This window comes from Carassius carassius, chromosome 6 (genome assembly GCF_963082965.1).
Source record: "Carassius carassius chromosome 6, fCarCar2.1, whole genome shotgun sequence".
Classification (NCBI taxonomy): Eukaryota; Metazoa; Chordata; class Actinopteri; order Cypriniformes; family Cyprinidae; genus Carassius; species Carassius carassius.
In genome coordinates this window covers 38,373,274-38,445,362 of record NC_081760.1, presented here as the reverse complement: position 1 = coordinate 38,445,362, position 72,089 = coordinate 38,373,274, and the positions used below count along the sequence as shown (strand labels likewise).

General features: G+C 38.6%; 3 protein-coding genes across 3 annotated transcripts in view; all 3 read left to right on the top strand.

Moving 5' to 3' along the window:
* Nucleotides 1-8,216: 8,216 nt before the first annotated feature.
* LOC132142058 (C-type lectin domain family 4 member A-like) lies at nt 8,217-10,134 on the top strand. The gene is made up of 3 exons (XM_059551692.1): nt 8,217-8,318; nt 8,387-8,490; nt 9,951-10,134. The coding sequence occupies exons 1-3, from the start codon at nt 8,229-8,231 to the stop codon at nt 10,117-10,119; spliced, it is 363 nt and encodes a 120-aa protein (XP_059407675.1). The 5' UTR covers nt 8,217-8,228; the 3' UTR covers nt 10,120-10,134.
* Nucleotides 10,135-31,954: 21,820 nt separating this feature from the next.
* Nucleotides 31,955-45,082, top strand: LOC132141731 (CD209 antigen-like). The gene is made up of 4 exons (XM_059551394.1): nt 31,955-32,882; nt 43,076-43,176; nt 43,245-43,348; nt 44,899-45,082. The coding sequence occupies exons 1-4, from the start codon at nt 31,955-31,957 to the stop codon at nt 45,065-45,067; spliced, it is 1,302 nt and encodes a 433-aa protein (XP_059407377.1). The 3' UTR covers nt 45,068-45,082.
* Nucleotides 45,083-71,524: 26,442 nt separating this feature from the next.
* LOC132141730 (uncharacterized) overlaps nt 71,525-72,089 on the top strand; it is a 7,498-nt gene continuing 6,933 nt past the window's right edge. Inside the window, exon 1 of the mRNA XM_059551393.1 lies at nt 71,525-72,089. This exon is cut by the window's right edge and continues 699 nt beyond it. Within this exon, the coding sequence (XP_059407376.1) occupies nt 71,525-72,089 (565 nt within the window).

Genomic DNA, 72,089 nt, shown 5'->3' with positions numbered 1-72,089 from the left:
TACTAAGAAAGGCCTGTTGGAGACCAGAATCAATGATCTCACAGCTGAGAAAAGCCAGTTACAGACCAACTTCAACTCTTCGAATCAGAAGAACCTAGAGTTAGAGACCAGAGTCAATGATCTTACTACTAAGAAAGGCCAGTTGGAGACCAGAGTCAATGATCTCACTGCTGAGGAAAGCCAGTTACAGACCAACTTCGACTCTCTAAGCCAGAAGAAACTGCAGTTAGAGACCAGAGTCAATGATCTCACTGCTGAGAAAGGCCAGTTACAGACCAGCTTCAACTCTTCGAGTCAGAAGAAACTGGAGTTAGAGACCAGAGTCAATGATCTTACTACTAAGAAAGGCCAGTTGGAGACCAGAGTCAAAGATCTCACTGCTGAGAAAAGCCAGTTGCAGAGCAACCTCAACTCTCTAAGTCAGAAGAAACTGGAGCTGGAGACTAGAGTCAGAGATCTCACTGCTGATACAAGCCAGTTACAAACCAACTTCAACTCTTCGAATCAGAAGAAACTGGAGCTGGAGACCAGAGTCAATGATCTTACTACTAAGAAAGGCCAGTTGGAGACCAGAGTCAAAGATCTCACTGCTGAGAAAAGCCAATTACAGAGCAAACTCAACTCTTTAAGTCAGAAGAAACTGGAGCTGGAGACCAGAGTCAATAATCTCACTGCTGAGAAAAGCCATTTAGAGAGCAACTTCAGCTCTCTGAGTGAGAAGAACCTGGAGTTAAAGAGCCGAGTCCGGTCTATGAGTGAAGACGAGTCAAAGAAATGTCAGTACAAATCTGTTTTTGTTGTAGGTTATATATATATATATATATATATATATATATATATACAGTACAGACCAAAAGTTTGGACACACCTTCTCATTCAAAGAGTTTTCTTTATTTTCATGACTATGAAAATTGTAGAGTCACACTGAAGGCATCAAAACTATGAATTGACACATGTGGAATTATATACATAACAAAAAAGTGTGAAACAACTGAAAATATGTCATATTCTAGGTTCTTCAAAGTAGCCACCTTTTGCTTTGATTACTGCTTTGCACACTCTTGGCATTCTCTTGATGAGCTTCAAGAGGTAGTCTGGAATTATGTATATAATTCCACATGTGTTAATTCATAGTTTTGATGCCTGTGAATCTATTTTATTTTACATAATATTTTATATATTTATTTACAAGCCGAATTCCGGAAAAGTTGGGACGTTTTTTAAATTTTAATAAAATGAAAACTAAAAGATTTTCAAATCACATGAGCCAATATTTTATTCACAATAGAACATAGATAACATAGCAAATGTTTAAACTGAGAAAGTTTACAATTTTATGCACAAAATGAGCTCATTTCAATTTTGATTTCTACTACAGGTCTCAAAATAGTTGGGACGGGGCATGTTTACCATGGTGTAGCATCTCCTATTCTTTTCAAAACAGTTTGAAGACGTCTGGGCATTGAGGCTATGAGTTGCTGGAGTTTTGCTGTTGGAATTTGGTCCCATTCTTGCCTTATATAGATTTCCAGCTGCTGAAGAGTTCGTGGTCGTCTTTGACGTATTTTTCGTTTAATGATGCGCCAAATGTTCTCTATAGGTGAAAGATCTGGACTGCAGGCAGGCCAGGTTAGCACCCGGACTCTTCTACGACGAAGCCATGCTGTTATTATAGCTACAGTATGTGGTTTTGCATTGTCCTGCTGAAATAAACAAGGCCTTCCCTGAAATAGACGTTGTTTGGAGGGAAGCATATGTTGCTCTAAAACCTTTATATACCTTTCAGCATTCACAGAGCCTTCCAAAACATGCAAGCTGCCCATACCGTATGCACTTATGCACCCCCATACCATCAGAGATGCTGGCTTTTGAACTGAACGCTGATAACATGCTGGAAGGTCTCCCTCCTCTTTAGCCCGGAGGACACGGCGTCCGTGATTTCCAACAAGAATGTCAAATTTGGACTCGTCTGACCATAAAACACTATTCCACTTTGAAATAGACCATTTTAAATGAGCCTTGGCCCACAGGACACGACGGTGCTTCTGGACCATGTTCACATATGGCTTCCTTTTTGCATGATAGAGCTTTAGTTGGCATCTGCTGATGGCACGGCAGATTGTGTTTACCGACAGTGGTTTCTGAAAGTATTCCTGGGCCCATTTAGTAATGTCATTGACACAATCATGCCGATGAGTGATGCAGTCTGAGAGCCCGAAGACCACGGGCATCCAATAAAGGTCTCCGGCCTTGTCCCTTACGCACAGAGATTTCTCCAGTTTCTCTGGATCTTTTGATGATGTTATGCACTGTAGATGATGAGATTTGCAAAGCCTTTGCAATTTGACGTTGAGGAACATTGTTTTTAAAGTTTTCCACAATTTTTTTACGCAGTCTTTCACAGATTGGAGAGCCTCTGCCCATCTTTACTTCTGAGAGACTCTGCTTCTCTAAGACAAAGCTTTTATAGCTAATCATGTTACAGACCTGATATCAATTAACTTAATTAATCACTAGATGTTCTCCCAGCTGAATCTTTTCAAAACTGCTTGCTTTTTTAGCCATTTGTTGCCCCCGTGCCAACTTTTTTGAGACCTGTAGCAGGCATTAAATTTTAAATGAGCTAATTAAGTGGATTAAAGTGTAAAATTTCTCAGTTTAAACATTTGCTACTTTATCTATGTTCTATTGTGAATAAAATTTTGGCTCATGTGATTTGAAATTCCTTTAGTTTTCATTTTATTAAAATTTAAAAAACGTCCCAACTTTTCCGGAATTCGGGTTGTATTTATTTATTTATTTTTCACCCGATTCCCAAAAAATTGGGACACTGTACAAATTGTGAATAAAAACAAATGTATCATTTTAAGGCGACAAATAAGTTGATTTTAAAATGTCATGCAATCAACACATCTCAACACATCTCAAAAAAGTTGGGACAAGGCCATGACAAGGCCATGTTTACCACTGTGTGGCATCCCCTCTTCTTTTTTTAACAGTCTGCAAACGTCTGCAAACGTCTGGGGACTGAGGAGACAAGTTGCTTAATTTTAGGAATAGGAATGTTGTCCTATTCTTGTCTAATACAGGGTTCTAGTTGCTCAACTGTCTTAGGTCTTCTTTGTCACATCTTCCTCTTTATGATGCGTCAAATGTTTTCTATGGGTGAAAGATCTGTACTGCAGGCTGGCCATTTCACTACCCGAATCCTTCTTCTACGCAGTCATGATGTTGTAATTGATGCAGTATGTGGTCTGGCATTGTCATGTTGGAAAATGCAAGGTCTTCCCTGAAAGAAACTACGTCTGGATGGGAGCATAAGTTGTTCTAGAACTTGGATATAACTTTCAGCATTGATGGTGGCTTTCCAGATGTGTAAGCTGCCCATGCCACACGCACTCATGCAACCCCATACCATCAGAGATGCAGGCTTCTGAACTGAGCGCTGATAACAACTTGGGTTGTCCTTGTCCTCTAGTCCAGATGACATGGTGTCCCAGTTTTCCAAAAAGAACTTCAAATTTTGATTCGTCCACAGAACAGTTTTCCACTTTGCCACAGTCCATTTTAAATTAACCTTGTCCCAGAGAAAACGCCTGTGCTACTGGATCATTTTTAGATATGGCTTCTTTTTTGACCTATAGAGTTTCAACCTGCAACGGCGAATGGCACAGTGGATTGTGTTAACCGACAATGTTTTCTGGAAGTATTCCTGAGTGCATATAGTGATTTCCATTACAGTAGCATTCCTATAAGTGATACAGTGCCGTCTAAGGGCCCGAAGTTCACGGGCATCCAGTATGGTTTTCCGGCCTTGACCCTTACACACAGAGATTGTTCCAGATTCTCTGAATCTTTGGATGGTGTTATGCACTGTAGATGATGATAATTTCAAACTCTTGCAATTTTTCTAAGAAACTCCTTTCTGATATTGCTCCACAATTTTTTCCCGCAGCATTGGAGGAATTGGTGATCCTCTGCCCATCTTGACTTCTGAGAGACACTGCCACTCTGAGAGGTTCTTTTTATACCCAATCATGTTACCAATTGACCTAATAAGTTGCAAATTGGTCCTTCAGCGGTTCCTTATATGTACATTTCACTTTTCAGGCCCATTGCTACTTGTCCCAACTTTTTTGGAATGTGTAGCTCTCATGAAATCCAAAATGAGCCAATATTTGGCATGACATTTCATAATGTCTCACTTTCAACATTTGATGTTATCTATATTCTATTGTGAATAAAATATAAGTTTATGAGATTTGTAAATTATTCCAGTTCTTTTTTTACTCACAATTTGGAATCGGGTTTGTACATACTGTACATATATGAAGAGTTTGGTTCCAAAGTGCAATAAATCAATTTCGATCCATTTGAGTAAATATGTGATGCGATCTAGGAAAACCCAACACATGGTGAAATTTGACCTTTTTTAGTTTTGATACCATATGAATGCTGAGTTGTTTTAATTGCTTGAACGTAAAGTTATGGCTATCTGAAGTTGGCTGATTGCTATGATTTTCCGGAATGGAATTTTAAGAAAAATAGCTTTAAAGTGAAATGGGTTTCACTTTTACTTCTACTTAACAATCGCTGTCTGTCAGGAGCACTATACTGCATCATTACACAAACAGACTAACATTAACCTAATAGGAATAGTGTGCCTTGTAGTTAAAAAAGCAAGTGCAGCGCACCTGTGCATATAACAGACTGACAATTCAGACACTGATCAAAAGCTGCTGTTAACGAGCAGAATCACTGAAGAAAAGAGAAACAAGACTGTTTCGTTTGACGTCACCATTGTGGTTTAGTTTGCTTTAGTTGGGCTCCTGACCCTTGAATTTTGTTTTTTAAATTTTGTTTCATTGCTATATTTGTATCTTTATGATACATCTGTTACAGCGATATTAATTTTGAATATAGTAAATTAATTGGGTTGATTATCCACAGTAAGACAATCAGGTCTTCAGATAGAAGAATGAATTATGAATTGAATAATTTTAGAAAATTTTATTATTTAATATCATCAGAGTATGAGAAAGGAAAATGAAAGGGGTGTATCATTACTGTTTTATTTATAAACAGTAAATTTTCTGCAATATTCTAATGTGTCTGCCAATTCAATTTTTATGCAACTTTTAATTTTCTTTAGTACATTGAAAAACATAGACTTTTTCTCCCTTTTATCTCAGGAAAACATGCAGCTCCTCATTATTTGAAAGTGAAGAAATAGATAAACTTTTATTTCTATCAGCCAGTGATGATTCAGGAAGGACATACCTGTAAACCGTTGCTATAGTTACAAAAACAATTTCATAATAATTGTGCTCTTATTTTAGTGCAGTCTCACAGCCACTGTCAAATATTGAGATAAACTTTATAAAGTATCATCTATTTATATTAAATTGGTATCTTCTCCGATATATATTTTGTGACCATTGAGCCGATTCTTTTCAATCAGCTGGAATGATTCGGGACATTCTACGTTTAATGTGGCTTAATGCATTAAAACAGTGTTTTTAAAAGACCAAGCTCAGTAAACAAATTAATAATAAAGCATTCTGTATATTCTATTCACTGACAGGCAGATGAGTCCAGAATAAGAATACACTATGTTTAATTACGTGTTAAGCATTTTCCTCCCATAGAAAGCCATTAGACTAAAAGGAAAATGCGTAACGTGGCGTAATGCATTAAATCTAAGACCAATCTAAGTAAACCTTTTTTATAACACATTTTATTTACAGACAAGCAGGTTATGGGTGGAAATTAAACGCTTTGTGTTCGTATTCTGTGCTCATATCTGCTTGTCTGTGAATAGAATGCTTTATTAATAATTTGTTTACTGAGTTTGGTCTTTTTAAAACACTGTTTTAATGCATAAAGCCACCTACTTTCACGTTAAGCGTGCTTTAAGAATGTCCCAATTATTCATTTGTGAATTAATCTGGTCAAGAAGAATAAACTTGCCGCAGCTAACATCTCTTGATTCAATAAATCAGACATAGTGAGTCAAGTTAACAATAAAGACTGCATTATAGTAAAGGCTTTGTAAAACTGTACAGCATTTTTAGCTTTTTAAACAGCATTCTCCGTCCTACACCAACTACGCACACATTTCCTATCATGTATGTCTTTAAAAGACGATCAAACCAATCAGAGTAGGTGTGGGGCGGGGCTGCACGTGCAACCCCGCCCCAGGTGCAGCCCCACCTCGATCTGCAGGCTGAAGCCAGGTGTACTTGGCAGAGTCCGCAACAGTGTTGCCAGATCTCGCGAGACAAATAAGCAACCAGGCCTGTGAAAACAGCCAAAAAGAGCCAATTAGAAGCAGGATGTGGGTGGGAAAAAAACTCTGCTGAGTATATGGGGAAAGGGGAGGGACAGAGAGAACAGGCTAACTCCTACGTTTAAATAACATAGAAAATATCTGCTTGATAACTTAATATGGAGCTGGGAACAAGCCCAAATAAGCAACTACGCTTTAGAAACAAGCCCAAAAAAACACGACCCGCGACTACCAATATTTGTAAGCGACTTTACAGAAAAACAAGCCCAAAGTCGCGTATAATAAGCGGACTATGAAATAAATTTATAGTACTAGCATTGTAGGAATGCTAGCTTTTAAAGTCGAACTGTTTGAAGCAGTGGGAGTGGAGTTAATATTCATGGTAGAATTTACGGTAAAATACTGCAAAAAAAATAAGAGTAGTAAATTAATGGTTGAAAGCTGTAAATTAACAGTACTTTACTGGCACCCCTGCTTCCAGTAAATTACTGTTATTTAACGGCACAATTTTTTACAGTGTAAGAGAAAGCACCTCCACAGCTGTTTTGCTTGCACAATAAATCACTATTTTCTGCACTAAACAAGTGCCAAGATATTTTTAGAGATGATAGACAAGATGTTATAGAATAATCATTGAATGGAACCCAATTTTTTTTTACAATAAATAAATAAAATTACATACAACCAATTTTTTGAATTTACTGAAAACGTCCAATCGCAACATCCGACGGGTTTTCCCAGATCGCAAAGCAAAGTTGTTGTTTTTTTTTTTTACCATGAAAGTTGCAAGTTGAAAATCACTGTTTTCTGTTTCAAACTTTCACATCACATCTTTAGCTTATAATAACATTCAAAATTCAAATCCAGATTTTGATTTTCAAAGATTTATCATTTTTTTATTCAATAAATCCATGACACATTTTTGTTATTGTTGTTTGTTTAATTGTTTTTTACATTGAATCAATATAAAACATATTTTTCATATCAAAACTGTTGAAAATATACAACATAGTAAGTTGATTCCAATATAACAGGCTCTCAACTTAGTCAATAATCTTATATAGCGGGACTGGACTAAATATACATTCAATCAGTAATCGCTCCCAAAATGAATTCAACGAATCATCTTGTTAATGCTATGAAATAATTACAACAATAAAAGACAATACATATACAATACAATACAAACTTACATTCAACTACCTACCAAAAGTGCATTCATTTTTGCCATGTTTCAGTTATTTGACTAGTGCTATACACTCTATTAACAAAACATTAACTGCATTAATAAAAACACTTACACTGACAAGCTAAGCAATATTGCATTCATAATCAAATGCGACTCATCTGCGATTATGAACTTGATATTGCATGACTTGTCAGTGAGATACAGTAAGGATCTGTGTATTAAATGCCACTCCATCTGAAAGCATGTGATGGAGATTTATCACAGAACCAGCTTTACTGACAAGATGCATGCAGCCCTTTTTTGTTGATCACAAAGTACAAAGTAGATGAGGAAGACTAGGATACCGGATGTATTCAGAGCACCACCATTACTGTCTAGAGTGTGTGGAATGGTGTGCTGTGATTGGTTGAGTGGATATATTGGAGACTGGCATTTGTCCCGGTTTGGAAAAAAAGGCAGAAAACAAGACAGAATAACTCTGCGAATATCACATTTAGTGTAAAATTAAAAATTGACTTTTCAATTTTTTAAATGATGTTTAGGAACCATACTCTCTCTCTCTCCCCCTCTCTCTCTCTTTCTCTCTCTCTCTCTCTCTCTCTCTCTCTCTCTCTCTCTCTATATATATATATATATATATATATATATATATATATATATATATATATATATATATATATATATATATATATATATATATATTTACTGCAGTTTTGAAACATGTTTCTGTGTGGTTCAGTTTGTTTTTTCATGTCCACTGAGTCGAGCTGGTCTGACAGCAGACAGTACTGCAGGGATCGTGACGCTGATCTGGTCATTATCAACACTGAAGAGAAGCAGGTGAGTTTGTGTAAGTGTCTGTTAATGAATGAGAACAATCCCACTTATTCCTGTTTTGCTTCACACAGAGGTTCATATCTTCATTAGTCAGTGAGAGAGTGTGGATTGGTTTGTCTGACACAGAGAACGAGGGCATCATGAAATGGGTGGATAATTCAACACTGAAACAAGGGTAAGAGCTAAACATCACTGTGTTTGATTGTCTTTTTGATTCTCATAATAATAAAAAAATAGGCCATCACAACCTGCAGAAAACACACAGCAAAATCCCCAGTGTTAATTTAACACTCTGAGTGTGGAGTCTGTGGACTCATATAAACTCTGAAGCAGTGTTAAAATTAACAGTGAAGCAGAGTTGAAGTTAATGAGATAATTAAGAAGTTAATTGAGTTATGATTGAGCATTTTTGAAGACACTTGATGTTAACAAGCAGACTCACCAAATGAGAAAATCACAATTTGTGTGTCACCATTATAGTGGTCAGTGTTTGCTTTAGTTGGGATCTTGAACCTTCAGTTATTTACTTTAGACTTTGTGGGCTGTGGTAACAGAGTTATAACATACAGACCAGAGCAAAGGAAATCATGTGTGCTATTGATTGTGGTTTGAGCTAATTGTCATGGAATGACCTGAATGTGTGAGTTCAGGTTTCTTTAATGTATACATAAATTAAGTCGAAAAAAAAGATAACAATCCAGCATTTTTTGTACAATATGACACATTTTTAAAAGTTAGTTCGACATAAAAAAAAAAATTCTTTAGTTTAGACACACAGACATCAAGAATCAGCGTAAGCATCACAACAACGGTGACCATCAAAAAAGCATGTTGTAGCCAATAAAAACTCATCCATGGCTCCCATAATGCATTGCGGCATGAATAAATTATGTGCTGAACTGTCTTTTTAACTGGATATGCTGTTTGTCACCGTTGTTGAGATTCATACGCTGATTCTTATTATCTGTGTGTGCCTAAAATAAAGACTCTTTAATTAAAAAAATAAAATAAAAAATCAGAATCACTTGTAAGAGATGGCTAAAAAAATTATAGAAAATGCAGACGCTTTCATTGTGAAATCAAAGCTGTTACAATCAATAATGGAAGTTTTATTTAGAGAAAACACTGTAAATTAGTTCAGTATCACAGGTCAAACAACGATAACATTATAACATAATCCTCACCACCCGATGACTTGCAAAACAAATCTTTAAAGTAAAAAGCCACAAGCCAAGATCACAACAAAAGCAAACACTGACCACTGTAATGGTGACACACAAATTGTAATTTTCTCGTTTGGTGATTCTGCTTGTTAACATCAGGTGTCTTCAATTATGCTCAATCATAACTCAATTAACTTCTTAATTATCTCATTAACTTAAACTCTGCTTCAGTGTTACTTTTAACACTGCTCAGAGTTTATATGAGTCCACAGACTCCACACATTTAGAGTGTTAAATTAACACTGGAGATTTTGCTGTGTAGGTGAAGACAAAACTCTTTCATAAGAAATCTTTTCTTTCACTTATGCTTAAGCTTATCTATTACTTTAGTTTACTCTCCAATTATACTGTGAGTATTGTTGATTCATAAATTTGTGCTCCTGAAAATCTGAACATTTGATAAAATTTTCAGGTTTTGGGTCAAAAATCAGCCAAATAACCAAAATGGAAATCAGAACTGTGTTGAAATGAATTATAATAGAGGGAAGACAGGATGGACACCGCTGAACAGCTGGAATGATTTTTCATGCTTAGAGGTGAAGAAAGGGTTTTGTGAGAAACAGGGTTCATCCCACATATAATTATATATAATACATGATTTCATTTTCTCATTGCTATAATAATCTTCTGTTTCTCATGGTGTGAATTCGGGTGATCAGGGACACAGAAACTCTGATGTGTTCATATTTTGCTCCATCAAAAGCAACTCTATATTAATATGATCTTAGTCTAGCTGTTATCTTGAGTCTCATTTGTTGATCTGACATGTTGAGGAGACACCAAGCTAACAGAATTTTGTTATAAGTATGTTCTTTAAATATTCAGTGTTGGTTCTGGGAACATAAAAAAATTTCCAGTTTTCTTGAAGCTAGATGAACATTTTAAAAAGGTATGATGTTCATGATGGTGTCCTCAAACAAAACATTTTCATTAAGACAACATCTAAACCTCTGTTAATCCTAAATTCTGTAGACGTGTGACAGAAATAAAGTAAATCTGCTTATTAATACTGTGAGTGGTGCTGGTGATGCTGTTTGTGGAGTTGTTTAATCAAATCTTGAGAGATGTCATGTCTTTTGTCTTCAGTTCATATAAGACTGTGGCTGAAGAAAGTTGTAATTTTTGTTCTTATTTCTCTTTCTTTCACTGTCAAAAATAGGGGTACATTAGGAGTCCATTTCTGTCCCCCAAGGTACAATCTACACTAACATACCCCATAGGGCTTATTATTGGACCACAAGGTACATGTATGTACGTTTTTGAGGGTCAAAAAGGTACATATATGTTCCCAAACATTAAAAGGTACATATATGTACCATTTCTTTTAAAGGTTAAGGTACGATATGTAGAGCCAGCCCTGATTGGCTGCTTGAATCTCAATTTAAAAGAACATCCGGTTTCTTCTGTTTCTTTCTTTTGGCGGAGACGAAGTCATAGCACGGTTACGCATGTTTCTTACCAGATTTGGGTAGTCCAGGGGCCAAATAGTAAAAGTCCTGCCATATTTTTGCTCCACCCATGAACTCAGCAACTGATTTCATCAGAGGAGGAAACAAGTCATTCCTTCCAAGTCACAAACAAGCCTTGAGTCAAATCCCAAGTCCGCAAAGAGTAAAAGTTAATGAGATAATTAAGTGACTAATTAAATGAAGATACATTAGTGATGAACACCTGCTGTTAACAATCAACATCACTGAAGAAAAGAGAAACACAAGAACTACAACTGACTTTAAGCACAGCCTTGGATGAAATCAATTGAAAGGAAAAAAAAAAAACTGTGCCACCATAATTGTGGTGAGTATTTGTTCTTGATCTGGGGTGGTGTTGGCGCAGTGGATAAGACACACGTCTTTGGTGTGAGAGACCCGGGTTCGAATCCACTGTGAGACACCAATGTGTCCCTGAGCAAGACACTTAACCCCTAGTTGCTCCAGAGGCGTGCGACCTCTGACATATATAGCAATTGTAAGTCGCTTTGGATAAAAGCGTCAGCTAAATGGATAAATGTAAATGATCTAGCAGGTAACTTATGCTTTTGATGACTGAATGATCTTGATTAAATTTCTTGATTTTACGTTTAAAGAGAGGAGTTTGTGGCTTAGTGGTTAGAGACGACTGTGGTCTCTTCACTGCTGTGTGTGTACTTTGGATGGGTTAAATGCGAAGTACAAATTCTGAGTATGGGTCACCATACTCAACTGTATGTCAATTTCACAAAAAGAGAGAAATCTCATTATGCAAATGCCACCATATAAAGCTTCAATATTAAGGGGGAAAAAAACACGTTTTGGAATTAGGCATTTAGCCATGAACATTTATCATATGATCCTCAACAGTGGTGAAAATTATTATTCATACTGCAGTGCATTATGGGAGTAATTCATGTATTGCAACATGAAGCATTTTGTTGATTGTCACCATTGTAGAGATTCATATGCTGGTTCTTGATATATATGTGTGTGTGTGTGTGTGTGTGTGTGTGTGTGTGTCTAAAAAGCACTGGAGTTCAAACTTCTATATATGTTACACAAATGTAAAATGCATACCTTGCAAATAATAGAGCAATGCTTTTTTTTCTTTTTGCTTGCAGCAGCTTCACTTATCCAAAACCTAAACATGTGATAAGAGCAAAAAAAAAAAATATATATTTGAGATGCAGTTAAATCAGTTCACTGTGTGTCTTTTCCGTAACATCACATACAGAGAGAGATCTAACACAACAAGTCAAGGGTCAAGAGCATAAGTAATTCAAACACTGATCTCCATGATGGTGGCATCATTTTAACCAATAAAACATCAACATCTGATCCTCTGTAATTCTCAATAACGGCAGGTGTTAATCACTAACGCACAATCATCATTTAATTAGTCTCTTAATAATCTCATTAACTTTAACTCTTTGTGGACTTGGGATTTAGAGTCGTTTGTGACTGGGAAGGAATGACTTGGTTCCTCTGGTGAAATCGGCTGCTGGACTCTTACTTTTTGGCCCCTGGACTTCCCACTTCTGTACAAAACTACTCTCTTAATGTACAAATCACAAGGGTACAAATTTGTACCCTATGCCAAGGGTACAAAAGTTGTACCCTTGAGGGTACAGCCCCAGTGACAAGCTATTGTACCCCTAAAGGTAAAATTATGTACTTTATTTTCTGAGAGTGTTCAGTGCTTGTTCACAGCAGGTGTTTGAATGATTGAATATATCAGGAACGTCACACTAACCTTTAAATAACATTCTAATAACATTAAGGAAATTGGACATTTTTATGTTCTTGGAAAGTTACAAATCAATGTTCCTATAATGTTGAATATTAAATCAAAATTAAGTTGGAAGAAAGTTTGAGGAACATCATACCTTTTAAAAACTTCCCTCTAACATCAAGAAAACTGGACATTTTGTATGTTCCAAGAACCAACACTGAATATTTGGAGAACGTTCTTGTAACAAAATTCTGTTAGCTGGGCAATCGCAGTAAACTACAGAAGTCTGAAGTGTCCAGATTATTCTGATTTATTCTCTTACTCTGATGTTAAGTGCCTGTGAAACTGCTTTTGAGTTGCATGGATTTCTGTTTCTTTTTAAAAAAATGTTGAGTAAACTTGATATTTTTGTTTTCATTTCACACTTAATTATTGTGTATTTGCTTTATTGTTCTGTTTCCTTCAGTCCAGCAGGACTGAACTGAACAGACAGGAAGAGGAAAATCGGAGCCAAAAAGTGTTTTTCTACCAATTTATTTTATTTTTTAATCTTTAAATGTGGACATATTTTCAACATCATTTAAGGTTGATTTAGACATAATTTATACTGTTTCTGGACCAAATCAACACTCTCAGGATGCATTAGATTTAGACTCATGTTATGTTAATGTAATTCCCAGACACTGTGTTTGTCCTAAAATCAACAAAATAAAATAATCTTTATGAAATAATGAAATAACTGATGATTGAGCATGTGGTAAAATCAACTGCAGATCAAAGACATTAAATCTCTGAAGATCTCAGCAGAGGAGGATCAAACATCTCCACAAACAGCTTCACCAGCTTCACTCATTAGATTGACTTTATTTCTGTCAGACATCAAGAGAAGCTCTTGTTGAGAATTAAGAGAGGTTTAGATGTTGATATTTGATTCATTTGAAGTAATCATTGTGGTAGATAGTGTTTGGTTTAGTTGGAATCTTGGTCCAAGTACCTTTTGTATCAGCTTGTCGCTGGTAGCAATAACTGTGTGTTTGTGGAACACAGTTTTTGCAGCAAATGGAGAAAAATTAAGAGAGCTCAGGTGTTGTCAGCTCGTTGTTGTACAAAATAGTATCTTAAATCATGGAATTAGTCTTTATTTTTTTATTTATAGTCTCCAAACCTTTTGGCACTACAGTAAAAACACAGAGAGCAAGATCCTTGCTTATTTTGATGAACAAAATGGATGCATTTGAAATATTATGATTACTAAAAATAAGTACATTATTTTTTTACAAGGTTTCGATCCATGAGAATAAATACACAGTTACAACAACATTTTTAAATTTTATTTTGCTGTAATTTTGTCACCCTTAACAGCAAGATGTGAACGCTTGGTGCTCAATGTACTCTGCCACATCAAGTGTTTTATAACACACAATTACAGCAGCTAACACATGAAGTACCTGGACCAAGATCAGAATCAGAATCAGAATCAGAATGTGCTTTATTGCCAAGTATGCTTGCGCATACAAGGAATTTGTTTTAGTGACATAAGCTTCCAGTACACAGTGACATAAATCATCTTTATCATATATGAGGACAGAGCCGGCGCCAGTGCAGCACTGATGAGCCGGTTCTGTAAAGGAAAAAAATGGCCCGAGCCTGGCCCGAATGGATTTGGGACCCGATGGGCTTTCAGACCTCTATCTTGAGTGGCGTGTTTTAGAATGATGTAGGCTATTATGCACGAGAATGATGTGCGTGAAGCTACTAAAGATCTGAGATGAAAGCGCAGCGTTCAAGACGTCAGGTAGCGTATTTACATTGAAATACAATGCAGAAGTACAGCAGGGAATGAAAAATGCGTTCTGTGTGAATTAACCTATTAAAAGCTACTTAGCAAATACAGATGGCAAAGTATTGATTAAAACAAAATTGCATAGGCACTAAATTCAAAAATCTGACATCAAGGAAATAATAATGTGAGCAGTTTTAGGCAGCAGTTTTACCACCGGAACCACCAGAAATAATTATGTCTGCTTTACAATTAAACACAAGCTCATAATACATTCATAGCGACCCATTTAACAGATGCATATTTTAAGTTAGAGCTACTTTAACAGCAACAAACAATAGCAATACAGCTAAATCATCTCATAAAAAAATATTTCATCATAGCTTACTAGTTCTGCTTTCTTAGTTGCACCGCTTGCGCAGGGATTTGTGTCAGAGTAACAATTAAATGTGACTTTGTGAACGGACTGTCCTAAATTGTTTCTATAGTAGCATCATAATGCTAGAAAACCTATGCATTTGGCCAGTATATATTTTTTTAAATAAACCATTATATTTCATTCATTTCAATTACAATCTATTTTCACACTCATCTTGGGTGAGGGGGCGGGATGGTCAGAGTGAGGGGGCGATGCCTCCAGTTGTCCAAATCACACGTGTCAACCCGACTTTCATTTTCAACCAAAAAATGACGTCTGACTGACGTTGGATTAGTTGGAGTCCAACGTCTTCCTGACATCACATTGATGTACTGTGCCTGCTGGGTAGAACCACGCGAGATGTCAAAACAAGATGTTGTTGGCAAGATGGCCGCTTGCATTGAGAGACAATGGTGAGGATATATTTTTTCACGAACTGCTGAGTTCATGGGTGGAACAAAAATATGGCAGGACTTTTACTTTCTGATCCCTGGACTTTACACCTTTGTCTGTAATATATCTGCTTGTTTTACACTCGTTGGCCACCAGGTGGTATTGTGAGCAAATTAAGTTTCCAGACTTTAACCCTTTTGTGAACCACTTGGCTGAAAATCGTAAAGCTTCATGAGGCTTCATCTTGCCATCACTAGCTGTGGCTAAATTCAGTTGTAGCTCTTGTGTTTCTCTTTACTTCAGTGATGTTGATTGTTAACAGCAGATGTTCTTCACTACTGTACAATCATCATTTAATTAGTCACTTAATTATCTCATTAACTTTGACCCTTTGAGGACTTGGATATGACTTGAAGACTGCAAGAAAATAAAATAATCTTTATGAAATAATGAAATAACTGCTGATTGAGCATGTGTCACCATTTTGGTGGACAGTGTTTGGTTTAGTTGGAATCTTGGTCCAGCTATTTCTTTAATTATCCTGTCTCCGACTGCTGTAACTGTGTGTTTGTGAAACAGCAAAGAGAAATGAAATCAAAGGTCCCGTTCTTCGTGATCCCATGTTTAAACTTAAGTTAGTGTGTAATGTTGAAGTTAGAGTATAAATAATATATGTAAAATTATAAAGCTTTGAGTTTAATGCCAATGGATATATTTTATTTAACAGAATTTGCTTACATCGAATGACCAGTTTGGACTACATCCTTCTACTTCCTTCATTAATGATGTCATTAGAACAGTTTTTTGACTAACCTCGAATCTGCCCACAGGAATACACAAAAAAAGGGGGCGTGATCTTGTTGCGCTCTCACGGAGAAGGAGGAAGAGTTGTGTTTGTAGAGTATGTTTGTCGCCATGTCGTCGAAACGCTATTTTCAGTCCAATTACCTTTGTTTGGCCTTCCCAGGGACGCTGTACTTAGAGATCAATGGTTACACTTTATGTTTAACTCTGTTCCCAAAAATTATAATCCACATGTAAAACTATGTGCAGCACATTTTGCTGAGGACAGCTTCCTCAATCTCAATCAGTTTAATGCCGGATTCACACAAAGATTATTCTTGAAAGATGGAGCAGTTCCCTCTTTGTCTGGAGAAGGTGTTGTTTATGGACCACAACCGGTAAGTGTATTTTATTATTTAAGTTGGTGCGTTTAACAGTTTCTGAAACTTATTACACAAAGGGCAACGCTGTTTAGCTTTTAAGCTGCTGTCGAATCACAACACAGGAACCGCTTGCACAATCAGAACTCGTTGCGTATTTCTGAAGGAGGGACTTCATAGAACAAGGAAGTCATCGGTCCGTTTTTATGACAGTGAAAACAGCGGTATGCAGATAAGTTAGTTGTGTGAAAAATACAGTTTTTTTACACGCGAAACATGAACACATTATATTGCACACTGTAAACACAATCAAAGCTTAAAAAAACACAAAAAACAGGACCTTTAAAAGAGCTCAGGTGGTATCAGTTTTTTTTTTGTTGATGATGAAAAAGTCATTACATATTAAGTAACTGAGGTCATGAAGTTAGCTTTGTTAATTTTTTTTTCTCATTTATAGACCCAAGATTATTAAAGCTACAGTACAGGTACCAAGAACAAAATACTTGCTTATTTTGAAGATGGACAAAATGCATGCAATTTAAATATTTTGAGCAAAATCTTGTACTCACACACAGAGATCAAGATTTAGCATATGCATCACAACAACGGTGACAATCAAAACCACTTCATAGCTCAAACTCATCCTTATTTTCCAGACTTTTTTGTTTTGATTGTCAACATTGATGTGATGCATATCCAAAATGCATATCTTGCATTTTCTAAAAAATATGTACATTGTTTTTTTCTACAAGATTTCTATCCATGAAAATAAATATAGTTGCAACAAAACACTAATATTTTATTTTGCTATAATTTTGTCACAATTGACAGCAAGATGCTAACGCTTGAGTTCTCCGCTTTCTAGCACAATAAGAGTGCTTTATAACACACAGTTACAACAGCCAGCCACAGTTAAAAAGCTAACACAAGAAGTATGAGGACCAAGATTCCAACTAAACCAAACACTGCCCACCCCAATGGTGACTTCAAATTAATAAAATATCAACATCTAAACCTCTCTTAATTCTCAATAAGAGCTTCTCTAGATGTCTGATAGAAATAAAGTCAATCTAATGAGTGAAGTTGGTGAAGCAGTTTGTGGAGATGTTTGATCTTCCTCTGCTGAGATCTTCAGAGATTTAATGTCGTTGATTTGCAGTTGATTTTACCACATGCTCAATTGTCAGTTATTTCTTTATTTCATAAAGATTATTTTATTTTCTTGATTTTAGGATAAACAGTGTCTGGAAATTACATTGAAATAACATGAGTCTAAATCTAATGCATCCTGAGAGTGTTGATTTGGTCCAGAAACAGTATAAGTTATGCCTAAATGAACCTTAAATGATGATGAAAATATGTCCCCTGACCACTTTTGAACTAGTTTTTAACCTTGTAAGGAGGTTTTTTGAACGTCTTAATCGGACGTACAGAACACGTCAAAAAAAGACGTCGTAAAAACTTTCATTCAGGCTCCTCAGTGGACGTCTTTTCAACATCAGCAAAAACATAAAAAAGATGTCCACTGGATGTAACTTTGCCCACTGCCTATAGTGGGTTGTGTCTTACACCCGCCCTGGGTGAGCTGTCATCAGTCCAAGATGCAGACGAGCATGACTCCAGCGACTGAAATTGCGGAGGATTAATTTACGTTTGGAGAAATGAAAGAAATGCACCCTTGATCTACTTAAATGCGTTTATATTCGTACGAATCCTTCATGATCCAGCCTCCAGCAGTTAGTATAATGTATTTAAATGAATCATTGAAAATCGCCTTTCCTAATAATGTGCTAATTAGAAAATTTCGCTATGAATGTGGCTAAAGTAAACAGTCTCTCACACATACAGACAGTTGGTCTGGGAACGCCCCTGGGAACACCGCGTCACGTTATGTGAATTTAGCCCGTGAGGGAAAACATTGCCTTGGTGCCAATTGAAATACATGGGACAATCATGCCGAAGAGTTGGTGTGTGGTTTTCTGTACCTCAAATAAACAAAAAAATTATGAATTGAAGTTCTACATCCTTCCTAATAAACATACAGAACCGGAAAAGGATGACAAAATGGCTACAAGCAATACGTTGAGAGGATGATCAAGGGAAGTTGTGGAAATCCCAAGACTATATGTGTATGTGTGCAATCCGCATATCATCACAGAAGGCTACGTTAACATTGTGTTCATTATTAACGTTATCAAAACTGTGTAAGGTTATTTCAGAAAGTGGCATGCATTAGCCTTATCATTCTAACTTACCTGAAGCAAAACTATGTAACGTTAGCCTAGTGTCGAACCTAAACGCACATGAAACGCGTCTGCTAAGAGGTGTAGTCTACGTGATACCACTAGAAAAGGCCAAGGATTTCCGTATACCCACTTAAAAGAGCGTGAGGATATGTAACAACTTAGTTTTGTGTCTGAACTTTTACACTTTCATTCATAAATTAACCCCGTCTGTGTTTGCGAAACGACACGTATAGAATCACGGAATCCAGTCACAAAAGGAACTTGCTGTATAAAGCAGAGCGTCACAGAATTTGGCTATTTTTGAATGAATACATCTACAGTAGGGCTGTAAAATGAATCAAATATCGATATGGACTAGTGTATATGAATATTAAAGTTAAAAGAGACTAAAATTGTTCTACGCGTCACTGGGAATGAGCTCTCAATATGTGCTCAAATGTCATTCAAATACACACGATGTTCGCTGTGTTTTCCCCCACACCGACTCCGCCCTCACTACGCCCCCAACTATGACTAGATGCCGACTCTGTCTATAGAGCAGATGGAAGAGAGGGGCTGAGTCAGCAGAGCTCATTAGCATTAAAGGAGAATCCCACAAACCTTCCTGTTTTGAAAAGAGCTGTTTTTGACAGGTTAAAAATTGTGTTTTTTACACTAACATTGAGAAATTTTAAACAGACTATGGTACAGACTTTTCATTAAGACCCTAAAGAATCATATAAACTTCTGGAAAATGGGCATGAAATGACTCCTTTAAACCGTGCAAAAAATTAAATAAATAATAAATAAATAACTGTTGACAAAAACAGGGCTTTAAATGCTTTAAATGTAATTATTTGAATTAGCTTACAGCAAATAGCCTAATAAAGTAAAATGTCATTAATGTTGCAAACTTTTGGCCACCCAGACTTGAACGTTCTGTAACACGAAGTAAACAGAATGTTTTTGTTTATTTGTTTTTTCCACAATGACAAAATTAATTCTACACCTTATTGAAGTGTAATGCATGTTAGTGGACACTGCAGTTCAGAGTCCTGCACGGGTCCATTTTTGGAGACCTGTGCCCGCCCATACCGGTAAAGGTCAGCACCAGATCCGACCCATCGCCCATGATAATATCAAAATTAAATCCGCACCTGCCCAGACCTGTTAATATTTGGCCCGTTACCCGATCCGCGCTAAATTACACACGCTAAAATCATACGCCTACCATCGGCACCTAAATAGGCTATGGAACCTGATAACTAAGACTCATTTTTATGAAACTACCAAATATATTAAAAGTTTGAATTTATCATTTAAATATAAGTCTAAAACATCTAAACCTAAGACAAAACATCAACCGCCAAGATACTGTACGTTTTCACAACTTGTAATACGTTGTACAAGTCTAAAAATTGTATAACAAACTTAAACCTTCAAACTTATCTTTTTTTGGCGCTGAAAAGCCTACGGAAGTTGTCATCGTCTTTTTTGTTTTGACGATTCGCAGCGTGCATTACTGCCATGACATTAAATAAACCAATCAAAAAGCCTCTGTAGGTTTGTACAGCACACTTGTAGCTGAAGTCCAACCCATTTGGAGCTTACCCACCCATTTGGAGCAGGCACCGACCTCCATTTATACCAATCTCATTATTTCACCTTCAGAATAAAGGTCAGTTGTTTTTCTCAGTCTGTTAGTCGCCTCCAGCTGGACAGCGTTGCTTGTTATGTCACGTGTTTCACAGTCACAGCTGTGAGTCGGAAATACAAGTAATCTCCTCATAAAATGTGTAACATTTAATGTTATTTGAACTTATATATTTTTGTTAGAACTTTATGAAAATAAAGTGAACCTTAAGTTTGGTATCTTGTTTAAGGGCACTTCAGTAATGATGGTCGGAGAGAGCACTGATTATTAACTTCCCTCACCAACAATTCCTGCTTGTACTGAGACTCAAGCCCATGAGCTTCTGGTTACAAGCCTAACCCTCTAACAATTAGGCCACAATATACACTAGTATATATAGTAGCCATTCATTAGAAAGGTTATTTTTTTTATTTTTTTTTAGTTGCCATTCATTATGTGTGATGCAATAGAAGTGATGACTGCTAAGATGGGACCAGCTGAATTAACTGCAGGAACAGCAGCATTGGTGGAAGCAGCAGGATGAGCAGCAGCAACTTGGGGTACATTAAAAAAAAAATGTGTGAACAGCACCAAAACCAGTTCTTTGGCTTGTAATCATAGAGGAACCAGTTTTATTTTATTTTTACAGGTAAATGTGAAATAAATAAGCCTTTTTTGCCAGTTTACACTTTAGTTTGTCATGTAAGCGCCTCTTTAACATACACTTCCTCTAAAGTCCCCTCAGCAGTCAGTATGCTCTGAGTGAGTACACATGCAGATGATTGCACATGCAGAAAGTTCATTTTTAATGTTTTCTGCAAAATAAAGGGAAGTTTCTGCAAAATAAAAGGGGGAAATTCCATTAAGCCAACATTTTGACATCAGTCACATTTTTGTTGTGAAGCTGTACAGTTCCTCAAAGTTTGCTTTCTTGACAGTCAGCAGTATGTAAAATCTAGAAGAGGTTCTCTATGCCTGCACTCATCCTCCAAAAGTCCAGTGTCAGCTCCAGCCCCTGAGTCCTCTCCAGAAAGGGCTCCAGTCCCCACATTAAGCCCAAGGAGGGCTTCAGTCCCTAAGCCAAGCCCAGAGAAGGTTCCTGTTCCTATATTAAGCACAGGGAGGGCAGCTGTTCCTACTTCTGACCCACAGAGTGCCATCTGAATCAGAAATTTCCTCCAATGATTTTTCTTTTGGGGGGAGCTGTAGGGCTTTGGTCATAGAGGTCAGGCCAAGGGTCAAGGCCACGGAGGCTGCTTTGCCATGGCCCCCTGAGTTCCCTGCTCCGCCATGGCTCCCTCTGCTTGATCTGCCATGGTGCCCTGAATTGCCTGATCCACCAGGGATCTCAGAATGGGTACCGCTCTGGGGCCTGCCATCTTGTGTAAGCCTGTCCTGAGGGGCCTCCAGAGTACCCACCTCCCCTCCCCGTTGGATATTGTGTGGCGCTCGGACGTGCCTTCCGAGAGGGGGGAGTAATGCCAGTTCCGTGTTCCTGTGTCTTGTGTTTTCCTCCCCCACATGTTCCTTGTTCACAATGTGTCCTAGTTTCTCACATGTTGATTGTGTTCTTTGATTTCTGGTGTTCCCTCATTAGTTTCCATGGGTTTTGATTAATTACTCCACCTATGTCAGTTCTCCCTGGTTACGTGTCATGTGTTTTTCAGCACTGTGTTTTGTGAGTTCTGCGTGCAGTCTTAAACGTCTACTCTGTGTGCTATGGGTGTGTTCCCTGGGATTTTGGTTTTATTAAAGACTTTTTATTACTATTCTGGATCTCCTTCGTCTCCTCGTTCCTACACAATAGGCACATCATGACAGAATCATTGTTAAACAACTTATCATTATTTTAAATTTCCATTGTTATTAAACAAATATATATATTATTACACACACACACTGAAAATTCACAGTAAGCCACTATCATTTTACCCCTTATAATTATGATTATTTTGACATTATTTTCACAGCTGATTACTTATATAAATAATGTTGCAGAACAAGGAATGCTGTATGACACATGTGGTCATTCTTCCATGTTTCTTCCGCCTTTTGAAGTTTTACCATCCAACCCAGAAGGAAGGAAATCTTCACAAAATCTGTCAGAATGGGTGTGTGCCGAAGGTATAATTGTAAAAATAATTCTAAAAAACTGCAAAGAAGACACACACAGTTATACTGTTAATCTACAGCAGGTAAAGTTCTCTCTCCTTTGCTGAAACAGAAAACTGCAGTCTTCAAAAAAAGGAGAATAGTCTTGAGGCTCACCGTAATAAGAAAGCCTGTGAACCCATGGCCGAAAATGAGGTCCAGGGGGTTTCTGTAATGGAGTGTCTATTTACACTATCTCCACCCACCAACGTGTGATTCGGCTAGTCAACACTACAAAAGACAACCAATAGTTAATCAGCTCTAGTGGTGAAAATGGTTAAATGTTTGATGTGTTCATTTCACAGTGATCTACCAGGGTTTGAATCTGCCTTTTTGTATACTTTTAAATTACATCAGAAAAACTTTTATTTTCAATGAAAATTAAGAATATAATAAAAAACTTGAAAATAAAGTATTGGGTAGGGTTAGGATAGGTGTGGCAATAGTGTGGCATCAATTTAATATTTTGAATTTAAATTTAAATTTACACTCAAAAAGTTAATATTGCTTACTGTTTTACAATGTACTACAATACTGAGGTGCAGATAATTGCCACTGTTTTCAATAAGTAGTAAAATTTTAACATTGTGTAAGTAAAATCTATAGTTATTTGCACAATATCACTAAAAATGCTTCTATTTGCACTAGCATCCTGCTATTTGCACTTAGTGTAAATAGCACCTATCGCTTAGAAAATGTTATTTTCACTTAGTTTAAATAGCTGTTTGCCTTTCTATAATAGTGCCCTAATTATAGAATTGTGCTATAAAAACCCCTATAAATACAACAAATTATATACACTATTAACACTTTAAAAGAGACAGACACGTAGATGTTTCTGAAAGATGTTTTCTCTGTTTTGGAGGGATGCTCATTTTTAAACCATTTCCCATTTATTGCATCAAAGTTTGTTAATACTTCATTATATTTATGGGTTGGATAATTTGGGTGAGAGGACAGGTTGGAGTTTTGGCCCAGCTTGGAGCAGAGCAAGACTAGCACTGAACTCAAAGAAAAATACAATGGCAGGATCTGCGCTTTGGCTGCAACGAATTAGTCAAATGCCAGACTATTGCTTTGAGATGCTCATTGATGAAATTAAATGTTATAAAACAGAAAAATTGGTGTTGCCTCATTTTCAACTTAAATGTGTTAAATGTGAGTTATGAGTTGCTTTTGACTGTTGCTTTTTTAGTAATTATCCTGTTATACAGCGATTAATTAGTGTATACCTAAGCATGACTTGTTTACACACCACCATTTCAAAAGCAGTGTTGTGAAACATGCATATCTAAGCAAATATCCATAATAAATATAGTTAAGCAAGATCATCTGTTCTGATCATCCCCTTATTCACTATCCAAAACAACAAACTTTTAGGAAGTACTGATATATTACTGATGCGGGAATGCAATTTTGAACTGTTTATAACTGATAAATTACTTTTTACTTCAGAGTATTTTTAATGTAACCTCGTTGTGGAAGTTCAATTTTCCAACAAATTCAAGTTCAGCAGGATGTAAAATTCAAATCAAATAAATGTAAGAAAGAAAGAAAGAATTGTGAAAAGTGGAAAGAAATGTGCATTTGAGTATAGCACATCAGACTGTAGTTCATCAGCTCTTAGTGACACTGAGCACAAATAATACTGGTATTGAAAGGTCAGAATGGATGTGTGGAATGAGTGCATATGCAGTAAGTTGCTGTTTTTCTGCAAAATAAAGGGAAGTTTCTGCAAAATAAAAGAGGGGGGGATTCCATTAAGCCAACATGTTTGACATCAGTCACATTTATGTTGAAAAGCTGTACAGTTCATCAAAGTTTGCGTTCTTGACAGTCAGCAGTATGTAAATTCTAGGGGAGGTTCTCTATATTTATGACTGCACTCATCCTCCAAAAGTCCACAGCTGAAGTGAAGTGATCATGGAACTAGCGAGTGTTTATATAAAGGACAACAACGAGACCTGCAGCAAGTACAATGAGATGGGAATGGACAGAGATGAAGAAAGTTATGCACATAAGGACCGAAAACTCAGCCAGAATGAAGCAAGAGGTCGAAACAGTAAGACATTCAATGTGATGCAGAAGTCATGTGTTTGTTGCCTGAATAAGTCGTAACACTTTATAATAACGTTCTGTTATAAGTAATTTATAAATTATTAGTTAATGATGAACTAATCATTTACAAAACATAACCATACTTTTATAAATGATTAATAAGTAATAAGTTAACATTTTAGTAAAGTTTTATTTATAAGTTATTGGTTAATGATGAACGAATCATTTACAAAACATGACTACATATGTTCATAAATAATTAATGAGTGGTATGGCATTATTTAAAGCATTATTTTTAAGAAGAGTAACTCATTTGTTTTGAAGTGGATAAACATTTATAAATGCCTTAGTCAGGTGATTCCAGTGGGTTGTGTTAAATCCTTTCTCTCATCAGCACAGACTTGTGTTCTGTGTGGAGTGTGTGGATCTAGTGATAAAGTGACCTCTTTTACCTTCCACTGAAGCTCACATCAGGTGCACATGGTTAAAGACTCCATGTGTGTCAGAGAAGACAGCTGTCTATACCCTCACCAGTCAGTGAAACAATATATTGATTTAAATTTTCTAACACACTTTTTGTTGGTAAAAGTCATATGCGAGTAGGCATCAACTATCATGAATATCATTGTGATTTACACCTGAGAAGATAAACGCCTGCATAATGAGCTGCATAATGAGCCTTTCAGTCAGCTGTGTGACTGAGAGGGAAGAGTTACAAGAAAGAATGTGAGAACAAAATAAATGTATTTAATTTTATGTTTGTAGTTTATTTAAGTATACTGTTAGTATATTTAATTATCCCGCAACATTTAATATCCACTTGGGAGTGCAGTTAAACCGTTTATTAGGAACAATCAAAGCTGACTTTCAAACTGATTTTTTTTGCATCATTACTCCAGTCACACATTCCTTCAGAAATCCTTTTAACAATCTTATTTTCTACAAAAAACAAAACAAACAAAAAAAAACATTTATTGTTATTATTATCATCATTATGATTATTATTATTATTATTAATGTTGAAAAGAGCTGAGAATATTTTTTCAGGTTTTTTAGGGGGGATAAATTGAAAGAACAGCATTGTTTGTTACATTTGTTACAGTTACATTTATATAATTTACATCAAGCTTTTGAATGGTACAGTATTGTATATTGTTATTGAAACTTCATAATGTTTCACCTGATTATATATTTAGTCAGGAATTATAGTTTGGAAAAAGTCTTTGGAAAAAGTCTAACTATTAAAATGTTTACACCTTATGTGAAAACTAGTACCAGTATATAAATACATAAAAAGAGACTTACTCATGTTTATGATCTCTGCTGAATAAAGCACTTCATCCTTTTTTTCTGAGGAAATCCAAGTCTCAAATCCTCAACCACATGACATCTTTTTGGGGTGAATTATGTCTTATTCCTCTCATCGCGAAGCAAACAGTAAAATAAAAAAAACTTGAAGAACAGTCTTGCAGTGTTGTCTTTATCACAGAATATTTGTTTTCGGCAGCACTTGTTTAGATTAAAAGTAGACATGTCAAGCTTTCTATAGATATCTCTCTCATGTCTCTTCGTTGAGTATTCACGGAGTTACAGTTCATTTTAATGACGTGTTTGTAAATGAAGATAAGCGCAGACAAAGGCTGCAGACAGCACACCTTATTTGTTATCTTTATTTTATAAGTGCACAAAGTTTTGTTGTTATTATGTCTGTATACAAAAAAGTAGACCCTTTAAAGATTCGATTGATGTATTGCTCTTATCTGTACGATTAAAACTGAAAGTGTAATTTAAGTTATTTTCGGGGTTATCAGGAGAAAATGACTCATAACGCGTATCCGCGTTAATCGACTCCAGAGGGTTAAGTTACACGCTTCAAAATAACTCTGAGGTATATGTTTGTTGCAAGCCTAAAGGGTCAGAATTACTCTATAGATTAATCGCGTTTACATACAAAACGCAGTTTTTTACGGCGTTTAAAACGGTATTAGCGCCCTAAAATAGGCCGTCCTGAAAGCAGACGCCATAAAAAACGTGCGTAAACCGTAAAAAACGCCATTTTAGTGTTTGTGAAACGTGCCGCTTTTATTGCCGTTTGACTTGCCACAGGACGCCGTAAAAAACGCCGTTCTGATTGCACAAAAGCGCACGTTATTTACGGCCTTTTCCTTGTAGTATAATAAGACATGCCTTCTGATTTCCAGTAATATTGAACTGTTCTCACCCAATCAATGACGAACAGAACCAGACCAGACTAATTTACCACAGATCGTTTAAGCGGAAGAAGTGTCTGTGAACTGATAGGAAATATTAAGTAACATTTTGCATTTATGATCAACCAAGGCTGAATAAGTGTAGATATTTTCTGAAATGTGTTTATGTTAATTGTTTGGTTGTAATGTTTTTCCAATAGAAAAAGAAAAAAAAGTAAAGTTTTGTATATTTTCATCTCTACAAACACTGAACATAGGCCGATTCCACATCTTTAGCCTACTTTAATGTAATTGTGAATTATTTAACAATTATAAACCCTAGTTTATGTATCGTTTACTACCTTTTATGTATATAAAAAGTGCTGGTTCAAAATATTCAATTAGCTTGGAGTAATTTAATGTCCAATACAAGAAATCATACATGATAACTGAAGTCAGAGAGTGTGCAAAAGCTGTATAGCTACAGAGGTTGGAGGCAATTGTTTTTATTAATAGTGCTATTTATGTCACAGAAAACTGCTATTTATACTACTTAATAAATAGTGGCAATTATCTACAGTATTGTAGTACATTATATAAAACAGTATGCAATAACTTAATGAGTGTAAATTTTAATTTAAATTCAAATAATTAAATGGATGCCACCTTATTGGGACAATAAAGCCCTCCCTACAACTACCCCTACCCAATACATTATTTTCAACTTTTATGATTATTTACTTAATTTTCATTGAAAATAAATGCTTTTGTGGTGTGATATGAAATTTGAAAAGGGAGAAAAAAGTTCGCCAAAAAACCTGGTCGATCATGTCAATATGTATGACACACATTTTACCTTCTGCGCCACTGGAACTGATGGTTGGGGAAAATAGCACGTTTGGTGGGTGAAGTTAGTGTAAATAGTCACTCCGATCAAAAAAGTCCACGCCATTCGTTAAGAGAAAAAAATAGTATTCCCTGTAAGAAATGTTATCAACGCTGTCTAACACTAGTGCAGAGATCTGTAGAACAATTTGCCATATGACGGCGTAAAAAACTGTGTTTTGGTTGCACAGCACGCGTGTCATTTATGGCATTTTGCTAATAGTATATTGAGCCACGCCCACTGATTCCTACAGCCAGTACGTTTGAACGGTTTTCAACCAATCAACCAATTGAAATGCTGCTCATTAATTCTGCTCGGCTGGTCCCGAATTATGTTTTATTTGCCTGTTAATTTGTTTTTTATTTTGAGCAAATTTGAGTCGTGAAGTGTCAATGGAGAACAAAAACTGGAATATGAACAGTGGGTCAGATGTGATCTGCGAGGTCCTGCAAACACACAGGTAAGAAAATCGCTATCTTTATTACCATTCAAAAATAGTACATTTGTAAATGGGTAAAGGACATGTAACCTGCAGAAGATAAATATGTCTGTGTGTATATTTGTATTCTGTATCACAGATGCTAAAGTTAGATGCTCATCTGATGTTGTGTGATGCTGGTAATTTGTTAATGTCTGTCTTTAGAGATTTTTCACATTTTTCTGATTTGAATGCCATGGTTCGTTGTATTGTTAATCGTACAATAGTCTCAAAGATAACCTACTCCGTTCGTGTTTTCTGGATAATCGCAAATGTCAGTACAATTTAAATGAATTAAAGATTGTGGTTCTCAAAGTGTGGTATGATTAGCACTAACTTTAGTGTTACTTAGGCTCCCTCTAGTGGTTATGCAGAGGAATCACTAAATTTAAACAAATTAATGTTAATATATTTTAATTTGATCTTTGAGTAAAGTTGTTTTTTGGTGTTTTAAGTACAGTGCAGGGTTTTTTATATACCAGCATGTAAGCCCAGTGCAGTGTTAATGTTCAAACTGTGTATTTACAATGTTGAAGTGGCTGACAATACATTCTTATAAGGAATAAAACTGCCTTGTGTAAAACTGCAGAGATGTAGCTGAATAGTTTGGTCAACCACACTGCTGAAATTTAATGTTGGTTATTATGGTGGTAACCTACTTCGATCCAAGTATTTTCTGAAGTGGTTGGTATAAAAAGTTTGAGAACCACTGGTTTAAAGAAATGGTATAAAATTAAATCCTGCTTTTTAAGAACTTTTCAGTAAACCATTTCTTCTTTTCCCTTATAGAGTAATTAAGAATCCAGCTTATTATTGGCAAATTTCTAAGGAATTGTTCATCTGCTATATTAGACAGTCACCTCTGCAAGAGATTCATTGACCAGCTTTGATTTTACTTGGTTTAATAAAAATGTACTTAATTAGATTTTACTTGTTTTACCAAATACACTGTATAGTTAGGATTCTGATTAAAACCGTGTAACTGGGGGCTCTGAAAACACTGCTTGTGAATAATTTAATACTGAAAACTTTCATCTGAATACATTTAAAATGTTTAATGAATAGTCTTGTGCACTTGTTTCACTGTAAAGCGAACAGTTCAATAAAAAACGCATACAAAATTTAAGGTAAAAATTTCACTATCAAAGTTGATATTGAGTATTTAGTACAGGACCATACAGAAGGTGCACAAGTGGGAGAGACAGGAGGGGACGGCGTCAGAAAGGACCTAGAGCTGGAACACTTTCAAGGATCACCCGAAGCACAAACACACTGTATGTTGGTTTTAACATTTTCATCAGAATTTGAAGAAACATTTCTACTTAAAATATTAAATGCATTTCATTCAAGGCAGGGTTTTTCTTGCGTTAAGAATTAAGGTGACCATCTCTTGTCAAATTTAGGGTCATTTGCTCCTATACCCCTTTATCACAGATTCTGTTGCAGGTTCCATTCTCAAACTGTTCAACATTTTACTGTACAAATCTCTTGTAATTAAACACTTTAGTAAAACATGTGTTCACAAACAATTTTTTTACCAAAATGAAAAACCAAATGGTTTCAGTCTAAGAAGGACAAGAGTTTCAGAGGGATTCTCTTACAAGTGCAGTGCAAAATATGCAAGGTGTGTTTTTTTATTGTATTTGGATTGTTCTTCTACAGGTTTTTAACAATACATCAATGCACAAACACTGCAAGCTAAAATTTGGGATTATATTCATCTGTTGTATACAGAATGTTTCAGTTTTAAAAAAATTGAGCATGTGGTAGTTTATTGTTGGTTGTAAAGTCATTGCTGCCAGTGATTTGATTTTAACCTTTTATGAATGTACAGGGTATAAAATCTAAATGCAAACTAGGTGTAATTGAACGTACAGTGTATTCACCCATGTTGAAAGGAATGCGTTGCAATATCAACGTTGATTCAATTTGCAAAATCTAAACATAATCCAATGTTGACTGGATAATGGACGTCATGGAACCCAATGTTGATTCACCGGTTAATCAACATTGAAATGCCGGCTAGACCTGCTTAGAGCGAAACACGAACCAGCGATCGCTGTGGTTTGGGAGTCTGGCACTTTAACAAGCAAGCGATCAATAATGATTCTCAACTTTTAAACACTATCTTACTTACTAGGGACGTTTTCTCATTTCCAGTTATTTACTAACGCAGTAGTAAAAGGTATCTGTCTAATAAGTCGAAAACATAAAATGGGGAAGGTTGGATAATTGCTGAACATGAAATCTTAGCAATAAGCCTACATTTAACTATGATGAAGAGGTGCAATTTTTAATTAATGTTTAATGTTAGTAGAGATTAAATATCCAAAAAGTTATGGGTTATTGTACGTAAATATATCCTATTACTTTATTTGGCTAAAATGATCTGTGCTCAATAAGTCTGGTCTACGCGATTTAAAATGGCGTATTTGATGGTGTTTGGCTGTAAACGCTTTTATAAAACGCTGACAGGGTTAAAGGGCCGCTCATATATCGCACCTAAAAACATGTGGAAAACACTAGGCACGTTGCTTTCTCCTTTCCAAAGCGCTTGGGCACTAGCACTCCTGAGGAGTCTGTCGTTGCTACCCAACAATGACCTGCTCTCTCCATAAAGACACGGAAATTTCAGCAAAGGATAAATGGTTTTACAGCACTAAAAATCGATTGCAGTAGCTACTACTGCTACTAAATTTATTTAAAAATGGCTATCCATATACAGCTATGATCAGCTGTTCCTTGGTACTTGTCACATGACCTGCGGTGCGCCGGCGGCATTCTGAAAAGTTGAGATGTGGTGCGGACGCGCCTGGAAAAAAATGATCGCGCATACCGCGATATGTGAACGGTCCCTACAGAAGTTTTTTTTTTTTTTTAATTCCCGCCATTATGAATCCATACAGTGATCCGTTGCGCTCTCGCACTCTGTTTGAACGGTCTCTAACGCAGCACTGGGCTCAAATAATACATACCAAACTGTATTTTTATCGTTCTCAATATAAATTCAGCTCAGTACCGCATAGGAGAATATTTGTTTTAATATTTATATGGAAAATACAGTGGAACCGCCAGTATTTTGAGGCTTCAGAATGCCGCAAAATGAACACTTGCATACATACAACTAGAAAATACGACTCTTTAAACCATACTTACTCTTCTAAGATAACATACATAGTTTTACACATTAAGCCAATACATAAAAATATTTTACTTACCAAAGTTGCATTCCGAGAAGATTTCCAAACTTTGTGAAGGAGCTCACCAAGATGGCTGACGACCGTATTCTGTCTGCAAAACCCCTCATAAGGTCTCGCGATAAGTGATGTTGAGAATGTGAAATTGTTATTGAATTGATTCAACACATTTTTTTAAGTTGATAGGACAAATACTCTGGTTCAGTCAACTTACAAATTAGTTGAGACAGTGAAAACTTATTTTTTTTAGTTGAATTAACAAATTCAGTAACTGCCAGTTGTGTCAACGTAAAAAAAAAAAAAAAAAATTTAAACAATTAAACTGCTAAATCATTGTTTACAGTGTATTAATCATTTTCAATCAAGTATAGTCATGTTTTGTAAATGATTAGTTCATTATGAACTAATAATTTATAAATAACTTATAACAGAACGTTATTATAAAGTGTTACCGAAAATTGATTAAAATTTTTATTTTAATTTTGATGTTTTTCTGTTTGGCAGGAGGTTTGGCAGTAGGAAGTAAATGTGTTGTGTTGAGCACTGTGTGCTTTGGCTTCATATGCATTTTGCTGGTGGTTGCCATTGTAGTATTGAGCTTGCATATCAAGCTCAATGCAGAGAGAGAAGAACAAGCTACACACATGTTACAATGCAGTTTAAGAGATCAAACAGAGAAAGACCAGTTACGAATCAGTTTCAACTCTTTGAGTCAGAAGAACCTGGAGCTGGAGACCAGAGTCAATGATCTCAATGCTGAGAAGGGTCAGTTGGAGACCAGAGTCAAAGATCTTTCTACTAAGAAAGGCCTGTTGGAGACCAGAATCAATGATCTCACAGCTGAAAAAAGCCAGTTACAGACCAACTTCAACTCTTCGAATCAGAAGAACCAAGAGTTAGAGACCAGAGTCAATGATCTTACTACTAAGAAAGGCCAGTTGGAGACCAGAGTCAATGATCTCACTTCTGAGAAAAGCCAGTTACAGACCAACTTCAGCTCTCTAAGCCAGAAGAAACTGCAGTTAGAGACCAGAGTCAATGATCTCACTGCTGAGAAAGGCCAGTTACAGACCAGCTTCAACTCTTCGAGTCAGAAGAAACTGGAGTTAGAGACCAGAGTCAATGATCTTACTACTAAGAAAGGCCAGTTGGAGACCAGAGTCAAAGATCTCACTGCTGAGAAAAGCCAGTTACAGAGCAACCTCAACTCTCTAAGTCAGAAAAAAATGGAGCTGGAGACTAGAGTCAGAGATCTCACTGCTGATACAAGCCAGTTACAAACCAACTTCAACTCTTCGAATCAGAAGAAACTGGAGCTGGAGACCAGAGTCAATGATCTTACTACTAAGAAAGGCCAGTTGGAGACCAGAGTCAAAGATCTCACTGCTGAGAAAAGCCAATTACAGAGCAAACTCAACTCTTTAAGTCAGAAGAAACTGGAGCTGGAGACCAGAGTCAATAATCTCACTGCTGAGAAAAGCCATTTAGAGAGCAACTTCAGCTCTCTGAGTGAGAAGAACCTGGAGTTAAAGAGCCGAGTCCGGTCTATGAGTGAAGACGAGTCAAAGAAATGTCAGTACAAATCTGTTTTTGTTGTAGGTTATATATATATATATATATATATATATATATATATATATATATATATATATATATATATATACAGTACAGACCAAAAGTTTGGACACGCCTTCTCATTCAAAGAGTTTTCTTTATTTTCATGACTATGAAAATTGTAGAGTCACACTGAAGGCATCAAAACTATGAATTGACACATGTGGAATTATATACATAACAAAAAAGTGTGAAACAACTGAAAATATGTCATTGTCACGGCTTACGCTGCTGGAAGGAACACGGAGCCGAGGGATAAACGAAACAAGGATTTATTAAATCAAACATAGGCAAGGTAAGTAGCAAATAATAGGTGGCAAGTGACAAGTGGCAAGTAACTGGTAACAAGTGGACAAGTAGACAAGTTGACAAGTAGCAAGTAGACGAGTCGACCCGACCAAACAGAACTGAAAGGACAAGGCTTTTATACAAAGGATAATAGGGAAAACACAGGTGGATGGAATGACTAAATTAACAGGGACCTGGAACACATGCGGAAATGACTAGACACACCTGGGAACTAATCAAACCACATAGAGACAGAAACTGGGTCACAGGGGCAAAAAACACACAAAATGAGTCCAGGTGTGTGACAGTACTCCCCCCTCCCGGTAGGTGCATCTTCGCACCGTAGAAACAACAAAGGGAGGCCAGCAGACAGGGACCACAGAGGAAGGAGCCAGGGAGGAGATGACGGAGGGAGGAGCCAGGGAGGAGACAGGAAGGATCTGAAGCAGGAGGCACCCAGCAGGACCCAGGCCACAGCCATAACGGCCCAAGGTGGGGCCGACGGAGGAAGGAGCCATGGAGGAGGAATGGTCACCGACTCCAGGGACTCGACCCACGGCAACGGAGCAAGTGGAGGAGGAGCCCGAGGCGGAGACGGAGAGCCGAAGAGCCAGGGTGACGGGGAGGAGCCGGAGGTCCTAGGCGGAACTGATGGCTCTGGTGACTGACGCGGCGATGTGGATCCGGAAGGCCACAGTGAGGCCAGAGTGACCGAGGACTGAGGTGTAGCCGAGGGGATGAAGGAGCCTGACGGAGCCGGAGGGACGGCGGGATGAGGCGAAGCCGGAGGAGTGGAGTCCCGAGGCATAGGATGGACGACGCCAGACCAAGGCGGAGCCGGAGGGACGAGGGAGCCAGACAGAGCCTGCGGACTGCCGGGCCACGGCGGAGAGGAAGGAGCTAGGAGCCATGGTGGAGCCGACGGGTCAACGGGCCGAGGCGGAGTCCAGGCCTCAGAGGCTGGAGGCGGAGGTGAGGGAGACGCCGACCAAGGCGTCGCTGGAGGATGGCGGTCCCGCTGAGCTCGCCCCACAATGATGGTAGGCTGAGGGCGAGCAGAGGGGCAGCCAGACGACAGCGGAGGAGGAGGCAGGAGTGGGTGGGAGGGTGGGAATTTTGGAGGAGCAGGCATTGGAGTAAGCTCTGGGGCTGGTGCCCTTCCTGGGCTTAACGGAGGATCAGGAGCCCGTCCTGGGCTTAACGGAGGATCAGGAGCCCGTCCTGGGCTTAACGGGGGTTCAGGAGCCCGTCCTGGGCTTAACGGGGGTTCAGGAGCCCGTCCTCGGCTTAACGGGGGATCAGGAGCCCGTCCTGGGCTTAAAGGAGGATCAGGAGCCCGTCCTGGACTTAACGGGGAATCAGGAGCCCTTCCTGGGCTTAACAGAGGATCAGCAGCCCGTCCTGGGCTTACAGGAGGATCAGGAGCCCGTCCTGGGCTTAACGGAAGATCAGGAGCCCTTCCTGGGCTTAACAGAGGATCAGGAGCCCGTCCTGGGCTTAACTGAGAAACTGGCATAGGTGAATTGGAAACCCCCTCATTTTGACCCATTTGGCGCTCCACATTTTGCTCCCTCGTGGTGGGCAGTGTCGCCGGCTATCGCACCTGGTCTGACGGGTTGCTCTCTGGCTCTCCGTCATCGGTGGGCTCGGGCTTATGCCTCGTACCGTGGGGAGATTGTAGGCTGGGCTCTGGGTCCAGAGTGGACCTGGCGAGATCCTCTATTGGGCCGACCGTGAGAGGTGACCCATTTCTCACCAGATTCCACTCTATGAATGCGGCGAAATCCTCCCGAGGACCATCTTCGGGCGACAGCGCGTGGTCCGGGTAGCTGGTGGCATTAGCTAGCACGAGAAACCGTCTAGTATGGTCCTCGAGAGAAAGTCCCTCCTGCTCCAGCAGGAGGAGGAGGTATTCAGGGCGATAGAGGGGATCCATGACACACTACCGAAAGAAAAAGACTGTGAAAAAACGGAAAACAAAACGGAGGGAAAACACGCAGTTTTTTAACTTTTTAGGTCGGGTCTTCTGTCATGGCTTACGCTGCTGGAAGGAACACGGAGCCAAGGGATAAACGAAACAAGGATTTATTAAATCAAACATAGGCAAGGTAAGTAGCAAATAATAGGTGGCAAGTGACAAGTGGCAAGTTACAGGTAACAAGTGGACAAGTAGACAAGTTGACAAGTAATCAAGTAGACGAGTTGACAAGTTGACAAGTAACAAGTAGACGAGTCGACCCGACCAAACAGAACTGAAAGGACAAGGCTTTTATACAAAGGATAATAGGGAAAACACAGGTGGATGGAATGACTAAATTAACAGGGACCTGGAACACATGCGGAAATTACTAGACACACCTGGGAACTAATCAAACCACATACAGACAGAAACTGGGTCACAGGGGCAAAAAACACACAAAATGAGTCCAGGTGTGTGACAGTCATATTCTAGGTTCTTCAAAGTAGCCACCTTTTGCTTTGATTACTGCTTTGCACACTCTTGGCATTCTCTTGATGAGCTTCAAGAGGTAGTCTGGTAGTCTTTTATTTTACATAATATTTTATATATTTATTTACAAGCCGAATTCCGGAAAAGTTGGGACGTTTTTTAAATTTTAATAAAATGAAAACTAAAAGATTTTCAAATCACATGAGCCAATATTTTATTCACAATAGAACATAGATAACATAGCAAATGTTTAAACTGAGAAAGTTTACAATTTTATGCACAAAATGAGCTCATTTCAATTTTGATTTCTGCTACAGGTCTCAAAATAGTTGGGACGGGGCATGTTTACCATGGTGTAGCATCTCCTATTCTTTTCAAAAGAGTTTGAAGACGTCTGGGCATTGAGGCTATGAGTTGCTGGAGTTTTGCTGTTGGAATTTGGTCCCATTCTTGCCTTATATAGATTTCCAGCTGCTGAAGAGTTCGTGGTCGTCTTTGACGTATTTTTCGTTTAATGATGCGCCAAATGTTCTCTATAGGTGAAAGATCTGGACTGCAGGCAGGCCAGGTTAGCACCCGGACTCTTCTACGACGAAGCCATGCTGTTGTTATAGCTACAGTATGTGGTTTTGCATTGTCCTGCTGAAATAAACAAGGCCTTCCCTGAAATAGACGTTGTTTGGAGGGAAGCATATGTTGCTCTAAAACCTTTATATACCTTTCAGCATTCACAGAGCCTTCCAAAACATGCAAGCTGCCCATACCGTATGCACTTATGCACCCCCCTACCATCAGAGATGCTGGCTTTTGAACTGAACGCTGATAACATGCTGGAAGGTCTCCCTCCTCTTTAGCCCGGAGGACACGGCGTCCGTGATTTTCAACAAGAATGTCAAATTTGGACTCGTCTGACCATAAAACACTATTCCACTTTGAAATAGACAATTTTAAATGAGCCTTGGCCCACAGGACACGACGGCGCTTCTGGACCATGTTCACATATGGCTTCCTTTTTGCATGATAGAGCTTTAGTTGGCATCTGCTGATGGCACGGCAGATTGTGTTTACCGACAGTGGTTTCTGAAAGTATTCCTGGGCCCATTTAGTAATGTCATTGACACAATCATGCCGATGAGTGATGCAGTCTGAGAGCCCAAAGACCACGGGCATCCAATAAAGGTCTCCGGCCTTGTCCCTTACGCACAGAGATTTCTCCAGTTTCTCTGAATCTTTTGATGATGTTATGCACTGTAGATGATGAGATTTGCAAAGCCTTTGCAATTTGACGTTGAGGAACATTGTTTTTAAAGTTTTCCACAATTTTTTTACGCAGTCTTTCACAGATTGGAGAGCCTCTGCCCATCTTTACTTCTGAGAGACTCTGCTTCTCTAAGACAAAGCTTTTATAGCTAATCATGTTACAGACCTGATATCAATTAACTTAATTAATCACTAGATGTTCTCCCAGCTGAATCTTTTCAAAACTGCTTGCTTTTTTAGCCATTTGATGCCCCCGTGCCAACTTTTTTGAGACCTGTAGCAGGCATTAAATTTTAAATGAGCAAATTAAGTGGATAAAAGTGTAAAATTTCTCAGTTTAAACATTTGCTACTTTATCTATGTTCTATTGTGAATAAAATATTGGCTCATGTGATTTGAAATTCCTTTAGTTTTCATTTTATTAAAATTTAAAAAACGTCCCAACTTTTCCGGAATTCGGGTTGTATTTATTTATTTATTTTTCACCCGATTCCCAAAAAATTGGGACACTGTACAAATTGTGAATAAAAACAAATGTATCATTTTAAGGCGACAAATAAGTTGATTTTAAAATGTCATGCAATCAACACATCTCAAAAAAGTTGGGACAAGGCCATGACAAGGCCATGTTTACCACTGTGTGGCATCCCCTCTTCTTTTTTTAACAGTCTGCAAACGTCTGGGGACTGAGGAGACAAGTTGCTTAATTTTAGGAATAGGAATGTTGTCCTATTCTTGTCTAATACAGGGTTCTAGTTGCTCAACTGTCTTAGGTCTTCTTTGTCACATCTTCCTCTTTATGATGCGTCAAATGTTTTCTATGGGTGAAAGATCTGGACTGCAGGCTGGCCATTTCACTACCCGAATCCTTCTTCTACGCAGTCATGATGTTGTAATTGATGCAGTATGTGGTCTGGCATTGTCATGTTGGAAAATGCAAGGTCTTCCCTGAAAGATACTACGTCTGGATGGGAGCATAAGTTGTTCTAGAACTTGGATATAACTTTCAGCATTGATGGTGGCTTTCCAGATGTGTAAGCTGCCCATGCCACACGCACTCATGCAACCCCATACCATCAGAGATGCAGGCTTCTGAACTGAGCGCTGATAACAACTTGGGTTGTCCTTGTCCTCTAGTCCAGATGACATGGTGTCCCAGTTTTCCAAAAAGAACTTCAAATTTTGATTCGTCCACAGAACAGTTTTCCACTTTGCCACAGTCCATTTTAAATTAACCTTGTCCCAGAGAAAATGCCTGTGCTACTGGATCATTTTTAGATATGGCTTCTTTTTTGACCTATAGAGTTTCAACCTGCAACGGCGAATGGCACAGTGGATTGTGTTAACCGACAATGTTTTCTGGAAGTATTCCTGAGTGCATAAAGTGATTTCCATTACAGTAGCATTTCTATAAGTGATACAGTGCCGTCTAAGGGCCCGAAGTTCACGGGCATCCAGTATGGTTTTCCGGCCTTGACCCTTACACACAGAGATTGTTCCAGATTCTCTGAATCTTTGGATGATGTTATGCACTCTAGATGATGATAATTTCAAACTCTTGCAATTTTTCTAAGAAACTCCTTTCTGATATTGCTCCACTATTTTTTCCCGCAGCATTGGAGGAATTGGTGATCCTCTGCCCATCTTGACTTCTGAGAGACACTGCCACTCTGAGAGGCTCTTTTTATACCCAATCATGTTACCAATTGACCTAATAAGTTGCAAATTGGTCCTTCAGCGGTTCCTTATATGTACATTTCACTTTTCAGGCCCATTGCTACTTGTCCCAACTTTTTTGGAATGTGTAGCTCTCATGAAATCCAAAATGAGCCAATATTTGGCATGACATTTCAAAATGTCTCACTTTCAACATTTGATGTTATCTATATTCTATTGTGAATAAAATATAAGTTTATGAGATTTGTAAATTATTCCAGTTCTTTTTTTACTCACAATTTGGAATCGGGTTTGTACATACTGTACATATATGAAGAGTTTGGTTCCAAAGTGCAATAAATCAATTTCGATCCATTTGAGTAAATATGTGATGCGATCTAGGAAAACCCAATACATGGTGAAATTTGACCTTTTTTAGTTTTGATACCATATGAATGCTGAGTTGTTTTAATTGCTTGAACGTAAAGTTATGGCTATCTGAAGTTGGCTGATTGCTATGATTTTCCGGAATGGAATTTTAAGAAAAATAGCTTTAAAGTGAAATGGGTTTCACTTTTACTTCTACTTAACAATCGCTGTCTGTCAGGAGCACTATACTGCATCATTACACAAACAGACTAACATTAACCTAATAGGAATAGTGTGTCTTGTAGTTAAAAAAGCAAGTGCAGCGCACCTGTGCATATAACAGACTGACAATTCAGACACTGATCAAAAGCTGCTGTTAACGAGCAGAATCACTGAAGAAAAGAGAAACAAGACTGTTTCGTTTGACGTCACCATTGTGGTTTAGTTTGCTTTAGTTGGGCTCCTGACCCTTGAATTTTGTTTTTTAAATTTTGTTTCATTGCTATATTTGTATCTTTATGATACATCTGTTACAGCAATATTAATTTTGATGGTCAAGTGATTATGGTTGTTTCTGTTAAGCATTATCTACTAGACTGATTAAAGTGCTGCTATAGTAATCAAATAATAATTTGGTGTAAAAATATGTGAGTGAATTACTTTCAGTCCCGCCCCACACCTACTCTGATTGGTTCAATCGTCTTTCATAGACATACATGAAAGGAAATGTGTGTGTAGTTGGTGTAGGATGGAGAATGCTGTTTAAAAAGCTTAAAACGCTGTATAGTTTTATAAAGCCTTCATAATGCACAAAAGAAGAAAAAAAAAAACATTAGCCTGTATATCGCCATGTCCCTGAAATGATTGTTTTGTGAAATTAAGCTATTCTTTAGGCTATCATAAGAATATAGTAAATTAATTGGGTTGATTATCCACAGTAAGACGATCAGGTCTTCAGATAGAAGAATGAATTATGAATTGAATAATTTTAGAAAATTTTATTATTTAATATCATCAGAGTATGAGAAAGGAAAATGAAAGGGGTGTATCATTACTGTTTTATTTATAAACAGTAAATTTTCTGCAATATTCTAATGTGTCTGCCAATTCAATTTTTATGCAACTTTTAATTTTCTTTAGTACATTGAAAAACATAGACTTTTTTTCCCTTTTATCTCAGGAAAACATGCTGCTCCTCATTATTTGAAAGTGAAGAAATAGATAAACTTTTATTTCTATCAGCCAGTGATGATTCAGGAAGGACATACCTGTAAACCGTTGCTATAGTAACAAAAACAATTTCATAATAATTGTGCTCTTATTTTAGTGCAGTCTCACAGCCACTGTCAAATATTGAGATAAACTTTATAAAGTATCATCTATTTATATTAAATTGGTATCTTCTCCGATATATATTTTGTGACCATTGAGCCGATTCTTTTCAATCAGCTGGAATGATTCGGGACATTCTACGTTTAATGTGGCTTAATGCATTAAAACAGTGTTTTTAAAAGACCAAGCTCAGTAAACAAATTAATAATAAAGCATTCTGTATATTCTATTCACTGACAGGCAGATGAGTCCAGAATAAGAATACACTATGTTTAATTACGTGTTAAGCATTTTCCTCCCATAGAAAGCCATTAGACTAAAAGGAAAATGCGTAACGTGGCGTAATGCATTAAAACGTGTTTTAAAAAGACCAATCTAAGTAAACCTTTTTTATAACACATTTTATTTACAGACAAGCAGGTTATGGGTGGAAATTAAACGCTTTGTGTTCGTATTCTGTGCTCATATCTGCTTGTCTGTGAATAGAATGCTTTATTAATAATTTGTTTACTGAGTTTGGTCTTTTTAAAACACTGTTTTAATGCATAAAGCCACCTACTTTCACGTTAAGCGTGCTTTAAGAATGTCCCAATTATTCATTTGTGAATTAATTTGGTCAAGAAGAATAAACTTGCAGCAGCTAACATCTCTTGATTCAATAAATCAGACATAGTGAGTCAAGTTAACAATAAAGACTGCATTATAGTAAAGGCTTTGTAAAACTGTACAGCGTTTTTAGCTTTTTAAACAGCATTCTCCGTCCTACACCAACTACGCACACATTTCCTATCATGTATGTCTTTAAAAGACGATCAAACCAATCAGAGTAGGTGTGGGGCGGGGCTGCACGTGCAACCCCGCCCCAGGTGCAGCCCCACCTCGATCTGCAGGCTGCAGCCAGGTGTACTTGGCAGAGTCCGCAACAGTGTTGCCAGATCTCGCGAGACAAATAAGCAACCAGGCCTGTGAAAACAGCCAAAAAGAGCCAATTAGAAGCAGGATGTGGGTGGGAAAAAAACTCTGCTGAGTATATGGGGAAAGGGGAGGGACAGAGAGAACAGGCTAACTCCTACGTTTAAATAACATAGAAAATATCTGCTTGATAACTTAATATGGAGCTGGGAACAAGCCCAAATAAGCAACTACGCTTTAGAAACAAGCCCAAAAAAACACGACCCGTGACTACCAATATTTGTAAGCGACTTTACAGAAAAACAAGCCCAAAGTCGCGTATAATAAGCGGACTATGAAATAAATTTATAGTACTAGCATCGTAGGAATGCTAGCTTTTAAAGTCGAACTGTTTGAAGCAGTGGGAGTGGAGTTAATTTTCATGGTAGAATTTACGGTAAAATACTGCAAAAAAAATAAGAGTAGTAAATTAATGGTTGAAAGCTGTAAATTAACAGTACTTTACTGGCACCCCTGCTTCCAGTAAATTACTGTTATTTAACGGCACAATTTTTTACAGTGTAAGAGAAAGCACCTCCACAGCTGTTTTGCTTGCACAATAAATCACTATTTTCTGCACTAAACAAGTGCCAAGATATTTTTAGAGATGATAGACAAGATGTTATAGAATAATCATTGAATGGAACCCAAATTTTTTTACAATAAATAAATAAAATTACATACAACCAATTTTTTGAATTTACTGAAAACGTCCAATCGCAACATCCGACGGGTTTTCCCAGATCGCAAAGCAAAGTTGTTGTTTTTTTTTTTTACCATGAAAGTTGCAAGTTGAAAATCACTGTTTTCTGTTTCAAACTTTCACATCACATCTTTAGCTTATAATAACATTCAAAATTCAAATCCAGATTTTGATTTTCAAAGATTTATCATTTTTTTATTCAATAAATCCATGACACATTTTTGTTATTGTTGTTTGTTTATTTGTTTTTTACATTGAATCAATATAAAACATATTTTTCATATCAAAACTGTTGAAAATATACAACATAGTAAGTTGATTCCAATATAACAGGCTCTCAACTTAGTCAATAATCTTATATAGCGGGACTGGACTAAATATACATTCAATCAGTAATCGCTCCCAAAATGAATTCAACGAATCATCTTGTTAATGCTATGAAATAATTACAACAATAAAAGACAATACATATACAATACAATACAAACTTACATTTAACTACCTACCAAAAGTGCATTCATTTTTGCCATGTTTCATTTATTTGACTAGTGCTATACACTCTATTAACAAAACATTAACTGCATTAATAAAAACACTTACACTGACAAGCTAAGCAATATTGCATTCATAATCAAATGCGACTCATCTGCGATTATGAACTTGATGTTGCATGACTTGTCAGTGAGATACAGTAAGGATCTGTGTATTAAATGCCACTCCATCTGAAAGCATGTGATGGAGATTTATCACAGAACCAGCTTTACTGACAAGATGCATGCAGCCCTTTTTTGTTGATCACAAAGTACAAAGTAGATGAGGAAGACTAGGATACCGGATGTATTCAGAGCACCACCATTACTCTCTAGAGTGTGTGGAATGGTGTGCTGTGATTGGTTGAGTGGATATATTGGAGACTGGCATTTGTCCCGGTTTGGAAAAAAAGGCAGAAAACAAGACAGAATAACTCAGCGAATATCACATTTTGTGTAAAATTAAAAATTGACTTTTCAATTTTTTAAATGATGTTTAGGAACCATACTCTCTCTCTCTCCCCCTCTCTCTCTCTTTCTCTCTCTCTCTCTCTATATATATATATATATATATATTTACTGCAGTTTTGAAACATGTTTCTGTGTGGTTCAGTTTGTTTTTTCATGTCCACTGAGTCGAGCTGGTCTGACAGCAGACAGTACTGCAGGGATCGTGGAGCTGATCTGGTCATTATCAACACTGAAGAGAAGCAGGTGAGTTTGTGTGAGTGTCTGTTAATGAATGAGAACAATCCGACTTATTCCTGTTGTTCTTCACACAGAGGTTCATATCTTCATTAGTCAGTGAGAGAGTGTGGATTGGTTTGTCTGACACAGAGAACGAGGGCATCATGAAATGGGTGGATAATTCAACACTGAAACAAGGGTAAGAGCTAAACATCACTGTGTTTGATTGTCTTTTTGATTCTCATAATAATAAAAAAATAGGCCATCACAACCTGCAGAAAACACACAGCAAAATCCCCAGTGTTAATTTAACACTCCGAGTGTGGAGTCTGTGGACTCATATAAACTCTGAAGCAGTGTTAAAATTAACAGTGAAGCAGAGTTGAAGTTAATGAGATAATTAAGAAGTTAATTGAGTTATGATTGAGCATTTTTGAAGACACTTGATGTTGACAAGCAGACTCACCAAATGAGAAAATCACAATTTGTGTGTCACCATTATAGTGGTCAGTGTTTGCTTTAGTTGGGATCTTGAACCTTCAGTTATTTACTTTAGACTTTGTGGGCTGTGGTAACAGAGTTATAACATACAGACCAGAGCAAAGGCAATCATGTGTGCTATTGATTGTGGTTTGGACTATTTGCCATGGAGTGACCTGAATGCGTGAGTTCAGGTTTCTTTAATGTATACATAAATTAAGTCGAAAAAAAAGATAACAATCCAGCATTTTTTGTACAATATGACACATTTTTAAAAGTTAGTTCTACATAAAAAAAAAAAAAAAAATTCTTTAGTTTAGACACACAGACATCAAGAATCAGCGTAAGCATCACAACAACGGTGACCATCAAAAAAGCATGTTGTAGCCAATAAAAACTCATCCATGGCCCCCATCATGCATTGCGGCATTAATAAATTATGTGCTGAACTGTCTTTTTAACTTTTTATTCTAATTATATTTTATTTTTGCTATTTTTATGTGAATTTTTAGTATCTAGTTTTGATCTGTTTATCTGGATATGCTGTTTGTCACCGTTGTTGAGATTCATACGCTGATTCTTATTATCTGTGTGTGCCTAAAATAAAGACTCTTTAATTAAAAAAATAAAATAAAAAATCAGAATCACTTGTAAGAGATGGCTAAAAAATTTATAGAAAATGCAGACGCTTTCATTGTGAAATCAAAGCTGTTACAATCAATAATGGAAGTTTTATTTAGAGAAAACACTGTAAATTAGTTCAGTATCTCAGGTCAAACAACGATTACATTAAAACATAATCCCCACCACCTGATGACTTTTGCTCTTGATTTGCAAAACAAATTTTAAAAGTGAAAAGCCACAAGCCAAAATCACAACTAAAGCAAACACTGACCACTATAATGGTGACACACAATTGTGATTTTCTCGTTTGGTGATTCTGCTTGTTAACATCAGGTGTCTTCAATTATGCTCAATCATAACTCAATTAACTTCTTAATTATCTCATTAACTTAAACTCTGCTTCAGTGTTACTTTTAACACTGCTTCAGAGTTTATATGAGTCCACAGACTCCACACTCAGAGTGTTAAATTAACACTGGGGATTTTGCTGTGCAGGTGAAGACAAAACTCTTTCACAAGAAATCTTTTCTTTCACTTCTGCTTAAGCTTATCTATTACTTTAGTTTACTCTCCAATTATACTTTGAGTATTGTTGATTCATAAATTTGTGCTCCTGAAAATCTGAACATTTGATAAAATTTTCAGGTTTTGGGTCAAAAATCAGCCAAATAACCAAAATGGAAATCAGAACTGTGTTGAAATGAATTATAATAGAGGGAAGACAGGATGGACACCGCTGAACAGCTGGAATGATTTTTCATGCTTAGAGGTGAAGAAAGGGTTTTGTGAGAAACAGGGTTCATCCCAAATATAATTATATATAATACATGATTTCATTTTCTCATTGCTATAATAATCTTCTGTTTCTCATGGTGTGAATTCGGGTGATCAGGGACACCGAACCTCTGATGTGTTCATGTTTTGCTCCATCAAAAGCAACTCTATATTAATATGATCTTAGTCTAGCTGTTGTCTTGAGTCTCATTTGTTGATCTGACATGTTGAGGAGACACCAAGCTAACATAATTTTGTTATAAGTATGTTCTTCAAATATTCAGTGTTGGTTCTGGGAACATAAAAACATGTCCAGTTTTCTTGAAGCTAGATGAACATTTTAAAAAGGTATGATGTTCATGATGGTGTCCTCAAACAAAACATTTTCATTAAGACAACATCTAAACCTCTGTTAATCCTAAATTCTGTAGACGTGTGACAGAAATAAAGTAAATCTGCTTATTAATACTGTGAGTGGTGCTGGTGATGCTGTTTGTGGAGTTGTTTAATCAAATCTTGAGAGATGTCATGTCTTTTGTCTTCAGTTCATATAAGACTGTGGCTGAAGAAAGTTGTAATTTGTGTATTTATTTCTCTTCCTTTCACTGTCAAAAATAGGGGTACATTAGGAGTCCATTTCTGTCCCCCAAGGTACAATCTACACTAACATACCCCATAGGGCTTATTATTGGACCACAAGGTACATGTATGTACGTTTTTTAGGGTCAAAAAGGGACATATATGTTCCCAAACATTAAAAGGTACATATATGTACCGTTTCTTTTAAAGGTTAAGGTACGATATGTAAAGCCAGCCCTGATTGGCTGCTTGAATCTCTTTAAAAGAACATCCGGTTTCTTCTGTTTCTTTCTTTTGGCGGAGACGAAGTCATAGCACGGTTACGCATGTTTCTTACCAGATTTGGGTAGTCCAGGGGCCAAATAGTAAAAGTCCTGCCATATTTTTGCTCCACCCATGAACTCAGCAGCTGATTTCATCAGAGGAGGAACCAAGTCATTCCTTTCAAGTCACAAACAAGCCTTGAGTCAAATCCCAAGTCCGCAAAGAGTAAAAGTTAATGAGATAATTAAGTGACTAATTAAATGAAGATACATTAGTGATGAACACCTGCTGTTAACAATCAACATCACTGAAGAAAAGAGAAACACAAGAACTACAACTGACTTTAAGCACAGCCTTGGATGAAATCAATTGAAAAGAAAAAAAAAACTTTGCTACCATAATTGTAATGAGTATTTGCTTCAGTTGAGCTCTTGAGCCTTTAAGCAGTTTTTATAAATTTGCTTCTAAAACAATTGCATTATTGTTTTGCAGCAAACATTTGTGAAATTCTGATACAACTCTTGATCTAGCAGGTAACTTATGCTTTTGATGACTGAATGATCTTGATTAAATTTCTTGATTTTACGTTTAAAGAGAGGAGTTTGTGGCTTAGTGGTTAGAGACGACTGCGGTCTCTTCACTGCTGTGTGTGTACTTTGGATGGGTTAAATGCGAAGTACAAATTCTGAGTATGGGTCACCATACTCAACTGTATGTCAATTTCACAAAAAGAGAGAAATCTCATTATGCAAATGCCACCATATAAAGCTTCAATATTAAGTGGGAAAAAACACTTTGGAATTAGGCATTTAGCCATGAACATTTATCATGTGATCCTCAACAGTGGTGAAAATTATTATTCATATTGCAGTGCATTATGGGAGTAATTCATGTATTGCAACATGAAGCAATTTGTTGATTGTCACCATTGTAGAGATTCATGTGCTGGTTCCTGATATATTTGTGTGTGTGTGTCTAAAAAGCTCTAGAGTTCAAACTTCTATATGTGTTACACAAATGTAAAATGCATACCCTGTAAATAATAGAGCAATGTTTTTTTTTCTTTTTGCATGCTGTAGCTTCACTTATCCAAAACCTAAACATGTGATAAGAGCGAAAAAAAAAAATTATTTGAGATGCAGTTAAATCAGTTCACTGTGACTATATGTTTTTCATATGTCACAGTACTGTCTTCTCCGCAACGTCACATACAGAGAGAGATCTAACACAACAAGTCAAGGGTCAAGGGTCAAGAGCACAAGTAATTCAAACACTGATCTCATTTCTGATATAATGGTCTTCATTTTAACCAATAAAACATCAACATCTGATCCTCTGTAATTCTCAATAACGGCAGGTGGTAATCACTAATGCACAATCATCATTTAATTAGTCTCTTAATAATCTCATTAATTTTAACTCTTTGTGGACTTGGGATTTAGAGTCGTTTGTGACTGCAAAGGAATGACTTGGTTCCTCTGGTGAAATCGGCTGCTGGACTTTTACTTTTTGGCCCCTGGACTTCCCACTTCTGTACAAAACTAGTCTCTTAATGTACAAATCACAAGGGTACAAATTTGTACCCTATGCCAAGGGTACAAAAGTTGTACCCTTGAGGGTACAGCCCCAGTGACAAGCTATTGTACCCCTAAAGGTAAAATTATGTACTTTATTTTCTGAGAGTGTTCCGTGCTTGTTCACAGCAGGTGTTTGAATGATTGAATGTATCAGGAACGTCACACTAACCTTTAAATAACATTCTACTAACATTAAGGAAATTGGACATTTTTATGTTCTTGGAAAGTTACAAATCAATGTTCCTATAATGTTGAATATTAAATCAAAATTAAGTTGGAAGAAAGTTTAAGGAACATCATACCTTTTAAAAACTTCCCTCTAACATCAAGAAAACTGGACATTTTGTATGTTCCAAGAACCAACACTGAATATTTGGAGAACGTTCTTGTAACAAAATTCTGTTAGCTGGGCAATCGCAGTAAACTACAGAAGTCTGAAGTGTCCAGATTACTCTGATTTATTCTCTTACTCTGATGTTAAGTGCCTGTGAAACTGCTTTTGAGTTGCATGGCTTTCTGTTTCTTTTTAAATAAAATGTTGAGTAAACTTGATATTTTTGTTTTCATTTCACACTTAATTATTGTGTATTTGCTTTATTGTTCTGTTTCCTTCAGTCCAGCAGGACTGAACTGAACAGACAGGAAGAGGAAAATCAGAGCCAAAAAGTGTTTTTCTACCAATTTATTTTATTTTTAAATCTTTAAATGTGGACATATTTTCAACATAATTTAAGGTTCATTAAGACATAATTTATACTGTTTCTGGACCAAATCAACACTCTCAGGATGCATTAGATTTAGACTCATGTTATGTTAATGTAATTCCCAGACACTGTGTTTGTCCTAAAATCAAGAAAATAAAATAATCTTTATGAAATAATGAAATAACTGATGATTGAGCATGTGGTAAAATCAACTGCAGATCAAAGACATTAAATCTCTGAAGATCTCAGCAGAGGAGGATCAAACATCTCCACAAACAGCTTCACCAACTTCACTCATTAGATTGACTTTATTTCTGTCAGACATCTAGAGAAGCACTTGTTGAGAATTAAGAGAGGTTTAGATGTTGATATTTGATTCATTTGAAGTAATCATTGTGGTAGATAGTGTTTGGTTTAGTTGGAATCTTGGTCCAAGTACCTTTTGTATCAGCTTGTTGCTGGTAGCAATAACTGTGTGTTTGTGGAACACAGTTTTTGCAGCAAATGGAGAAAAAATTAAGAGAGCTCAGGTGTTGTCAGCTCGTTGTTGTACAAAATAGTATCTTAAATCATGGAATTAGTCTTTATTTTTTTATTTATAGTCTCCAAACCTTTTGGCACTACAGTAAAAACACAGAGAGCAAGATCCTTGCTTATTTTGATGAACAAAATGGATGCATTTGAAATATTATGATTACTAAAAATAAGTACATTATTTTTTTTACAAGGTTTCTATCCATGAGAATAAATACACAGTTACAACAAAATTTTAACATTTTATTTTGCTGTAATTTTGTCACCATTAACAGCAAGATGTGAACGCTTGGTGCTCAATGCACTCTGCCACATCAAGTGTTTTATAACACACAATTACAGCAGCTAACACATGAAGTACCTGGTCCAAGATCAGAATCAAAATCAGAATCAGAATGAGCTTTATTGCCAAGTATGCTTGCGCATACAAGGAATTTGTTTAAGTGACATAAGCTTCCAGTACACAGCGACATAAGTCATCTTTATCATATATGAGGACAGAGCCGGCGCCAGTGCAGCACTGATGAGCCGGTTCTGTAAAGGAAAAAAATGGCCCGAGCCCGGCCCGAATGGATTTGGGACCCGATGGGCTTTCAGACCTCTATCTTGAGTGGCGTGTTTTAGAATGATGTAGGCTATTATGCACGAGAATGATGTGCGTGAAGCTACCAAAGATCTGAGATGAAAGCGCAGCGTTCAAGACGTCAGGTAGCGTATTTACATTGAAATACAATGCAGAAGTACAGCAGGGAATGAAAAATGCGTTCTGTGTGAATTAACCTATTAAAAGCTACTTAGCAAATACAGATGGCAAAGTATTGATTAAAACAAAATCGCATAGGCACTAAATTCAAAAATCTGACATCAAGGAAATAATAATGTGAGCAGTTTTCGGCAACAGTTTTACCACCGGAGCCACCAGAAATAATTATGTCTGCTTTACAATTAAACACAAGCTCATAATACATTCATAGCGACCCATTTAACAGATGCATATTTTAAGTTAGAGCTACTTTAACAGCAACAAACAATAGCAATACAGCTAAATCATCTCATAAAAAATATTTCATCATAGCTTACTAGTTCTGCTTTCTTAGTTGCACCGCTTGCGCAGGGATTTGTGTCAGAGTAACAATTAAATGTGACTTTGTGAAATGGACTGTCCTAAATAGTTGCTATAGTAGCATCATAATGCTAGAAAACCTATGCATTTGGCCAGTATATATTTTTTAAATAAACCATTATATTTCATTCATTTCAATTACAATCTATTTTCACACTCATATTGGGTGAGGGGGCGGGATGGTCAGAGTGAGGGGGCGATGCCTCCAGTTGTCCAAATCACACGTGTCAACCCGACTTTCATTTTCAACCAAAAAATGACGTCTGACTGACGTTGGATTAGTTGGAGTCCAGCGTCTTCCTGACATCACATTGATGTACTGTGCCTGCTGGGATAGAACCACGCGAGATGTCAAAACAAGATGTTGTTGGCAAGATGGCCGCTTGCATTGAGAGACAATGGTGAGGATATATTTTTTCACGAACTGCTGAGTTCATGGGTGGAACAAAAATATGGCAGGACTTTTACTTTCTGACCCCTGGACTTTACACCTCTGTCTGTAATATATCTGCTTGTTTTACACTCGTTGGCCACCAGGTGGTATTGTGAGCAAATTAAGTTTCCAGAATTTAACCCTTTTGTGAACCACTTGGCTGAAAATCGTAAAGCTTCATGAGGCTTCATCTTGCCATCACTAGCTGTGGCTAAATTCAGTTGTAGCTATTGTGTTTCTCTTTACTTCAGTGATGTTGATTGTTAACAGCAGATGTTCGTCACTACTGTACAATCATCATTTAATTAGTCACTTAATTATCTCATTAACTTTAACCCTTTGAGGACTTGGATATGACTTGAAGACTAATTGTGACTTGAAACTCCCACCTCTGCAAGAAAATAAAATAATCTTTATGAAATAATGAAATAACTGACGATTGAGCATGTGTCACCATTTTGGTGGACAGTGTTTGGTTTAGTTGGAATCTTGGTCCAGCTATTTCTTCGAATGACCAGTTTGGACTACATCCTTCTACTTCCTTCATTAATGATGTCATTAGAACAGTTTTTTGACTAACCTCGAATCTGCCCACAGGAATACACAAAAAAAGGGGGCGTGATCTTGTTGCGCTCTCACGGAGAAGGAGGAAGAGTTGTGTTTGTAGAGTATGTTTGTCGCCATTTCGTCGAAACGCTGTTATTTTCAGTCCAATTACCTTTGTTTGGCCTTCCCAGGGACGCTGTACTTAGAGATCAATGGTTACACTTTATTTTTAACTCTGTTCCCAAAAATTATAATCCACATGTAAAACTATGTGCAGCACATTTTGCTGAGGACAGCTTCCTCAATCTCAATCAGTTTAATGCCGGATTCACACAAAGATTATTCTTGAAAGATGGAGCAGTTCCCTCTTTGTCTGGAGAAGGTGTTGTTTATGGACCACAACCGGTAAGTGTATTTTATTATTTAAGTTGGTGCGTTTAACAGTTTCTGAAACTTATTACACAAAGGGCAACGCTGTTTAGCTTTTAAGCTGCTGTCGAATCACAACACAGGAACCGCTTGCACAATCAGAACTCGTTGCGTATTTCTGAAGGAGGGACTTCATAGAACAAGGAAGTCATCGGTCCGTTTTTATGACAGTGAAAACAGCGGTATACAGATAAGTTAGTTGTGTGAAAAATACAGTTTTTTTTACACGCGAAACATGAACACATTATATTGCACACTGTAAACACAATCAAAGCTAAAAAAACACAAAAAACAGGACCTTTAAAAGAGCTCAGGTGGTATCAGTTTTTTTGTTGATGATGAAAAAGTCATTACATATTAAGTAACTGAGGTCATGAAGTTAGCTTTGTTAATTTTTTTTTCTCATTTATAGACCCAAGATTATTAAAGCTACAGTACAGGTACCAATAACAAAATACTTGCTTATTTTGAAGATGGACAAAATGCATGCAATTTAAATATTTTGAGCAAAATCTTGTACTCACACACAGAGATCAAGATTCCGGATATGCATCACAACAACGGTGACAATCAAAACCACTTCATAGCTCAAACTCATCCTTATTTTCCAAACTTTTTTGTTTTGATTGTCAACATTGATGTGATGCATATCCAAAATGCATATCTTGCATTTTCTAAAAAAATATGTACATTGTTTTTTTCTACAAGATTTCTATCCATGAAAATAAATATAGTTGCAACAAAACACTAATATTTTATTTTGCTATAATTTTGTCACAATTGACAGCAAGATGCTAACGCTTGAGTTCTCCGCTTTCTAGCACAATAAGAGTGCTTTATAACACACAGTTACAACAGCCAGCCACAGTTAAAAAGCTAACACAAGAAGTATGAGGACCAAGATCCCAACTAAACCAAAGACTGCCCACCCCAATGGTGACTTCAAATGAATAAAATATCAACATCTAAACCTCTCTTAATTCTCAATAAGAGCTTCTCTAGATGTCTGATAGAAATAAAGTCAATCTAATGAGTGAAGTTGGTGAAGCAGTTTGTGGAGATGTTTGATCTTCCTCTGCTGAGATCTTCAGAGATTTAATGTCGTTGATTTGCAGTTGATTTTACCACATGCTCAATCGTCAGTTATTTCTTTATTTCATAAAGATTATTTTATTTTCTTGATTTTAGGATAAACAGTGTCTGGAAATTACATTGAAATAACATGAGTCTAAATCTAATGCATCCTGAGAGTGTTGATTTGGTCCAGAAACAGTATAAGTTATGCCTAAATGAACCTTAAATGATGATGAAAATATGTCCACTGACCACTTTTGAACTAGTTTTTAACCTTGTAAGAAGGTTTTTTGAATGTCTAAATCGGACGTACAGAACACGTCAAAAAAAGACATCGTAAAAACTTTCATTCAGGCTCCTCAGTGGACGTCTTTTCAACATCAGCAAAAACATAAAAAAGATGTCCACTGGATGTAACTTTGCCCACTACCTATAGTGGGTTTGGTCCTACACCCGCCCTGGGTGAGCTGTCATCAGTCCAAGATGCAGACGAGCATGACTCCAGCGACTGAAATTGCGGAGGATTAATTTACGTTTGGAGAAATGAAAGAAATGCACCCTTGATCTACTTAAATGCTTTTATATTCGTACGAATCCTTCATGATCCAGCCTCCAGCAGTTAGTATAATGTATTTAAATGAATCATTGAAAATCGCCTTTCCTAATAATGTGCTAATTAGAAAATTTCGCTATGAATGTGGCTAAAGTAAACAGTCTCTCATACATACAGACAGTTGGTCTGGGAACGCCCCTGGGAACACCGCGTCACGTTATGTGAATTTAGCCCGTGAGGGAAAACATTGCCTTGGTGCCAATTGAAATACATGGGACAATCATGCCGAAGAGTTGGTGTGTGGTTTTCTGTACCTCAACACCTCAAATAAACAAAAAAAATATGAATTGAAGTTCTACATCCTTCCTAATAAACATACAGAACCGGAAAAGGATGACAAAATGGCTCCAAGCAATACGTTGAGAGGATGATCAAGGGAAGTTGTGGAAATCCCAAGACTATATGTGTATGTGTGCAATCCGCATATCATCACAGAAGGCTACGTTAACATTGTGTTCATTATTAACGTTATCAAAACTGTGTAAGGTTATTTCAGAAAGTGGCATGCATTAGCCTTATCATTCTAACTTACCTGAAGCAAAACTATGTAACGTTAGCCTAGTGTCGAACCTAAACGCACATGAAACGCGTCTGCTAAGAGGTGTAGTCTACGTGATACCACTAGAAAAGAGCGTGAGGATATGTAACAACTTAGTTTTGTGTCTGAACTTTTACACTTTCATTCATAAATTAACCCCGTCTGTGTTTGCGAAACGACACGTATAGAATCACGGAATCCAGTCACAAAAGGAACTTGCTGTATAAAGCAGAGCGTCACAGAATTTGGCTATTTTTGAATGAATACATCTACAGTAGGGCTGTAAAATGAATCAAATATCGATATGGACTAGTGTATATGAATATTAAAGTTAAAAGAGACTAAAATTGTTCTACGCGTCACGACTAGATGCCGACTCTATCTATAGAGCAGATGGAAGAGAGGGGCTGAGTCAGCAGAGCTCATTAGCATTAAAGGAGAATCCCACAAACATTCCTGTTTTGAAAAGAGCTGTTTTTGACAGGTTAAAAATTGTGTTTTTTACACTAACATTGAGAAATTTTAAACAAACTATGGTACAGACTTTTCATTAAGACCCTAAAGAATCATATAAACTTCTGGAAAATGGGCATGAAATGACTCCTTTAAACCGTGCAAAAAATTAAATAAATAATAAATAAATAAATAACTGTTGACAAAAACAGGGCTTTAAATGCTTTAAATGTAATTATTTGAATTAGCTTACAGCAAATAGCCTAATAAAGTAAAATGTCATTAATGTTGCAAACTTTTGGCCACCCAGACTTGAACGTTCTGTAACACGAAGTAAACAGAATGTTTTTGTTTATTTGTTTTTTCCACAATGACAAAATTAATTCTACACCTTATTGAAGTGTAATGCATGTTAGTGGACACTGCAGTTCAGAGTCCTGCACGGGTCCATTTTTGGAGACCTGTGCCCGCCCATACCGGTAAAGGTCAGCACCAGATCCGACCCATCGCCCATGATAATATCAAAATTAAATCCGCACCTGCCCAGACCCGTTAATATTTGGCCTGTTACCCGATCCGCGCTAAATTACACACGCTAAAATCATACGCCTACCATCGGCACCTAAATAGGCTATGGAACCTGATAACTAAGACTCATTTTTATGAAACTACCAAATATATTAAAAGTTTGAATTTATCATTTAAATATAAGTCTAAAACATCTAAACCTAAGACAAAACATCAACCGCCAAGATACTGTACGTTTTCACAACTTGTAATACGTTGTACAAGTCTAAAAATTGTATAACAAACTTAAACCTTCAAACTTATCTTTTTTTGGTGCTGAAAAGCCTACGGAAGTTGTCATCGTCTTTTTTGTTTTGACGATTCGCAGCGTGCATTACTGCCATGACATTAAATAAACCAATCAAAAAGCCTCTGTAGGTTTGTACAGCCCACTTGTAGCTGAAGTCCAACCCATTTGGAGCTTACCCACCCATTTGGAGCAGGCTCCGACCTCCATTTATACCAATCTCATTATTTCACCTTCAGAATAAAGATCAGTTGTTTTTCTCAGTCTGTTAGTCGCCTCCAGCTGGACAGCGTTGCTTGTTATGTCACGTGTTTCACAGTCACAGCTGTGAGTCGGAAATACAAGTAATCTCCTCATAAAATGTGTAACATTTAATGTTGTTTGAACTTATATATTTTTCTTAGAACTTTATGAAAGTAAAGTGAACCTTAAGTTTGGTATCTTGTTTAAGGGCACTTCAGTAATGATGGTCGGAGAGAGCACTGATTATTAACTTCCCTCACCAACAATTCCTGATTGTACTGAGACTCAAGCCCATGAGATTCTGGTTACAAGCCTAACCCTCTAACCATTAGGCCACAATATACACTAGTATATATAGTAGCCATTCATTAGAAAGGTTATTTTTTTTATTTTTTTTTAGTTGCCATTCATTATGTGTGATGCAATAGAAGTGATGACTGCTAAGATGGGACCAGCTGAATTAACTGCAGGAACAGCAGCATTGGTGGAAGCAGCAGGATGAGCAGCAGCAACTTGGGGTACATTAAAAAAAAATGTGTGAACGGCACCAAAACCGGTTCTTTGGCTGGTAATCATAGAGGAACCAGTTTTATTTTATTTTTACAGGTAAATGTGAAAGAAATAAGCCTTTTTTGCCAGTTTACACTTTAGTTTGTCATGTAAGCGCCTCTTTAACATACACTTATAGTCCCCTCAGCAGTCAGTATGCTCTGAGTGAGTACACATGCAGATGATTGCACATGCAGAAAGTTCATTTTTAATGTTTTCTGCAAAATAAAGGGAAGTTTCTGCAAAATAAAGGGGGGAAATTCCATTAAGCCAACATTTTGACATCAGTCACATTTTTGTTGTGAGGCTGTACAGTTCATCAAAGTTTGCTTTCTTGACAGTCAGCAGTATGTAAAATCTAGAAGAGGTTCTCTATGCCTGCACTCATCCTCCAAAAGTCCAGTGTCAGCTCCAGCCCCTGAGTCCTCTCCAGAAAGGGCTCCAGTCCCCACATTAAGCCCAAGGAGGGCTTCAGTCCCTAAGCCAAGCCCAGAGAAGGTTCCTGTTCCTATATTAAGCACAGGGAGGGCAGCTGTTCCTACTTCTGACCCACAGAGTGCCATCTGAATCAGAAATTTCCTCCAATGATTTTTCTTTTGGGGGGAGCTGTAGGGCTTTGGTCATAGAGGTCAGGCCAAGGGTCAAGGCCACGGAGGCTGCTTTGCCATGGCCCCCTGAGTTCCCTGCTCCGCCATGGCTCCCTCTGCTTGATCTGCCATGGTGCCCTGAATTGCCTGATCCACCAGGGATCTCAGAATGGGTACCGCTCTGGGGCCTGCCATCTTGTGTAAGCCTGTCCTGAGGGGCCTCCAGAGTACCCACCTCCCCTCCCCGTTGGATATTGTGTGGCGCTCGGACGTGCCTTCCGAGAGGGGGGAGTAATGCCAGTTCCGTGTTCCTGTGTCTTGTGTTTTCCTCCCCCACATGTTCCTTGTTCACAATGTGTCCTAGTTTCTCACATGTTGATTGTGTTCTTTGATTTCTGGTGTTCCCTCATTAGTTTCCATGGGTTTTGATTAATTACTCCACCTATGTCAGTTCTCCCTGGTTACGTGTCATGTGTTTTTCAGCACTGTGTTTTGTGAGTTCTGCGTGCAGTCTTAAACGTCTACTCTGTGTGCTATGGGTGTGTTCCCTGGGATTTTGGTTTTATTAAAGACTTTTTATTACTGTTCTGGATCTCCTTCGTCTCCTCGTTCCTACACAATAGGCACATCATGACAGAATCATTGTTAAACAACTTATCATTATTTTAAATTTCCATTGTTATTAAACAAATATATATATATTATTACACACACACACTGAAAATTCACAGTAAGCCACTATCATTTTACCCCTTATAATTATGATTATTTTGACATTATTTTCACAGCTGATTACTTATATAAATAATGTTGCAGTACAAGGAATGCTGTATGACACATGTGGTCATTCTTCCATGTTTCTTCCGCCTTTTGAAGTTTTACCATCCAACCCAGAAGGAAGGAAATCTTCACAAAATCTGTCAGAATGGGTGTGTGCCGAAGGTATAATTGTAAAAATAATTCTAAAAAACTGCAAAGAAGACACACACAGTTATACTGTTAATCTACAGCAGGTAAAGTTCTCGCTCCTGCTGAAACAGAAAACTGCAGTCTTCAAAAAAAGGAGAATAGTCTTAAGGCTCACCATAATAAGAAAGCCTGTGAACCCATGGCCGAAAATCCAGGGGGTTTCTGTAATGGAGTGTCTATTTACACTATCTCCACCCACCAACGTGTGATTCGGCTAGTCAACACTACAAAAGACAACCAATAGTTAATCAGCTCTAGTGGTGAAAATGGTTAAATGTTTGATGTGTTCATTTCACAGTGATCTACCTGGGTTTGAATCTGCCTTTTTGTATCATTTTAAATTACATCAGAAAAACTTTTATTTTCAATGAAAATTAAGAATATAATAAAAAACTTGAAAATAAAGTATTGGGTAGGGTTAGGATAGGTGTGGCAATAGTGTGGCATCAATTTAATATTTTGAATTTAAATTTAATTTTACACTCAAAAAGTTAATATTGCTTACTGTTTTACAATGTACTACAATACTGAGGTGCAGATAATTGCCACTGTTTTCAATAAGTAGTAAAATTTTAACATTGTGTAAGTAAAATCTATAGTTATTTGCACAATATCACTAAAAATGCTTCTATTTGCACTAGCATCCTGCTATTTGCACTTAGTGTAAATAGCACCTATCGCTTAGAAAATGTTATTTTCACTTAGTTTAAATAGCTGTTTGCCTTTCTATAATAGTGCCCTAATTATAGAATTGTGCTATAAAAACCCCTATAAATACAACAAATTATATACACTATTAACACTTTAAAAGAGACAGACACGTAGATGTTTCTGAAAGATGTTTTCTCTGTTTTGGAGGGATGCTCATTTTTAAATCATTTCCTATTTATTGCATCAAAGTTTGTTAATACTTCATTATATTTATGGGTTGGATAATTTGGGTGAGAGGACAGGTTGGAGTTTTGGCCCAGCTTGGAGCAGAGCAAGACTAGCACTGAACTCAAAGAAAAATACAATGGCAGGATCTGCGCTTTGGCTGCAACGAATTAGTCAAATGCCAGACTATTGCTTTGAGATGCTCATTGATGAAATTAAATGTTATAAAACAGAAAAATTGGTGTTGCCTCATTTTCAACTTAAATTTGTTAAATGTGAGTTATGAGTTGCTTTTGACTGTTGCTTTTTTAGTAATTATCCTGTTATACAGCGATTAATCAGTGTATACCTAAGCATGACTTGTTCACACACCACCATTTCAAAAGCAGTGTTGTGAAACATGCATATCTAAGCAAATATCCATAATAAATATAGTTAAGCAAGATCATCTGTTCTGATCATCCCCTTATTCACTATCCAAAACAACAAACTTTTAGGAAGTACTGATATATTACTGATGCGGGAATGCAATTTTGAACTGTTTATAACTGATAAATTACTTTTTACTTCAGAGTATTTTTAATGTAACCTCGTTGTGGAAGTTCAATTTTCCAACAAATTCAAGTTCAGCAGGATGTAAAATTCAAATCAAATAAATGTAAGAAAAATAGCATCCTTCTACTTGGAAAGAAATGTGCATTTGAGTATAGCACATCAGACTGTAGTTCATCAGCTCTTAGTGACACTGAGCACAAATAATACTGGTATTGAAAGGTCAGAATGGATGTGTGGAATGAGTGCATATGCAGTAAGTTGCTGTTTTTCTGCAAAATAAAGGGAAGTTTCTGCAAAATAAAAGGGGGTGGGGTGGGCGTTCATTAAGCCAACATGTTTGACATCAGTCACATTTTTGTTGTGAAACTGTACAGTTCATCAAAGTTTGCATTCTTGACAGTCAGCAGTATGTAAATTCTAGGGGAGGTTCTCTATATTTATGACTGCACTCATCCTCCAAAAGTCCACAGCTGAAGTGAAGTGATCATGGAACTAGCGAGTGTTTATATAAAGGACAACAACGAGACCTGCAGCAAGTACAATGAGATGGGAATGGACAGAGATGAAGAAAGTTATGCAAATAACGACCGAAAACTCAGCCAGACTGAAGCAAGAGGTCGAAACAGTAAGACATTCATTGTGATGCAGAAGTCATGTGTTTGTTTTCTGAATAAGTCTTAACACTTTATAATAACATCCTGTTATAAGTCATTTATAAATTATTAGTTAATGATGAACTAATCATTTACAAAACATGACTATACTTTCATTAATTATTAATAAGTAATAAGTTAACATTTTAGTAATGTTTTATTAATTCAGTTATAAGTCACTTATAAGTTATTGGTTAATGATGAATCATTTACAAAACATAACTATATGTTCATAAATGATTAATGAGTGGTATGCTAACGATTTACAAATGTGTTGTAAGTTATCTTAAATATGAAAAATAAATCAAACTGATCATTAGTAGATGGTTTATAAGATATTAGTTGATACATTATTTATTACTTATAAATCATTGAAGTATTTATGTCAAAATTGTTTTGTATAATTATCTCAATAAACAATTGTTTATCATAAACAAATGATGAATACACCATTAGTAAATTATCAGTGTTCAAAAGCACAAATATGCAGGTATGCTAAAGCACTATTTAGTAGAAGAAGAGTAGAAGAGTAACTCATTTGTTTTGAAGTGGATAAACATTTATAAATGCCTTAGTCAGGTGATTCCAGTGGGTTGTGTTAAATCCTTTCTCTCATCAGCACAGACTTGTGTTCTGTGTGGAGTGTGTGGATCTAGTGATGAAGTGACCACTTTTACCTTCCACTGAAGCTCACATCAGGTGCACAGGGTTAAAGACTCCATGTGTGTCAGAGAAGACAGCTGTCTATACCCTCACCAGTCAGTACTTAGTACACACTACAAAGTGTTCAACATCTGTTATAGATGATGTTTAAACAACGCATGGATAAATAATTTACAAAGCTTTCTGCATCCCCTTATCTGAAGTGTAAACTATTCATTACTTGTAAATGTGTTACGTATCATTTGTAGACCTTTCTTACCTGTTACAAATTATTTGTATATGTACACAAGTTATTTATTTGCAGATCTTCCAGTTACATGATCCATCTCATTCCATCGTCTTTTATTTTGTAGTTTTTGTTTATCATGTTTGTGTTATGCTTCCCTCGCCCTCATGTATCTCTGGCCTGTGTATGTGTCATGTTCTCATTGTCTTAGTCATGTGCCTTGTTCCCCATTGGTTTGTTCATGTCATGTGTCCATATTTGTCTGTTATAAATAGTCAGGTTTTTGTCCTTGTGTCTTTGTCATGTTTTAACGTTGTAACCTACTGTCGTGAGTCTAGTCTGTTCATGCCACGTAAAGTCTGTTCAAGTCAAGTCTGTTCATGTCAAGTCTGTTCATCGTCAAGTCAAGTCAAGTCAAGTCAAGTATTTGTTTATTGTTTAGATTTTGGTTTTCACTTTTGTAAATAAACTGCACTTGGGTTCTCACTACGCTCGCCTTCAGTGGACTAATCATTACATATGCTCAAAGTTAGAGTTAGAGGCTCAAATATATCTATATAATAGTAAAATATATTTGCATAAAAAATATATATATAATTTAAATATCATATAAGGGATTTGTAAAGATTTGTATATCCTGTACACTGTAAAAAAAGACTAGTTGACTCAACTAAGTCAAGTCATCTTGTTGCTTTGACTGAGTTAATTTGAGTCAACTTATAGTGTCAAGTTTATTACACTTCAAAACACGAATTGATGCAACATGCCGTCTGTTTACTCAACTTCCTGTGTCAAGTAAGTTAGACTTTAAAATATTATTTGAGATAACTTGAAGAGATGTTGGTTGAATTTATTTGATCAAGTTCCTACAACTGTGAATCAAGTTGGCTAAACATGGAATACATAATTGATACAACTCACGATTTGTTGACTCAACTTTCTATATCAAGTAATGTGGACTTAAACTTTACTTGAGAGAACTAAAAAAAAGATGTTGGTTTAACTTGTTTTATCAAGTTAGGGCAACATTATATTTTTTTTTCTCATGCTCTATTGCCAAGTTACTTGAGTTTAAAGCAGAATCTAGCAGAAATTGCTAGATTTCAAAAATTTTAGCAAACTAATATCTACAAAAAATCTACATGAGAATTGGCCAGTCAAACTTAAATATTAACACATGAAGAAAATAGCTGAAAAGTAAGAGATGAAATTATATAAAAAGTAAGAGATGAAATCCAATTCAATAAGGACCTTTATTAAACCCCCAACAGGTCCAACTTCAAACAGCCTTGCTTTAAAATTAAGACATCAAAAAAAGACCTTCCTTGGGACATGTTCAAGTTTTCCTTTACACTCTCTAACACACTTTTGCTTGGGGCTGCTTACTAACAGAAATTACACTGTTCCACAAATAATAATATAATACACAAAAATAAGTGCAGCCTTCCTATTGAAAAACAATAACTCTCCGAATTCAATGGAGTCCATTGTTGTGGATGTTCAGAGTTGCTTCGCGCCCGTCTTGCCACTTCCCGCCGAAACGCGTGTGGCCCAACCTATAAAAGGAGCTCGAAAAGGCTCAGTCACCTGATTTATTACATCGCCGAAGCGAACCAGAGTGAATCGTGCGCACGGCAGTGAACGCAGTACTCGTTCGCTCTTCTAGAGAGAACCGAGGTTACGTTTAGTAACCGAGTACGTTCTCTTACGAGAGCTCTTTCGTACTGCGTCTTAGCTAAGACGCTACGGGAACCCAATGCAAAATGCCGTGCGCGCAGGGATCACACACCAATAAACCTGAAGCAACGCCCAGGATTTACAGTGCACAGTCACCTGAGGGACTCACAGAGAGTCCAGGACAGAAAAGGGGGAAAGCCCTCCGTCCCATATCTAGCAGCATCCGTAGATGCGGCAATATGACATCACACAGCCGAGGCAAAGCCTGACCAATGTGGCAATGCGGGTCTTACGCAATACTGCCCATATAACAGTCGGCAGCGCATATCGCTCATGAACTCAGAATTCCCCTCAGGGCCCTGATTCGACTATACCGACAGCACCCTTGCTTGCAAGGCGGGAACCTCCAGGTTATAGAACCTGATAAATGTAGACGGCGAGGCCCAACCTGCCGCCATACATATATCCTGCAAGGAGATCCCAGTAGACCACGCCCACGACGAGGCGACGCCTCTTGTGGAGTGTGCTCTGATGCCAAACGGGCACTGAAGGCCCCTGGAAGCGTAAGCTAACGCTATGGCGTCCACTATCCATCTGGATAGAGTCTGTCTCGAAACAGCCATTCCCTTGGAACGTCCACCGAACGAGACAAACAGCCGCTCCGTCTGCCGAAAGGCAGCATACATAAGCTCTTAAAACCCTGACAGGGCAAAGAAGACTCGAGTCTCTATCCTCTCCTGACACTGGCAGGGTAGACAGGGCAATAACCTGAGCCCGAAACGGCGTGTTGAGGGATTTCGGCACATAACCGTGCCTAGGTTTGAGTATGACCCTTGAGTCATTAGGCCCAAACTCCAAGCATGACTGGCTCACCGAGAGCGCGTGCAAATCACCCACACGCTTCACCGAAGCGAGAGCCAACAAGAATATTTTCTTGAACGACAGATGCTGAAGGCTAACCGATTGGATAGGCTCAAAAGGGGGACCCTTCATGGCCTCCAAAACCGCCACGAGGTCCCACATAGGGACATGATGGAGGTCTGGGAGGATTCAGCCTCCTAGCTCCTCTGAGGAACCGGATGACCAAACCGTTCCTTCCTATTGACTGACCGAGCGCTGTTTCAGAAAACGCTGCGATGGCCGCCACATAAACTTTGAGCGTGGATGGGGCTCTGCCCTTATCCAACAGCTCCTTTAGGAAGGAGAGAACCTCCGTCACCTCACAACTAAGGGGTGAATATCCTCGAGCTGTGCACCAGCTGGAGAACACCGACCACTTCGAGGCATACAGACGTCGTGTCGACGGAGCTCTAGCCTGAGTGATGGTATTCAGCACTCCCACTGCGAGATCAGCGGGTAGCCGTTGAGCGCCCACACATGGAGGGACCACAACTCCGGTTGAGGGTGCCAAATCGAGCCCCTGGCCTGCGAGAGGAGGTCCCTCCTCAACGGTACTGGCCACGGGGCGACATCTGCTAACTGCATCAAATCTGGGAACCATGGTTGGATCTTCCAAAGAGGTGCTACAAGCAGTATTGAACATCTCGTTTCTCTCACCCGTTCTATCATCTGCGGAAGGAGGGAGACGGGAGGGAAAGCATAAAGCGGGCAGCACGGCCATTCCTGTGACAGCGCGCTTTCGTTCTTGGAAAAGAACGCAGGGCAGCGAGCGTTTTCGTGGGACGCGAAGAGGTCCACCTCCGCCCTGCCAAATTTCTCCCACAACAGCCGGACTGTTTGCGGGTATAGAGACCATACGCCCGTAGGCACATTGCCTCTGGACAGCCTGTCTGGACCCAGATTCTGTAGCCCAGGCACATGCACTGCCCTCAGCGAACGCACGTCGCACTGAGCCCAAACCAGGAGGCGTTCCTCTAGCCAGTACAGGTTTCAGGACCCGAGACCGCCCTGGCGATTTATGTAGGACACCACAGACATGTTGCCCGAATGGACTAAGACGTGGAGATCCTTGATTTGGAGACAAAAGCGCATCAGCGCGTTCTTCACTGCCAGCATTTCCAGGCAGTTGATATGATGGAGCTTTTCCTGTTCTGACCATAGGCCAAAGGACGTTCTGCCCTCGAGCAGCACTCCCCATCCCGAAGTGGAGGCGTCCGTCGACACCATCTTCACATTCGGGGAAGTCCCCAGGCTTACACCTGATCGGTACCAGCCGTTCGCTGTTCCAGGTGCCAGAGCTGTGACACAGCTCTGATTGACCTTGAGATGCAGCCGGCCAGACGCCCACGCTCTGCGCGGCACCCGCGTCTTCAGCCAGAACTGCAGGGGGCGCATGCGGAGCAGGCCGCGCCGCAGCGGAAAGAGCTCGCTGCGCGCTGAATGCCCATCACGCGCTGTGGTGACAGCAGCGCCGTCATGGAACACGAGTTCAGAACTATACCCAGAAACAGAATCGTCTGACTGGGGTTCAGCGAACTCTTTGCCCAATTGACACTGAGGCCGAGCTTCTCGAGGTGATCGAGTAAAACGGCCCTGTGGTCATAAACGTACGAGGAGCCACGGAGGACTGTAAACTGGTATGCCTGGCCCTCGAAGGCGAATCTCAAATATCGCCTGTGGTTTGACGCTATCTGTATTTGAAAATTCGCGTCCCTCAGATCTATTGACATGAACCAGTACCCTCTGCGAATCTGCGCGAGGAGTTTCCTGGTCGTAAGCATTTTGAAACTGCGTTTCATCAATGCCTTGTTCAGCTGTCTTAGATCCAGTATGGGCCTGAGACCCCCGTCTCTCTTGGGCACCAGAAAGTATCTGCTGTACAGCCCCCCCTCGCTTTGAGCTTGAGACACAGGCTCTACAGCCCCTTTGCTCAACAGTTTTGATATTTCAGCCAGAAGTATGTGTGCTACTTCTGTTTTGACCGTAGTTTCGACGCGCGCTGAAAAGCGCGGAGGGCTTCGAAAAAACTGTAGCGAGTAGCCTCTCTTTATAATGCCCAGCACCCAATCCGAAACCCCTGGAAGCGCTGACCATGCATCTGCATGAATGGCTAAGGGCTGGATGCGAAGCGCGCTCTGTTGACCGGGCAACGGCGGCGCTCGGATGTGCTGCGCATTTGAGGCGGGGAGCGCGCTGATCACAGCGGGCAGATCGCTCCTCCTCGACCCCGTCCCGGCGCTTAACCGACTGGGGAAGGCTGAGCAGGTCCCGTGGGACTCGATATGTCTGCGAGTAACTGTGGGCTGCATATGTGCACATTTACCACTTTCAACTCGCTGTCTGCCTGTGCAGAGCGTACGTGCACGGGCCTCGTTTTTACAGAAGCCACGCGCCGTATGTGACATAGTGTATGTGCGCACTGGGGAGTGGGCACGTTTACTATGCGGCGCGCTCGACCGATCTGTGTCGATCTTATGTGCACGAGCCCTGTGTGCAGGGCTGTGCTTACAAGTGGAGATGGGCACTGAGGAGTGGGCATCGTCACTGCATTTATAGCACCATTGGCCGTGGCCGGACGAGCGTGCATGGGTTTTGTTTTTACAGAAACCACATGACGCGTATGACATAGTAATTGTGGGCACTGAGGGGTGGGCACGCTTACTATGCAGTGTGCGCGATCGACTTGAGTCGCTTTTATGGGCGCAGGCCCTGTGTGCAGGGCTGTGCTTAAATGTGGAGATGGGCACTGAGGAGTGGGCATCGTCACTACATTTATAGCACCATCGGCCGTGGCCGGACGAACGTGCATGGGTTTCGTTTTTACAGAAACCACATGACGCGTGTGACATAGTGATTGTTGGCACTGAGGAGTGGGCACGTCTACTATGTAGTGCGCGTGATCGACTTGAGTCGCTTTTATGGGCGCGAGCCCTGTGTGAAGGGCTGTGCTTATATGTGGAGATGGGCACTGAGCAGTGGGCATCGTCACTACATTTATAGCACCATCGGCCGTGGCCGGGACACCAGAAATTACACCTTTTCCGGGAAATATCTGGGTAGCCGTGATAACGGTTTTTGTGTGCAGGCAAGCGGGCAACAGTACAGGCTTGCGCATTGCAAAAGACGCTGAGACAGTCACAATCTCTGGAACTGAAACAGCGGCGCGCTTAGGTGAGAGCCCGGCCACCGTACACCGGCGCTTCGATGAAGTAGCCATCGTGTGTAGTGTAGACGCAGCGTCATGCAGCATGCATAGATGGCTTTCCTAGGATGGCTTCGGGGCTCCCGGCCTCACCGTAATCCTCTGCCGCGGTCCCCGCGGCGCGGGGCGACGGCCGGTAGAGCGAGAACGGGGGTCTCGAGCTGCGTCGCTGTTGTGATAACGGCTTTTGTGTGCAGGCAAGCGGGCAACTGTGCAGGCTTGCGCGTTGCAGAAAACGCTGAGACAGTCACAATTCCTGGAACTGAAACAGCGGCGCGCTTGGGTGAGAGCTCGGCCACAGCGGAACTCGTACACCTGCACTTCGATGAAGCAGCCATCGCGAGTAGTGCAGCCGCAGCGTCACACAGCAGGCTTTAGATGGCAACACCGCTTTTGCCGCCATCCAGCAGAGGGCGGACAAAGGTGCGTCGCTATCGCCTGTTCCACCGGCGGAAGTGACTGGTAGATCCTGTTTTTAGCATCATCAGTGTGGAGAATGCTAGTGAGACAGACGAACGAGTTCGCGCTGAATATGGAGCGTTCCAAGCCTTCGCCACCTCTTCGTGAAGCTCAGGAAGAAATGAGGCGGGCTTTGAGAAGTACGCTCATCCGAAAGGGAAATACCATCCAGCCGGGAATGAGAGGGGGGGGCGCTGGTGCAGACCACTCGCAGCCGAGACTCGTCGCGGCCGACACGAGCATTCGCCCCGGCTCCTTCTCGATGTCAGCTCGTCTGCTGGGCTTCTGAGCAGAAGGCGCGAGATCCTCGGAGCTCGCCCAGCCCTCACTGCCCGAAGCTAGCAGAGAGCGCGTGTCCTCTTCCCCCGACGCGGCCCTGAGATCGACTTCCTCGGACGACGCGCCGGCAAACAGCGGGCGCTGCCCACCGGGAAGCGATGCAGGGGGGGCCGGTGAAGCAGGGCGAACCGGCAAGCTCGGTTGAGCTGAAGACGGTTCCGGAATCCGCTGGAAGCGATGCTTTTACGGCGCCTCAGCGCAGCGGAGAATGCAGGCTCAGCGAAAAAGGCCAGGCGAGTCCTCAGAGTCACCATGGCAACAGCTCGCAGTGGGGGCATCCGCCGTCATCGAGCGCGAGCGCTGCATGATCTTCACCCAGGCAGGAGACACAGATGACGTACCGGTCTCCCTCGCTGAGTGGGGCTCTGACGAGCCGCAGGAAGGCATCTTAAAAAAGACGCGAGATCTTTTACGAGTGTGTGTCGCAGGGCGAACACACACACACATAAGAACAGCTGGATATAACAGAATTGAAAGGATATAGGCGCCGGATAGCGCAGCAGGGACGGCAGTGGAGGCGGCGATGCCAGCAGCTTCAGAATGGCTCGTCCTGTTGATATGCTTTCTCAGACGGCGCTTGCTTCCTCCGTGATCCAGCGATGCGTGAGCTTCGCTGAAGAGATGAAAAATCAGGTGTGTCAGCCTTTTCGAGTTCCTTTTATAGGTTGGGCCACACCCGTTTCGGCTGGTAGTGGCAAGAAGGCTGGTATTGGTCTGATGTTGCATCAGCCCGCGCTCGATAGGCTGTGCAGTTGCCGCAGAACAAGCCAATAAGCGAACGAGCCGTCTCGCCTATGGCTGTGTACTGCTGCAAATGCACTTTACAAAAATACAAAATTAAGGATAATTTTTTGCTTCAGTATTTCGTGAAAAGAGACTTTTCCTGTAGCGTCTTAGCTAAGACGCAGTACGAGAGAGCTCTCGTAAGAGAACTCCACTCTGTTCATGTTTGCTCTACAACATAAAATACAAATTGGTGTCTGCAAGTGATATTTCTTCCACAGTGAGCAATAGACATCTGTTAGAACATACAAACATAAACTGTTGTGACCCACAGAAGGGCTTTACATTTATTTCCTCTTACTACATTTGTATTGCTTGTTTGAGTGCGTGTGTGAGAGTGAGTTAATGAGTGTGTGAGTGAGTGTGTGCTTGTGTGGGTGTATGTGCACGAGTGTGTGTATGTGAGTTAGTGAGCGTGTGTGTGTGCTTGTATGTGCATGAGTGTGTGCTTGTGTGAGTATGTGCATGTGTGTGTGTGTGTGCGAGAGTTAGTGAGTGTGTCTTTGCATGTGTGTGCGTGAGTGAGTGTGTGCATGAGTGTGGGTGTGTGTGAGGTGGTGAGCGTGTGTGTGTGTTTTCTTGTATGTGCATGAGTGTGTGAGAGTCGGTGAGCGTGTGTGTGTGTGTGTGTGTGTTTTCTTGTATGTGCATGAGTATGTGAGAGTTAGTGAGCGTGTCTGCGTTTGTGAGTGAGTGTGTGCTTGTGTGAGTGTATGTGCGAGTGTGTGAGCGAGTTAGTGAGCGTGTGTGTGAAATTTAAACTAACAAACTCGTTTATCAATCTACTTCAAACTAATTTAAACTTTAAAATACTTTAAACTAAAACTAATTTAAACTTCAAACTAACATAAACATCATGCAGAAAGATCCTCCTGAGCCATCCCTCTAACTGAGCAGTTTATTCTTTAGAGAGTGGACCCTGGGAGTGCACATCTCAGACCCGATTCCCATGAACAGGCGCTGAATCACCTCAATAGTATATTTCATCTCTTTTGGATAGTCAAGGTTCAGCATGTACAGCAGGCCCATCAGGTTCACAAAAGCGTTGGGTACATCACCAAGATGATGCATGACAATCTTTTCCTCAATGACAATGGCAACGTCGTTGTAGGAAACTGGAAGGGGCTCTTTAACATCTTCAACGACCAAAAGGATTCCAATCACCATTCCTTTGATGAAGTACTCCCCACAATCTGTTAGCTTCATGCAAAAACAAACAAAAAACAAAAAGGTGCCTGTGTTTTAGACATGTTTTGCTATATAGTGTATCCACACAGAGAATGCCTGAAATGATGTGTAACCATGCACATTGTGAACTAGTTTTTGTATAATTAAAGAAACATTTTGCTGCTTACCTCACATCTCTTCATCAATGTAGAAAGATTTTCCTTCATGTACCATGGCAGACCCTGCAAAGCTGCTGCTCTCTTCCTTTGGTTTGATGCCTGCAATAACACAATACTTGAATTCAGTTGATATCAGAACTCTGATTTTTGTCAAATGACGGAAACTGAGATTTCAGTTCAAAGAGATAACTTGAACTCTGGCCTTCTCTCCATTTACTCCATCTTACAGAGCCATTTTCTTATTTATTCAGTCTGTATCAAATGCCTATCCAAGTACATTAATTAGAGGAGGTTTACTGTCTGTCATAATCTACATCCTGGTCCCTCTCCTCAGTGGGGTTGCACAATTAATGTGGACCACAACTACAAAAAATATGCACTTACATCCTTGTCAAGACTCTCCATTAAGGATGTCATGTCTTGAACTTCCTCGAAGCGCTTCAACCGGAATAACTGAAGAAGTTTATGCAGATGGCTGTCCAGACCCTCATAGAATTTATTTATGTCCATTGAAGTGAGCCTGGTGAATTCCTTGGTGATCTATGTGGAGAAGTAACATTAGTTTTAGTTCAAGTTAAAAGTCACCTAAATGTTCACATTTCAGCACTACAATTGACATGTTGTCAGACATGTGACGTACAGCGGAGACCTGTCTCAAGGTGCATATTTCATTAATATTAACTTCAACCTCAACGATCTGTGTCCTCAGACAGGCAGATTGGCTTGTGTGACAGGTTACTGAGTTGTGTTAATATTTACATCAGACTGATATGTTTGATATGATTTTAATCGATTAGTTGTTTCAGCTCTACCCTTGCAAAAAACCCACGTCTGATCTCCAACTGGCGGTCTGCGCGCCCGTTCACCCCCACTGCTGTGCGTTGCCATGGATACAGAGTGTAACGGCACATATCACTACACATGAAAACAATCACCTATCACTACGTGTTTATACCACATATAACTCAACATAAAAAATATAGTCCATACACTACGGCGGTGGTCAGTGTTTTTTTTGCACTCCTCTTCCCCACGGACAATGTGCCAGGCTGATTAAGTGCGAGCAAAGCTTCTTGTACGAGTCGCGACGTCACGTAAATTGGCGGGTTGACCCAGGTATAATGTTCCCACTGTTCACACATTTTCCATAATAATGAGGACAGGTCTCGCACCGTTTCACTTATATAAGAGTATATTATCGGTGCCGAATACTTCTTAATGTCGAATATGAGGCTCAACCCTACATTAAATACTTGCTGTGACACTCCGGCGCTAACATGCTAACATATTCCCAAAAAACGAACGAACATGAAATATTCATCACAGGTCATGTTTACGGATCATTTGAGACGGAGAGACATTAGACGACGAATGCACATTACAAACAGATGAACTAAGTTAAAACAATTTTAAATGTACTTACTTGGATGGCTCGGCTCCAAGGAAAAAAGATGGCGGTCAGCTCGGATTTTCCAGAGTTGAACATGGCGCGTGACGTCACTGCGGGCACATGCGTGTTGGTTGAAATGTCCACCTTGACCTATTTTCTGAAGTGAACTGAACGGATTATTGTGAGTTTTTAATGGGTTTCCGCGCTTTTTTCAAGTTGAAGTTGTTGTAACTCTTCTTACTTTGTTGTAATGGGCAATGAGTTCTCTCAGCTTGACAACAATAGTCCCTCTGACTAAAAGCCCAAATCATTTTTTACAGTGTAACTGAAAGGTATACCAGAACCTATGCATATGGCAAATGCATGGTAAATTTACAAACTGCGGTTTGTACTTTATATATATGTAATTTATAAAGATCTGCAAATGATATGTAACACATTTACAATTGATGAATAGTTTACACTTTAGATTAGGGGATGCAGAAAGCTTTGTAAATTATTTATCAATGCTTTTACACATCATCTATTACAGATGTTGAACACGTTGTAGTGTGTACTAAGTACTGACTGGTGAGGGTATAGACAGCTGTCTTCTCTGACACACATGGAGTCTTTAACCCTGTGCACCTGATGTGAGCTTCAGTGGAAGGTAAAAGTGGTCACTTCATCACTAGATCCACACACTCCACACAGAACACAAGTCTGTGCTGAGTCTGTATGAGTGAAAGGATTTAACAAAACCCACTGGAATCACCTGACTAAGGCATTTATAAATGTTTATCCACTTCAAAACAAATGAGTTACTCTTCTTAAAAATAGTGCTTTAGCATACCTGCATGTTTGTGCTTTTGAACACAGACCAGCTTACAACTTCAATAAATCATATCCTGATCATTTACTAATGGTTTATTCATCACTTGTTTATGATTAACAATTGTTTATTGAGATAATTATACAAAACAATTTTGACATAAATATTTCAATGATTTATAAGCCACTCATTTATAATTTATGAACATATAGTCATGTTTTGTAAATTATTCGTTCATCATTAACCATTAACTTATAAGTGACTTATAACTGAATAAATAAAACATTACAAAAATGTTAACTTATTACTTATTAATAATTTATGAAAGTATAGTCATGTTTTGTAAATGATTAGTTCATCATTAACTAATAATTTATAAATAACTTATAACAGAACGTTATTATAAAGTGTTACCGAAAATTTATCAAAAAATTTATTTGAATTTTGATGTTTTTCTGTTTGGCAGTAGGAAGTAAGTGTGTTGTGCTGAGCACTGTGTGCTTTGGCTTCATGTGCATTTTACTGGTGGCTGCCATTGTAGTATTGAATATCAAGCTCAAGGCAGAAAGAGAAGAACAAGCTACACACATGTTACAATGCAGTTTAAGAGATCGAACAGAGAAAGACCAGTTACGAATCAGCTTCAACTCTTTGAGTCAGAAGAACCTGGAGCTGGAGACAAGAGTCAATGATCTCACTGCAGAGAAAAGCCAGTTACAGACCAACTTCAACTCTTCAAATCAGAAGAACCTGGAGTTAGAGACCAGAGTCAATGATCTTACTACTAAGAAAGGCCCGTTGGAGACCATAATCAATGATCTCACTGCTGAGAAAAGCCAGTTACAAACCAACTTCAGCTCTTCGAATCAGAAGAACCTGGAGTTAGACATCAGAGCCAATGATCTTACTACTAAGAAAGGCCAGTTGGAGACCAGAGTCAAATATCTCACTGCTGAGAAAAGCCAGTTACAGAGCAACCTCAATTCTCTAAGTCAGAAGAAACTGGAGCTGGAGACCAGAGTCAATGATCTTACTACTAAGAAAGGCCAGTTGGAGACCAGAGTCAAAGATCTCACTGCTGATAAAAGCCAGTTACAAATCAACTTCAACTCTTCGAGTCAGAGGAAACTGGAGCTGGAGACCAGAGTCAATG

What these genes read in the sequence shown, in the direction of transcription:
- LOC132142058 (XM_059551692.1), top strand. Translation starts at nt 8,229, where the DNA reads ATGTCCACTGAGTCGAGCTGGTCTGACAGCAGACAGTACTGCAGGGAT. An exon ending in TCAACACTGAAGAGAAGCAG is followed by an intron (nt 8,319 to 8,386) that starts GTGAGTTTGTGT and finishes TGCTTCACACAG; the next exon opens with AGGTTCATATCTTCATTAGT. An exon ending in AATTCAACACTGAAACAAGG is followed by an intron (nt 8,491 to 9,950) that starts GTAAGAGCTAAA and finishes TAAAATTTTCAG; the next exon opens with GTTTTGGGTCAAAAATCAGC.
- LOC132141731 (XM_059551394.1), top strand. Translation starts at nt 31,955, where the DNA reads ATGTTACAATGCAGTTTAAGAGATCAAACAGAGAAAGACCAGTTACGA. An exon ending in TGAAGACGAGTCAAAGAAAT is followed by an intron (nt 32,883 to 43,075) that starts GTCAGTACAAAT and finishes TGTGTGGTTCAG; the next exon opens with TTTGTTTTTTCATGTCCACT. An exon ending in TCAACACTGAAGAGAAGCAG is followed by an intron (nt 43,177 to 43,244) that starts GTGAGTTTGTGT and finishes TTCTTCACACAG; the next exon opens with AGGTTCATATCTTCATTAGT.